The following is a 71,575-nucleotide window of genomic DNA, read 5'->3' as shown; positions in this document are numbered from 1 at the left end:
TGTGACTATTTTGTATTCCGCATGAGTTTTCAGTATCATGGCCGTATGATCACTTGCTGATAGCAACTCATTACCACCCAAAAAGCATAATTCGGGACCTTTAAAATCTGTGTTTTTCCAGGGATTAGACATTTCTAGGAAAATCAAAGCACATTTGATTTTGTTGGACACCGAAGTTCGAATTTTTCCATTACAATATTTGGAGTTAAACTGGCTAAAATTGTTTAAGTGAACATGTAATAATCGTAAAAATTTCCACTGCTTGCATTCTCTATCTTATTCTTTTGGACAACAACAACCACTATCACAGTAAAATGGTACTTTCCAAACCTTATCACTATGAGTAACTTAAGTAATGCATCAACTGCTAAAGTTATGGCATTAGCCGGATCCTTGCTGCCTTTGAAATGGTGCTTTGCCATTACCTTTCTATCGACTTTTAAACTTTTGTCTCTCCATTGCTGATACTGCTTTCTAGGTTTATAAGTCTTGACACTATCTTGTTTATACTTTCCTAAATGCAATCATGCATGTAGGTGGAAATCAATGGCCAGATTGTTACAATCTGACGAATATTCAATTGTGTTTCTGCATCATGATTTATGTTCTAAGTATAAAGAAATCTGGCTTTACCTTTACGTTCTTGTTGGTAGGTTGATGCAGCAGTGGTTACATTTCGGCTGAAGCAGACTGCAGATTATCCTCCAGTTTCCTCTACTAAAAGCTTCTTCTCAATGGTTATTCCCGATCTCTATTGTGTATTTCATTAGATACTTTTTACCATCCGATGTTCATCCTATTGGTCACGAGCTTAGTTTATTTATAGCTATGATTGTGGTTAAGGCTCTCCTAGTGCCAAAAGTCAATGTGCTTGCAATACCTACTCGATGTGTTACTTTTACTTCTTCAATACCGCAACTACAACTACAACAATAACAGTCCTCATGTAATACCAAAACAAAAACAGACGCAAAAAAATTAACTTCGTCCTTTCCTTTCTTTCTCCATTAAGCATTAACTTCTTCCTTGAGAAAATAGCTCCTGATGTCGTGGTTATTATGGATTTAGGTCAATTCTGCATTCAATGGTAAAAGGAAGATGTTGCGGAGATCACTCCAGCATATCTGCACATCCCCTGAGATTGAGGCAGCCCTTGAAAATGTTGGTCTTCCAGCGACAGTATGTAATCAGGGACCGTTTATATCTGACTGTTGCATAGGCATCATCTCTGTCTACTAATGCCCTCACCCTTTTGTTACTGTTGTAGTCGAGACCGGAGGAACTCACTTTAGACAATTTTGTGAAGCTGCATAACTTGGTAACAAAGACGTAGTGCTCTCGATTGGGTTGAGACAAGGAAATCAACAAAGATATGTGCTGTCCTTATGGTGCTAGAAAATGCAGGTGTTATTATCAGGGCAAAGGCAAATCACTTATGAAGAATGCCTTTGCCATTCTTCAATCTAGAGCTCCAGCATCAGTTTTCAGAAAGAGAACAGTTGAGTTTCCAGCAAGAATCTTTAATCTCTTTATGCAGAAGCACAAATGTATACCCTACAGTGCTTCTCATTATTCATGGGTAAATGAAAGCCCTCCGTAGTTTCATCACTACCCTTAATGAAGATAAGGAGTGGTCCTTCAATACACGCAGCACTCTCTCTCCTTACTCTGGTGTCTCGTGTACCAATGTATTTCGGGCCACACGATGTCATGAGATTTGAATGATTGAAATCTAATACAGTATTTCGTACGTGAATCTTAAAGCACAATCTTGCAAGTGTTAAAGTGTGTTCATCTTAGGGACTTAAAATCAGATAGAATTTGCTATATGTCACATATGAAAATTCTCAACCATGGCTAAACACCACAAAAAGAAAATTATCAACCATGGAACTGATAAATAAGATCCAAAGCCCTCAACCTCGTCCCCAGCGGATCAAACCCCACCGAACCCCTCACCAAATCACGCTCATCTGACAGCCGCTGCCGATCCTCCGCTGCGGCAGCCGCAGCTGGTGAGAGCGGCCGCTTCAGCCGCTTATTCTGGATGAAGAAATCCCTCATCCGCTCCTCAACCCCGTCAATCGTGGGCTTCGAATTGGATTCTCCCTGCTCCTCCTCGTCGTCCTCGTCCGCAACTTGCATGGGTTCGTCATCGTTGTGGTTGGCGGCGGCCGAGGAGAGAGAATTCTCGTGGGCGAGAGGAGGAGGAGGAGGAGGAGGAGGAGGGGGGAGAGAGGGTTGGGGAGGTGGTGGGTGTTGGAAGGACTGGTAGAGGAAGGAGGAGAGGTGGAAGTGGGCGGAGTGGAGGGTGGAGTAGATTTGGGTGATTTTGGATGGGTCGGAGGTGTTTAGGAGTTGTTTGGACATTAGGGTTGCTTGTTCTAGAGATGCCACCAGTTCTGCCACCATGTCCATGCCCCCTCTCTCTCTCTCTCTCTCTCTCTCTGTGTTTTTGTTGTTCGATTGGGGTGTTCTGAAAATGAAATCTAGTAATTGGTGATGATCAAGGCACTTCAACTAAATTAAGGCCGAGTTCTTGTAAAAAAAATTTCTGTATTTTCTTACTTTTTCTCAATTTTTTGTTCAGTTTTTTACTTGAATTTTTCGAATTAATTATTTGTCCAAAAAATCCTCTCCTTTTATGTTTCCCATCAAGAGTTGGTGAGAAATCTAAATACTTTTTCGCTGTCACAAAAACTATTTCTTCCTTGTTCAAATGCGCGGGAGCATTATGTTATAGTGCGTTTCGGACATTGGATAATTTAAGCAATTTTGAGAATAGAAGATTTCCCGTGAACTCTTAGGAATTAAGATGTTCTCATGTGACATAATGTGATACAAATTGAGACTTCAGACCCTCTTACTGTCCCATTTGACGACCTAATCCGTTTATTTTGTAAATCTATGCATGTTTTTCGTCTATTTCAAAAAATCAAGCTCATCAGATATCAATAAAAGCTTAATTTAATACTGTAGTATTTTTCAAAAGAGAAAAATGAGTTATTAGACATTACCCATTCATTTCTCCCGTGACAATATATGCTTTGCTCGCTGGAATATTTATGTGTCTGAACAATCTAATGTTTGCTTACAAAATTAAGAGTTTTAGGAGCTCTCTCTTTTCTTTTCTTTTCTTTTTTTGGTTGGGGTTGGGGGTGTGTGGTTTGAGTTTTGTACTTATTCCAAAAAGATCTTATATATTTTCAAAATATTTGTGTAAAATTCATAATTTTTTACTTTTTCGATTCGCCTCGACAAGACAAATCAAAAATTCACAAAATTTGATGCAAAACTAAAAAACGGAAAAGAAATTTGAACAAAGACAATACTCAAAAGAGGATAAATTCTTTACACCGCCGGTGTAAATATTTGTTTCCTCAAAATCAATTGCATTGCGCCACATCTCCATGTTTTATTAATTGGGATCACTATTTTGACACATGTCGCAATGCAATTGATTTAGAGAAAACAAATATTTACACCGACAGTGTAAAGAATTTATTCTCTACTCAAAAACAAGGCAAGTGTTTCTGTTGTTCGGTTGGGTTTTCTGGGTTGGGAACGGTTTGAGGGAATCGACTGTTCATAGTTCATATTCCTTTTGCATCAAGTCATGATCTTATCTTAGTTACATAATCTTTTAAAATAATTTTTGTTTTTGTTCTTAATTTTTGCTTTGTGCTAGCGCTCTCAATTTTCACTATCAAGAATTTTAATTGTTTAAAAAAATTTAGAAGACGCGTTCAAGTTTACGTAACGCATATCTACTCGCACATTATTTGACTTAAATATAAGATATTTCGCTTTTTTTCCAGAGTATAATACGTAATTTGTGCTCCGGGACATGCTCCAACACAACAGCCATGAGAATTGTTATTATTTACTCTGAAAAAAAGATAGTAAAAAACAAGGGTTTTGTTTGGACTTTGAGGAAAGGAAGAGAAACTCTGAGAAAGGAAGCAAATTTTTGTTTGAGAGTAAAGATGAGAGAAAATAGTAAAACACAATAGTGAGAACAGTAAATTTTCCTTGCAATTACCTTAACAGTCTCTTTCTTATTAATAACTGGTGTGAGTCCGTGTTTACGGCATTACGTATCCCGGTTGGAATTCCCCGTGCTTATAGCACTTGCTAGCTAGTGGCTCAAACACTAAATCAATTCATTAGTGTGTAGTATGTGATCTTCTTTTTATTGGCATGAAAGAAAATTATCTGTGCTTGCGGCACTCTCCCAACTAATTTTTAAGCTAGCTACAAAGAACTATCAATTTGTTTATGGAACCTCAGTAAATACTAAGTAAAAAAGTTAAAATAGCACTACTATGGATCTCCCACCACATATATTAAACCCATTTGCAAAAATGAAAGAACGTATTAGAATCCAGAAATCAAAAACCTCAATATAACTTCAATCACTAATAGTTATCAAACGCCATAAACTAACCATATAAAGAGTTAAAAAAAAAATTAGTTCGGACTGCGAGAAAAAAACAAGCTATCGAAAAAAGCTACAGAGAACTCAGGCTTTGGTTGAAATACCTCAGTGTAAGCAATCACCGGAGGCATAGTGTTTGCCCATGCCTACGGCACTACCCACCCCGATCGGAATTGGCTCAATTTGCTAAAAATTATGTACCCATGGAGTTACTATTCTGAAATTCAATTTTTGAAAAGACTTGCGTCAATTTTACCCATGTAGGCACGGGCAACCCGATGATAACAGTAAAAGGAAAGGAGAAAAAGAAGGGTCTGAAAACACATGGACCTGGGCGCGGACTACCCTACTATACTATCATTCAAAACAGAATGTCAAGAAGAGTCAAAATAACAAAACTCGATTATGTGTGACATTTAACAACACACCCACCCACCTACACCAAAACCAAAAAAATCACCAAAAATTCTTGAACACTCGAAACAGGCACAAATTCCACTCGAAAAGCAACAAGATTGAAATTTAAACACTACTTGCACCCTGGAAAGAAACAGACACCAAAAACTCTCAAAGGAATGTTTCACACGGCTTTCAAAATATGGTTTCTTTGTTAAACCTATTACCTTTGCTTTCTCGGAGCATTCTTGACGCAGCTTTCACGTAGCTTTCTTCAACAAGTTTCGCCGGAATAAATCAAAAATCTCAAATGAATGTTTCTTGGCCTAGCTTCCGACGGGATTTGTAGACCTCAGTGGGGATTCAAAAGAGAATAGGAGCGGGAGAGAGAGAGAGAGAGAGAGAGAGAGAGAGAGAGAGAGACCCAAACGATAGGAGTTGAAATTTTTTTATTATTATTATGTCAACGACAGAAGCTGGGTAAAAAGAAGAGATGACATTTTTGTTAAATATTTGAAAGATTGTGGGCATTTTCTTAAGAGAGTTAGAGAGCACACATCAACCCTTAGATCAAATAAATTTGAGCCATTGTAACAACTTGTTCCCACACCCTTCTATTTTATAATAGAGACTAGTAAAAGAACTTATTAATTTGCGGGAAAAAAATGCTTCCTTACGTTTAAATTTCTCTATTATAAAACAGAAGGGTGTGGGGACAAGTTGTTGGAATTGCTAGGATTGATTTGATCCAACGGCTGAGAGGCATTCTCCTAATCTCATTAAAAAGCCCACATTTTAAAGCTAATTACACAACTACCATACATGCCTCGCCACCACATTCCAAAACGTATTCATCATACTTCGTCTTTTGAAACCCCCATGCCAGAATCTCTCTCTCTCACTCTCTCTCTCTCTCTCTCTCTCTCTCTCTCTCTCAAGGCACCACCTCCATCACCATCGTCCTCTCTCCCACTCCCGTCTTATTCTCAGGAAAAACCCTAACCCCCAACTTTCTCTGTCCACCCTCCTTTGTCTCTGAGCATCCCCGACCACCAATTTGTCATCTATCCTAGCCTCCTCCATCCATTGCAGTCCTTCTCTGATTCATACATATCAAACAACCTTTGTAAGTTCAATGTTTTATTCGTTTAGTACCCTTTTTCATTTTGAAGTTTGCAATTATTGCTGGTTTTTCAGTTTCTTATTAATCAACCATGGCATACATTTGCATTCAAGGTGTTTGTTAAAATGCATGGTAGAAATAGAATGAACTCCATTCAGACATCTTTAAAAAATTGAATAATTAGCATCGGGGGCAAGGAAACAAAAGCAAAAAATTTATGGGCTCTTCAAATTCCAAACATCATTCAAAACTCCCCAGCTTATAAGCTCTTTTCCCCCATTCAGGCATTTCTTCCCATCCCTTTTGAAAATAAAAATAAAAAAATGAAATAAGCAGCAAATTGTAGACGAAAAACAGAACTCAAAGGAAAAAAGACCTACCAGCATTATTTTTTTGATCAGTACTTACTGGCAATTCTGGTGCAAGAGAAGTATTCTTAAGCCAATTAAGCAGAATAGGCCCCGAGGAAAAACAGAAAATAGTGGAGGAAAGGTTCAAAACGACCATAACTTATTTACAGGATAGAAAGTGATGTATAAAATCTAAAGCTGTCATTTAGTTACCGGGCAACTTATCAGTGGAGTTCACATTCCCGCTGAGTTGTGTGTGGATTTTCTCCCTTAATTTATGCACTTTCAATCAAACTGTTGTGAATGTGATTGTGCGTTAGTTTTTTGTGGAAGGTTATGAAAAGGAGAAAATATATTACAAAGACATTGAATAAATATTAAGTTGCAGTTACGTGCACGTAGTAGTAGGTGCCCATCTTCTACGGGTGACTTTCTCTTACAATGGTCAGGTGGTCAGACGGTGAACTGGTCAGCAGCAGGGCAGTGAGTCGGTGGTCAGTTTCACTGGTGCATTCTTACAACTAAGCATTGACAGTCACCGTCCATACCTACTACTCGCACCTACACTCATAGGCTGCTCTAAAGCTCTGCCGATACTATCCACACCTACTACAGTCACTGTCCAAACAAGTTTACTTTTTTGCTAAATATTAATTTCCACTTCATTTTTTATTTCATTTGCACGTTGCATCTGATCAAGCTCACACACACTCTTATAGAGACGATACAATATCAGCCACAAGAAGAGAAACATTCAAAGAGCCTCTTTTTGAATTATTTGAAAACTACTTACTTTTCCACATTTTATGTTTTTGGTATATCTATGATGGGGATCGAATTATTCGCATTGTTGGTGAGGTGCAGTACGTCAGCAAGTAGAATGCTAGAGTCTAAGTGAATTAACTTTTGCTTTACTGTCAATTTCCATAACCATCTTTCCCAACATTGGCAATCAATTTCATTTTTCAGTGTCATGGACAAACACTCGATCACGGTATAAAATTGGTTTTTTTTTTCATCTTTTGTTTTGGGCTCTAAGATCAGAAGCATTGTGGTAGGAAATAGTGGCTTCTGGGGTTTAACCTTTCAAAATCACTTTGGTTTCGCATTACTGTTATGCATTTGTGGCCCATCATTTTATAGTCGTTCTTGATGCTAATTCATTTTTTCTCTTTCCAGGTAATTGTATGGGATAAGGGCAAGAGTATAATCGCCCTCTAATACTACCATCATTATCAAGATTCGAAGCTTCCTTAGCGAGAAATACGCTTTTTTAGGCTTTTTTGATTTCTCTGCTTTTGACCAATCACTCTTTCATTCCTCGCCGAAGGTGACCTTTAGCGAGAGCTCTTTCTCCAATAACACTCCAATATGGTCTAAAATTAATTTGTAGGGAGGACTGGTCAGTTTTAGGGCACTTCGGCGGACTTTTTAGTTTTAGGGGACTTTGACAGTGTGGGATTCATAGAGGTTTTTTTTTTCCAATCGGCAAACATTATGAAGATCACAGCTAGGTTAGAGCTAGCATCCTTCTTCCCTTGAAGCATCTTGATATTCTCATCTCTATGAGTTTATTTTTTCCAATTTTTAAGGTTTTGTGTTCCAGTGAAAACTCTTTTATCCTAACTGTCGCTTTGCGTTCCAGGAGCAATGGAGCTTTCTAAAGGGAAAGGGAAGGCCATCTGCGTAGCCAATGGAAAGAAATCTATGCTGGATGGTGATTTGGAGAAAACTGTAAGATAAACTTTAACTCTTCATTTTTTATTTTCTACTGATCACTGGTCTTCATTTTTCATTTTCTATTGATCACTGTTCTTCATTTTCTATTGTATAGGTTAGGTTTCTTCAAGAAAAGAATGTTGGTAGTGATCCGTGATGAGCGAGAATTGAATCACATTCGCATGCATGGGTATGCCTATTAATTACATCAGCATGTTTGTTAGTACATATATTCTGAAATACTGTTAATCTTATTCTTTTCTTAAGGAAAAGGCAAAGGCAATAGTAATTTGTGGAGGTAAAGAAAATGCTGCACCTAAAGTGGTATGATTTTGTACACATCCTTCAAGTTCTCTCTCTTTTTTTGTTGGACCAATCATTTTTATTGTCTTTTCTATATCAAAACTGTAAAGTTATTCATCCACCGTGTAGGCACCTAATGATAATATTATATCAAAGGCCCAATGCTTACGACGTGAACGAGAAAGAGAAGGAGAATGCATTCAACTGAGGCGGCCCACATTCTTTCCATCTTTAACACCAAGTCGTCATCGACATGCATGCCTAGAACGTGGCATGATGGCAACAAATAGCAATTAACTAACTTCTACATCTATAGAAATTCCAGCACCAAACTGAGCAATAGTTTCACATACACGCCAACATGAGATATTGAATATCGAAGAATCTGTAGCTATGCCGAGCATTATCGAAGAATTTGATTCTGAAATGTGTCATCCTTCAATGCCTCCTTGGAATCTCGGGGAAGAGTTTCTAGCCATTGCAACTCCTCCACAGAATATTGACAAAGAACTTCTTGCCATGTCGGTGTAGACACCCCGATCTGACTTCCCGATTGTTTTACTTTGTTCTTCGGTTTCTTGATTCCCCGATGATGAATCAGGTCGAAAACAGTCTCGAGAACTTGGGATGGCTTGAGTTTGGTGTACGCGGAACCCATCCTTAGCCCTAAAACCCTTGAATCAAAACTTGGACCTTGGGTTTGACAGTCGCGCGACACACCGGTATCCTCGTGTGATGGTCCTTTTGCCAGGTGGTAGTCAAAGTCAAAGCTTTGACTATTGACCCTCGCGGGGTTGGATGGACCCTCGCGCGATGGTCTCACTATCTCGCGCGATGGTCAACACCTGTCATTTTCACCCGGATTGCGTGGTGGTCAGGGGGCTACAGGCCTATGTGACCCCGTTTTCGTCGGCTGAACAGTGTTCTGGGGGGCTCCCCTTGCACCACCTCACCCCCCATTCTCCCATCACCTTTGCCACCCCACTTCTCCACCAAGCAATTGTGACCAGCCTTGTTGGCTGGTTACAAGGCCTTGGCTAGCCACCAACCAACCCATTCTTCCATAAACCCCCCCCCCCCCCCATGCTTCATTTCAAAGGGTTACCATTTTTTCTCCAAGAAAGAAGAAGCAAAGCTCAAGCACAAACATTTCATACCACACTCTCTCCCACACAATCACCTTCCAAGCCTCACCACCTCATTCAAGCCATCTCCAAGACACTCAAGCAAAGGTATAATACCTTTCTGCTCACTGTTCGAACCCCTGAGGGGGGCTGGCAGGGTCAAGGCTGGTAATCAATACCAGTTCTGGCCCTAAAGCTAGCAAGGTTTCAAGAGCCGTTACCAGGAACACCCTCGCGCGATGGTCCCATACACTCGCGCGACACTTCTGTCTGCTTGAGATTGGACCACGTGGGGAAGGGATGCTGGTCTTTAAGCTTCTTGTTGTGTTCATAGTCATTTTTCAAGTCTTTTAAAAGTATTAGCTCACTGCTTTGTATGATAAAAATCATGGTTTAGCTTAGCTTATAACTCCTCTTGGTTTGGAATGCTCTTGGGATGCTCTTGAATATGTCTCAGAGCCCTGAGTATGCAAAGCAATTCCTGGAAGTCCAGTCTGAACAATCGCGCGCCTGTACCACTATGTCGCGCGACGGTTTGGGGTTTTTCTAGGGACTGCCCTTGCATGAGCAGCTTGGCCTTGGCCTCTGTTTAGATACCCCCACTGTTTAGGGGTCGTGTTTTAACAATATTTCCATCTACCTGTTGTAATATTGTTTATTTTCAAGTACTTATAAACTGTTTGGTTTGCGCCTGGGTGTGCACTGGTCCTTCCAGAGCCCAGAAGGGAGTAAAATTCAAACCATTGGTAGGGCATCAAGTCTCGCGCGAGTATATGGTTGTGTCGCGCGATGGTTTGCTGGCATGCAGATGGTTTCACGCATGCAAGCTGGCTGTTTGTTCGTGCCAAAATCATACACAGCACTGTTTTGATGTTTGATCGATATTTTTGAACTTTATTCCATTTATTACTTGTCATCTCGTCGATCCATGCCATATCTTATCACATCCTGCAAACTATTACAGTTTTAATCCCCGATTAATTGTTCCCCCGCCCTAATTGGCTAAAAATTGATTAATCAAACGGAATCGCAAACGTTTTTCGCAAATGCCTAAGTAGAGACCGATCTCCGGATTGGGCGAGAGGGGTGCCATAAAACCCTTCCCCTTTCGTAACCTGATTCCCGAACCCAGATATGGTTATGACGGACTGGTTCCTTAACTTTTTCAAATCAAACAGCGCGACGAGTGCTTCGAAATACGGTTCCTTGGGTGTCGGACCTTCAAAACCCGAGTGGCGACTCTGTATTTTGCGAGCGCTTGCTTCCCCGCTCGCGCTCCCCCGATCCGGGCCCCTCGCGTCTCGGAATCCAGAAATTCCGAAGGGCACGCTGCCCACAGTGGCGACTCTGCAGGGGATCGAACCAATATTGGTCTATGTTTAGATTTTAATACACTTGAAGAGCGATCCCACAAAAGTTTGTCAAAACGGTGAGCTTCGCGCTGCCGAAGGTTGGAATGGTGATCTAACGGGACCTCGTGTCCGGCCAATCTAATCTGGGACTTTTCCGATCGTTCTCTCGTGTAGTTTTTTCTAAACGTTGACTAAATAAAGTGAGCCAAATTTGAAAAGACATTTGCGAATTTGTGATTTTGTTCCATTAAATCAATTTTTAGCGTTCTCATTTGCATCGATGTGGGATAAGCCTCGTTGGATCGTTTTGGCAATCTGGCACGGTTTACCGGAGCTCGGGGACCCCGAATGACCAACAACCTCCGAAGATGATAGGTCATTCTACCGTTCGATTGTTGCTCTGCGATTACGCGGGCAACGGGAGGTATATCTTTGGCCTTAGTCTGAGGAACCTGTTACAAGCCAAAACCAGCCTTTGCATATATAAAGCATTTGAACTCTCCAAACTAAGACAGGTACCTACAGGGTAAGATTACTTGCATCTAACCCCCATATATACTGTCTATGTGTTACCGCTTTCTCTATCGCATGCACTGTACATACATACCGTTTTGCGTAAGGGCATGTTTAGGGCGGCTTCTAGGTTGTCTCTCTTTCGAGTATGTCTTATGTTTGATAGGACACTGCTAGGCCCAATGAAGAGTCACGCATCTTTGCGGTGTGTGTTATCAGATTTTCAAAGTCCTAGGATCAGCAAGACTTTGGGAAATCAAAACTTTCTAAGTCTTTGTCTATATCCCAATTGAAGTTTCAAACAGAAAACAAGGAACGACGGAGCGAATGCCGTGATGCTTATACCACCCTGGTTATCGTGCGCAGTACGTACACCGCTCAGGCTATGGCACCGTGTCGCCTACGCCGCCCCGGTTAAGGTATCACGTCATCCACCCCGAGTTATTCCAAGTTCAAAGTTGAAACTTCAAGAACGGAAAAGTCAAAGGCTTAGACTATTTTTGACATCTCTTAGTATTATTCGATTCAAACGAGGATACACTCTCGAAAAGAAATCCGAGGATTTTGGCAGTGTCCGAACATCATGAGACAGACTCGTCTGTAGTCTTAGAGTCTAAGGGTGACACTGACGACGATGGCTGCGTTATCACTTTTAGTCTTTTGTTTAGAGTAAGGTTGTTGCAGGGCCCTTATCAAACCTTTTCTTACAGCAAAGCAAAGCAGGATTCTGAACCATTGCGCCGCCAAGGAAAGTATCGAGGCAGAGAGCCAAACCCACTTGGGAACGTCTGCATCGGAATTCGGTTCAAAGGCTAGTCAGGTTGCAAGCTCAGTCAGTCACAACGGAAGACTCTCCGTGCTCCCTGTTGGCCGCTTTACGATTAGGATCACCGTCAGTTCTCCAGGAAATTGAGTCTCCGGCGTCACCAACCTCCCCATCCTCGTCAAGTTCATCCGGAACCTCCATTATGGCAGATCATCCGCAACCACTGAGTCTCGAAACCATGCTCATGAACATCCAGAACAGCATCGCCACCATGCAACAAAGGGGTGCTCAGACTGATGCGAATCTCACTAGGCTCAATGACCTTATCAACACTCGTCTTCCGCCAGCTGCAGAAGTGGGAGGCGAGGTCGATGAGGATGACCATGCAGAACCAATCTTTGTTGAAGACCCTAACCATGCAGGGCGGATCATAATTCAGCCCAACCCGAGAGAGGCTCACCCGGAGGCAGCGAATCTGAATCTCGCTGTGGCAAGACCCGTTCTGGATCCTAACATGACTGCTCTCATGGCAAAGATCGTCAATGTGGAGGAATCTGTGTCCAAGTCCGAAAAGATCAGCGCCGGGGGAATTGATTTAGATCGCCTCTGCTTGTATCCCAATGCTAAGCTCCCCGACAAGTTCAAAATGCCTGATCTCGCCAAGTTTGATGGGAGTGGCGACCCGAAGACTCATCTCTATGGCTATCATGCCGCCATGAAACTCTTGGCTGTTGAACCCGAGGCCATGTCCTAGCTGTTCCCTCAGACCCTCTCGGGACCCGCTTTTCACTGGTTTTTGTCGTTTGACATTGCTAAAAGGAGGACGTGGGAGGACATTGGTGCTGCGTTTATTTTGCAGTATAGTTACAACTCCCAGCTCAAGATGACAACCCGAGAGCTTGAGTCCACAAAAATGGAGGCTAAGGAATCCTTTGCGGATTTCGTCAAAAGATGGAGGACGAAGGCTACTCAGATGACCGATCGCCCGAGTGAGAGAGATCAGCTCCGAATCATCACTCGCAATCTTCAGCCTGATTATGCTAGGCATTTGGTTCTTGTCCAAGCTTCCTCGAACTTTGATACTTTCTTCGAATCTGGGATGGCCATCGAGGATGCGCTACAAAGTGGGATTCTGTCAAGAGGGGAGCCCTCTAACCCTTCGAAACCAAAGCCTCGGGTCTACTCAGGGAACACCAATGCGTTGTTTGGTAGTGGGGGATCTTCCAACACAGCAACCAGCGGCACTAACGCCTCTTCTTCAAATGCAGCCAATCGCACCGCTGAGATAAACCAGGTGCAAAGCCCTCAAAATAACCGGCCCCACAGTCAGCCCCGCAGTTTCTCTGCATTTGAAGCTCCACTGTCATCTGTCATGGAGAAGTTAATCCAATCAGGGCATCTGAAACCCCTTGACCCAACTCCTCTGCCTAAGAACCCTTCACCTAACTTCAAAGCCAATCTTTATTGTGCCTACCACCAAGGGGTTGGACATCTTACGGACTCCTGTTTCCGTCTCCGACATGCGATTCAGGATCTTATAGATGAAGTGACTCTCCACGCTCCACCTCCACCAACCCAAAAACCAAACATCCTTTCCAACTCCCTGCCAAAGCACAATGCTGCTCCCCGTATCAACCAAATATCTCTCATCTCCACTTATATCAACCCTAACTCCACCATATTCAACCCCACCGACCATATAACCTCAACAGACCAACCCAAGCCGGTCGTGCCCATACCTTCTCAGCCCGAAGCCGAGATCTTCTACATCCATCTTGAAGAAGGACAGTCGTCCAATCCTGATGTGCCCCTCGCACGCCTGCAAAATGGAACGTTTGCGTTCAACGCTTCCATCAGCGACCTGTTTCACCAGTTCATCCCTTTCGTGCAGCTCAGCTCTGCTTCTTCCTTGGACAGCCCGTATTTTGATGTGACGGATCCAAACTCCTCTCCGAATTTGATAAGCCGTTTTAGGTCTGCTGTCCCTCTTCTACCGGAACGGCAAGTTGATATGCAAGCAGTGGGGTGGGCTATTGCCGATAATGATGACTATGCAGCCCCCATAATCAATGAATGGACGGAGCTAGAATTAGACGACTTCCCCCAGAATCCCGAATATGTCCCATTTAACCATGCTTGGTACGCCTGGATGGCTAATTATGAGGCAGACATGCTTGACCCTTTGGATGGATTCTCCTTGAACATGCTATTTCAATAGCCTGAACCCGTTCTGCCTGAGGAGGAGTACTATTGGGATCCCGAGCCCGCGTGGCAGTTTCCATTAGAGTTTGACCTCAATCCTCTGCAAGGTTACGCGCTGCCCAATCATGAGATTCAGTTCATAGAGGAGGGTCTTGTTCAGGAGGAAACTCGCGTCTTGGGGGAATGCTTTCTCCCTTCTACTCTTGACAGACTGGTTGACTCTGTAACTAACACTAAGTACGACCCTACATTCTACATCGTTAGCGAGGAACTCTCGCGCCCCGCACCGCCTTATCCGACCGAGGAAGATCGCAGCATTATGGTTACAGACCTTGTTCCGCCAGCGGACCTCTGGGACGTTGATGACGTGGTTAATATCCAAGTTGGGTCCGAGGTTTGGACTGTCAACCGCTCTCTTGCCGATGGGGGACTCTGGGACATCCCATTCATTGCTAACACGGAGCCCATTGGGGAGGCTGTAGCTAGTAAAGAGCCAGACTTTTGGGAGTCGCTGCTGTTGAACGATTTAGCTGAAGACCTCGATCTAGGCATGGAAGCACCTATAGCCCCACCGCCTTCTGACAAAGAAAAACGCAAATTGGGGGAAGTCCCTGCTGATCTTTGGAATGACAGTCAAGCCCTTCAAGTGATACCCTCTCTAGAGAACGTTCTCAACGTTACGAGGAGTGGACGAATTTTTTAGCCTACCAATCTGCAGGCCGGGAGCTCGTCCAATTCTTCTAACCAAAGGAACGAACCTTCTGCATTTTCAAGGTCTGCACCGTTTGAGGTACCTCCTAGCTCCCCGAATGATGACATGATTCAGAGGCAGCTGGAGCGGATTCCTGCTGCTATATCACTCTGGGGACTAATCTGTTCCTCCCGCGAGCATCGTCAGAAGTTCTGCCATACTCTCTCTCGCCTTGAGATTCAACCGGATGTCACGCCTGAAGCAATGATATCTATAATTCTCCCGCCTACTTCTAAGCACACCGTGGTCTTCACTGACAAGGATCTACCGATCGAAGGGGTTGATCACAATCGCCCTTTACACATCACTGTTAAGCGTAAGGGACTCTGGATTCCAACTGTTCTGATCGACAACGGATCGGCAATCAATGTTTGCCCTTTGAGAGTGGCTTACCGCTTGGGACTAGCCAAGAAAGACTTTGCACCTTCCAATCTGGCTGTTAAGGCATACGACAGCACTCGTCGCGTGGTCGAAGGCACGCTTCTGCTCAAGCTTGACACTGAAGGTTTTGAGATGGACGTCGAGTTCCATGTGGTTGATATCCCGGCCACCTTTAATCTCCTGCTAGGAAGGCCATGGCTCCACCGATCTGACATCATGGCTGTACCGTCTACTCTTCACCAAAAGGTTATGTTGGGACTCCCTACCGAAACTTTGACTATCTGCGGGGACTCGGGCATTCGCCCACTTAAGGGATGGCACACCTGTTTTGGGGATTGCGCATGGCGACGAAGATGTTGATCTCGGGGGTTTCTCTTTCGATACTTCTGGTTCGGTTTTGGCCATCAATGTGGATGGGGACTTCATCATAAGTTCTGTTGCTTTAGACATCATGAGGAGGATGTCCTATCTACCTGGTCTTGGTCTTGGGATTCACCAACAAGGGATCCCGGAGTTCCCTGCCTTTCCTTCCTGCGAGGGCCGCTTTGGTCTGGGGTACTCCTCCTCTACCAAGGATATGCCAAGAGAAGGAAATGCACGGGAAAACCTCGATCTCTCTATGGTGAGCCCGACAGCTACTTTGTGCGCGAAGTGGGGAATGACGTCTACACCGGGCAACCTGAGCCTTTTGTCGATTCAGTCACTAGGGAATTGCTGCCAGGGTTTGAGGTTTTCGCTGATGACACTTGGTCCTCTAGTGATGAAGAACCAGCAAGGGCAGAGTTCAAAAGGAAGCTTAGCCAGCCCAAGCTGAAGACTAATTGGCTGATGTCTTTTGATCAAGGGAGCTTGGAGCAGCTGTTTTATGAGTTCTCCCAAGTGGGTTTGGCCAAGGAAGCTGAAGAGGCCGAGGTGTTCATGCTCGGTTCCGACGACCTCAAGGATCCCCTCTCCCTCATCACAGAAGCAAAGGGTAGCCTTAAAAATTGCATTTTCAAACCACGCCTTACTTGCATTGATGATGTATCAGAGTCTGACACTGAGTCTGTTGAGTCGTTTGAGTCTAAGTCTAGCTCTGAGTCGGAGTTTGTGCCTCCCGGCCCTCCACGTCATGGCTTTTACTTTGAGTTTGATTCCCTTGTACTTGGCGACCCTGCAGGGTCTTATGAAATGAAGAAATCCTCTTCTGACTACTTGAATGATCTTTATATAAACTGTGTCGACCCCGACGATGAAGGGATGGATTTCGATGGGGACATTCCTAAGGAAATCCGTGCCCTCATCGAAAGGGAAGATGAAAGGCATGCTCAGCCGTTAAAAGAAGAAATAGTCTTAATAAACTTGAAAGATGAGAATGATCCCCGAATGGTTCAGGTGGGCTCCACTTTATCCCCAGAGGAACATCATGATTTCAAAGAACTACTCTCGGAATTCAGTGACGTTTTTGCGTGGTCCCATCAAGACATGCCCGGCATCGACCCCGAAATAGTGGAGCATCGAATCCCCTTGCTACCAAATGCCAAACCTGTGAAGCAGAAATTGAGGCGAATGAGGCCGGATTGGGTACAGAGGATCAAGGAGGAGGTCACTAACCAGATCGACGCCGGTTTTCTTATGGTCTCTCAATACCCCACATGGGTTGCCAACATTGTCCCAGTTCCTAAAAAGAATGGACAAATTCGAGTGTGCGTGGACTTCAGGGATTTGAACAAGGCAAGCCCCAAGGACGATTTTCCCCTGCCACATATCGATGTATTGGTCGACAATACGACGGGCCATGCCCTGCTTTCGTTCATGGATGGTTTCTCCGGATATAACCAGATTCTTATGGCGCCGGAAAACCGTGAGAAGACGACTTTCGTCACTGAATGGGGGACTTATTGTTACTTGGTCATGCCGTTTGGTTTGAAGAATGCTGGTCCTACCTACCAGAGAGCTGCTACGACCATTCTGCACGACATGATGCACAAAGAGGTTGAGGTCTACGTGGACGACATGATTGCTAAGTCAAAAACTCGGGAGGGGCATGTTCCTGTATTGAGGAAGTTTTTCGAGAGGCTCCGAAAGTTCCGCATGCGTCTCAATCCACAGAAATGCACCTTTGGGGTCACGGCAGGCAAGATGCTCGGTTTCATGATCACTTCTCGTGGGATTGAGGTCGATCCATCAAAGATCAAAGCGGTGCTTCAAATGAAGCCATCAGAGACTGAAAAGGGAGTGCGAAGCTTTTTGGGGAAGGTTCAGTTCATCAGCAGATTCATCGCCAAGTTAACCTTAACCTGCGAGCCGATGTTTCGTCTACTCAAGAAGGACACCCCGTTTGTATGGTCGGATAGATGTCAGGCGGCATTCACGTCAATTCAAAACTATCTGCAAAACCCGCCTGTCTTGATGCCACCAGTGCCTGGAAAGCCCTTGATTCTATACTTATCCGTGAGTTCTACATCCATGGGATGCTTGCTAGCTCAAGAGGGGGACCAAGGAGTTGAGAAGGCCGTTTACTACTTAAGTAAGAAAATGGTTGGATCTGAAGAGCGTTACACCGCCTTGGAAAAAACGTGTTGGGCTTTGGTATGGGCCTCTAAAAAGTTGAGACACTACATGCTGGCTTACCCAGTGAAATTGATTTCTCGAATGGATCCGCTCAAGTATCTGTTTGAGAAACCAGCTCTCACTGGTAAGTTAGCACGTTGGTTGCTCCTCTTGGCAGAATTTGATCTCGAATACGTCACGAGAAAGTCGGTGAAGGGACGAGCCATTGCTGAGTTTTTGGCTGATCACCCTGTGGATGGACCGGAAGATGCAGATTTTGTGTTCCCAGATGAGGAAGTGCTAACAGTTGTCGAAGACGTTTGGACTCTTTACTTTGATGGAGCGGCCAATCAGAAAGGATTTGGGATCGGGGTCTTGCTAGTCGCCCCCGATGGTTCTCATATTCCGCTTGCATTCAAACTCAACTTCGATGTTACAAACAACCAAGCTGAATACGAGGCCTGTATCGTGGGTATGGAGGCTGCCCTCACGCTTGGCGTTGAACGGCTCGAAGTCATCGGGGACTCCAATCTCGTTGTATCTCAAGCCAATGGGGACTGGAAGGTGCGTGAAGAGGGGTTGAAACCTTATCATCAGGATTTGGAGGGGCTAATTCCTCGCTTTAACAAAGTGACTTTCACCCACATCACCCGTTTGAAGAATCGGTTCGCCGATGCACTCGCGACCTTGGCTTCCATGGTCGAGTTACCTTTGGGAGTCAAACTCCGCCCAGTCTTAATCGAACAGCGGGACTGCCCCGCTTATCAATATATCAACGCCATCGATGATGTTGATGATGGCCTACCTTGGTACCATGACATATGGAATTTTGTCGAGAGTGGCTTGTATCCGGCCGAGGCCTCTAAAAAGGACAAGACTGCATTGCGGAGGATAGCTGCCCAGTACATCATTTGTGGGGGAAAGTTATATAAGAGGTCTCATTGCGGAATGCACAAGCTCTGTGTCAACGGGACCGAGGCCGTCAGAATCATGGAAGAGATCCACGAGGGGGTCTGTGGCCCTCACATGAGCGGCGTCATGCTGGCTAGGAAAATCTTGCGCCAAGGCTATTTCTGATCTACTATGGAATCTCAGTGTGTGGATTATGTGCGGCGATGTCACAAATGCCAAATTCATGCTAATATAATGCATGTTCCACCCTCTAACCTATTTGGCATGGCTTCGCCTTGGCCTTTCTCTGTATGGGGCATCGATGTCATCGGCATGGTCAGACCGTCTGCGTCGAATGGCCATAGGTTCATCCTTGTGGCCATAGATTATTTTACCAAATGGGTGGAGGCCGAATCTTATAAAACCCTAACCGCGGTTCAAGTCGCTCACTTCATCAGGAAAAACATCATCTACCGATATGGGGTTCCGCAAGCGTTTGTATCAGACAACGGGAGTCATTTCAAAGGCAGGGTCCTGGAGCTCTTCGAAGAATTCAAGATCCAAGTCCATCACTCAACGGTCTATCGTCCCCAAACAAACGGAGCGGTTGAAGCGGCCAACAAGAATGTCGAGACAATCATTAAGAAGTCTGCAGAGTCCGCCAGGGACTGGCACGAGCAACTGCCTTTAGCACTTTGGGGATATCGAACGTCGACCCGAACATCAACGGGGGCAACCCCCTATTCCTTGGTCTATGGAATGGAAGCAGTTCTCCCTATAGAGCTGGAGGTACCATCTTTGAGGATCATGGTGGAATCGAAACTCTCGGAATCTGAATGGCTCAGTGGGAGATTTGTTGAACTCATGCTTTTTGATCAGAGGAGGCTCCGGGCTTTATATCATGTTCAGGGGTATCAGCGGAGAATCGCCCGGGCATTCAATAAAAAAGTGAAGTCTAGAGACTTGGTCGAAGGAGACATGGTCACAAAAGAGATTCGGGCACCAGTCTTCGACCCCCGCGGCAAATTTCGACCCAAGTGTTCCGGACCTTACATCATCAAGACCATCCTTTCTGGGGGAGCGGCTCAGCTCATCGATCTCGACGGCAACGAATTCAGCTCTCTGGTTAACCTGGATCAACTCAAACGATACTATCCTTGAGAGAAGCTCGTTGGGCCGAAAACCACAAGGGTGGGCGGTTCCAAGCAAAAATTAGAGCAAGCCTGCTAGACCGAAAACCTGAGAAGGCGGTTTAGGCAAAAATAAATAGGCATCAATCAAAGCTCGCGAGGCTGAAAACCCAAAGCGGCAGCACTAGGCAAAATTTAGAGCGTAAAAGGAGAGCTAAAATACTCGAGTGAACCCTAGCCTGAACTACGTGCTGACCTGATTCCCTGAAAGGGGATACGTAGGCAATCTCTCTGTGAGATTCGGTCACAATCCATCAACTTGATCCACGGTTTCCCGTTACCAGAAGTTGACTTGATACTTGGGTGACACGGCGGTTCAACACTTGGATCAAAAGGGGAAAACTCTCGAACTTTCATTTTTATTCAAATTATAACTTCTATTACACAGGCTGAGCATGCCTTAAAAAGAGTAAAGCATGAAAACAGAATAAAGTGCTCGAGGCCTTAACAGGCTCACGGTTTATTCTAGATCATCAGGGTTCGTCAGAAGTCAATTGTTGTTTCGCCTGCTTGCGATTTCCCTTCTTAGCCATGTTTGATATCGGTGCGTGAGTTCCGTACTGAAGTCTGGGTCAGCTCCTCCGAGTTGCCGCAGGCCCCAGTTGTGCTCATATCCTCTCAGATTCTGGGCAGTGAAAGCAGGGACTTGGAAATCTTCAATCCCAGCTCGGTGGAGTCCTTGGCTCATTCCTAGCTGACGAAGGATGCGTCCAGGGATGTAGAACGTGAAAGCGGTCAGCCCGGCTATCACTATTCTCTCGAAACCTTGAGAACTCAGGGCCATGTCTGGAATGTTTAGGGCTTCATGCCGCCATGTGATCTCGTTCGGCAACATTTTTCTCATAAATGTACACCATTGATGCACAGACATTTCCGGATAGATCATACCCCGCTGATGCATTCGGCCGGGCAAATGAGGCCAGCTTGCTTCCGGTGCTGTGAGCAATCCCAATTTGTCGGATAACCAGAGCTGCATGAGTGGAAAAACAAGTGAGAAGTTACATAAAGCTTGAGAGAAAAGACAAGTAAGAAGCTTCGATATAGCCTTAGCTGAGAGACGAGGTAAAAACAGAACGTGCGAAAGCCGAAAAAAGGTGAGCTGAGTGAGAACTAAACTAACCTGCAGTAGTAGTGGACTACCGCCGAACACGTCTGTTTGGCCGGAAGAAACCAAATCCAAACCAATGAGTGTCTCTGCCAGAACCAGTGGTACCACATTTCTCCGGGCGCCCATTTGAGCTGCAACACTCACCAGCACGGGGTTGACTTGCCCATTCGGAGATACCAGCAAATAGGCAGCCAGCACGCCGATTGCCAGAGCAAATTGACGCCGGGCCTGCACGGCTATATTCTCTACGTCCCCTTCTGGCCCATACCACTCCATTAGGCGCATGATGTTGATCTGCCCTCCGGTTAGCAAACTTTCGGCCGCTCCCCGGGTGATACCAAGACTTAACTGTAAGAGCTTTGGCATGCTTTTCCTATAAGGCGGCACGACAATCAAGCTCGAGGCGACTCCTTGGAGGTATGCTTGGAATTCCTCCACGGTTGGGCACAGCTCGTTAACCCCAAACCTGAACACGTGAACCTCTGGGTCCCAGAATTGTAGGGCTGCCCTCAGAAACTCAGGACGGACCCTCACATTGCGGAGGAAACGGAATGCGGCCAGCCCGTGAAACCGGAATGACAGCCAATCTCCAGCAACAAAGGCCGTGAGCCATGGGCTAATCAAGGCCGGAAGATTATTCGCCATTCTGCTTCTCGTGGGACTCTCAAACTGTATGAGGAATGCCTTTCATCAGCAAAGCATTGGCCTCTTTATAGACAGAATACGTGAAATGTTCTACTTTCCCAGTGCAAATATCCATGCAACGTGGCATTCTCTTCTCCAAAGTGAAGGCATCTCTGCATTCCCCCCCCCCCCCCCTGCCCTGAAGTACTTTGAGCAGTTAAAAGGGTGATGACAAGGCTTAGTCGTCCTAAAAATCTGGAACTGTCAAATAAAGGTGGCCTGGCACGGCCTAACCATCGCGCGATGATCTCATTCCATCGCGCGAGTGAATAAGATCCATTCCATCGCGCGACATACTCACTCCCTCGCGCGATGGTTCAGCCTGCATTTTGACAGATTGCACCAGCTACTGTCCAATTTTGGTCGCTTCCCGTTCCAAGGGTACTTTTGCAACTTTTATGGTTCCAGCAAGTCACTATGAGCATATGCAACCATATCCAAGCATTGGATTCGAGATTTTGCGTTTAACGAGGTTTTTGAACCCTCGGTGGCTCGTTTCAAGGCCAAATGAGCATTTCGAGAGTTCGAAACTCGGCCCAAAGGTTCGTGTCCATTTCTCTCAGGCCGTACAAGTCATGGTGACCTAGTATGACTGTGCGGAGGTGTCGGTTTCAGTCCGGGACATAATAGAGTCATGTTTTTCCATCTCGTGTCCCTTTCGTGTCCTTCGTAAGGTTTTTTGGGCAATTTTGTGTTTCGGGAGGTATTTCTCGAATCTGTCAACTCTTGTAGGTCATCTTGTATATTCATGACCTCACGGAAGCATCCCTCTTATCCAAGTTGGGGTATTTTAGGTTTTGACTTGTGAATGTCCAATATTTCATTCCTTCGTATCCTCGTATCCTGACCGTATCCTGGGGTACATTTTCGTTTTTCCACTGAGTCAATTATGTCTGTGCGTATGCGTGCGTTCGTGAGCAGTCTCGGTACATTATCAATGCAAGCATGGTATTAATGGCAAGCGTTTATTTATTCTAAGTTCATTACAAGAGTAAAATAAACCGAAAATGCAAATTTTATAGCTAAACCATAATCTATCCATGTCAAAGTAAAGAAGACTACTGTGCATGCGGCGCTTCGGCCAGTCAAAAGTCATCACGTCAGCTCGGGCACACTCGCCCATCAAGTCAAAAAAGGCACACAGGCCTCGAAAACACGTATCAAGTATCAACTAAGGCACACCGGCCTTCCATCTATCTACGCGGGCGCGCAGGCCCAAAAGCAAAAATCAAAGATGTGGAAAGAGAAATGAGGCTTCTTAGTAGCCCTCACTCCTCTCCGAACCAATCGCCATCTCCGTCGTCGTCGTCGTCGTCTCTCTCTCTAGGATCCTGTCTAAAACCAGGATCGTCGGCTGAGTCGTCTGAGCCGCTGCTGTCAGGCGCCTCCTCGTCTTCTTCTTCTTCTTCTTCTTCTCCCTCCTCTTCCTCTTCTTCCTTAGAATCCTCAGGCAGGATCAGCCGCTTCTTGCGGACCGGCTCGTCTTGCGAGGGCCTTTGGCGCATCTTCAATTGATATCTCTCCTCTGCGCGCGCCACGGCCTCTCGGGCCGCCTCCTCACTCGCAATGGGTGGGTGTACGCCCCGCGTCTGTGGTCTGGTAGTAGGTGGAGGAGCAGGAGTCCTGCTTGCTAGCTTCTTTTGTGGAGGCTCTCTCGCGTTTTTCCTCCTAGGAGCCGCCCGTCCCTGTGTCTGCATTGTAAAATTTTCGCACATTTAGTATATATTCTATGTGTTGTATGTTTGCAGACAAGTACAATCAATTTCAAAGTTGACGGCAATTATAGTATGCTATGTATCGAGCAAAGCATGCATATGTCAAGTATCGAATGCAGGAATGTATCGTTTCTCTGAAGGATATACCTGAGATCTCTGAGCTGCCGGTGATGGGTAACGCAAGTCCAAAGGCAAGCCACTTGCCGCCCGCCTTATCACGTTCTCCAGTGCAAGCATGCGCCGAACGGCCTCGTTCGCCCACTCAATGGGCACCTGCAAGAATAATTTGAATATGAGCAATGGAACAATGTTTCAAGATTTTATGGAAGTGCAATAATGAAGGATACAATGTCTTACCGGCACGGTGACGGGCGCTGGCTCAACTCTGGCAGGAACTAGGTGTAGCTCGGCCGGATTGCCCTGAGAGTCCACCACTGCTATATGCCATGTTAACTCTGGTGGCCCACCGCTCGCAGGTCCACTCGGACCCCGCCTCGCGCGACTCTCACCATTGCTCTGCCTCGCAGTGACGGCTCTCCTCTCCTCAGCAGCTCCATGGGCCTGACTCCGGACCTCCCTGAACTCTCGTACTCTCAATGGCCCCACCAAACGCTCCCTCTGGTAGACTGCATAGTCCATGCCGGGACGCAAGTAGCGTGTCAAGTCGGTGTCAGGCCGCGTGAAGGTCTCTAGCTCGGCCAACGTGTACTCCCCTGTGTGTGAGGCCCGTGGTGGAAGCGGTCCGGGCACCTGGAACCCTGCGTGGCCAAGTGATTGGCGTGTCACTCGGTCACCCAAGTACCACTGCCAACCAAAAGCCGACTCCAGCAGCACTCTGCTCGCCGTCACGGCCCTGCTCCTGGCCAAGTACTCAGGCTCTGACTCTGCCACTCTCCAAGGATCCCACTCTACCTGCACAAGCAAGCAATGCAAACGTCGGTCAGCGACAGCATTAAAGCAATAAAAAGGGATGCATATTTCTATTTGATAAAGTCACGTCATACCTGTGAGGGTCGGAGCTCGTCTAGGTATATCCTGAAGCCGTTCAGGTCCCCTCTCCCTCTTTTCTCTCCCATGTTCTTCTTGCTCCAGATATGAGCACGCGGGAGGATCCTCAAATCCAGGCTCTTCGTCACTGGACGGCACATGTTCAAAACCTCGTAGGCCCAGAGCTGCACAGTTATCAAAGTTCAAATCATTAGTACAATGCAGGAATATTTTTGAGCAGTTCGTGTATTCAAACAGATAAGTATATAATGGAAATGTACTTTACTCTATTATGATCATACCTCCCAAATCCGCCAGTAGCCAGCAGTGCTCATCTCAGTCCTCGATGAGTCCCCCATGAAGCCATAGGCTGCGCCAAGTGCAGCTCCTCCCCAGTCAAAGCGTGAGGCCGTCCTCAAATCCCTCAGTGCAGGCAGGTACGATAGGTGAACCTTACTACACCTGTTCGGGTACAGGGTAGCACCAAAAAGGTACAGCAGGTACGCCCGGGCCATCTGCTCCGCCTCCTGCTCGGTCGCCACCTCCTTTGCAAGGTACCAGGTGAACTGCCCATATCTCGCCATCCCCTCCTCAACCTTGGGCACCTCTCCCAAGAACCACTCCAGGGCCGCTTCGTCCTCCTGAATGCCCGAGTCAAACGAGATAGGGTCGCCTCCAACCCTCAAACCAGTGATCGCTGCAAAGTCCGTGGGCATCACTGTCATCTCCCCGAGCGGCAGGTGGAAGGTGTTGGTGGTATCTCTCCACCTCTCCGCAAGCGCAACCAAGACCGCATGGTCATTTCTGGCCGGAGTCAGGGTCTGTATGAACTCCTCGAAGCCTGCCTCGTCCACCAACTGCCTCACCCTCTCCGGCAAACCCTGGTACAACGCCAAGGAGCTGCAGGCGCCCCCAAAACCTTGGATGTCTCTCTGTCTCGCTCTCTCCTGCATTAGACACGGAAACAAACAACAGGGGATATATCAGCATGTGAAGCTTTCATTCTCAAGTTCTAGGTAATCAACACAACTTGGCAGAAGATGGTTGGTTCAAGTTATTATGTCTCATGCATGGCATTCAACGTGAAACTATAGTCTCACTATTCAAAACTACTTCAAAGGATTACACTACGTCCCTCGGTTTTTGAGCACATGCATTGTATTAAAATGGCAATCACAAAAGGAAATGAGGGATTCTCAGAAATTTACCTCAGCCCAGCTGCTCGAAATGTGGGTATCGGGGTCTCTCAGAGCAAGCTGGGGGTCATACTCCGCTTGCCGTGGCCTGTACGCCGCAAGACCTGACGGTACAAACAGGTGTGGAACCGGTGGCCTGTATCCCTCTGCCGAAAATGGAGCACAAGTCAAACCCTCTGCCTCCGACACTGCTGTCACCCTGGGCCCCTGTCCCCTCGCTCCAACCCGCTCCTCGGCCTCCGCATCCCTCAAAACCTCCTCCTCAGCGGCTCTCGCCCTTTCGGCCCTCTCTGCGACCTCTGAAGCGGCTATCTCCCGCTCTCGCTCCTCTCGAGCCTCCAAAACAGCGGCCCCAATCATGGGATCCTCCTCAAGCAGCCGGGTTCGTCTCTCCTCGCTCAGAAACTCTGCAAGGTCCTTTCTCGTGATGGGTCTGTGGCCCGATGATGTTGCCCCTGGCCGAAACAGTACCTCCTCCTCCGGAACCTCTACGGTGTCCTCTTCCTCGCTCACCACACCCTTGCCTTTTGCCGGATCCCTTAACGGAGTCTCGCTTGGCCCGGCGGCGCCATCTTCGGCGCCTCCACTGCCTACACCCTCGGGGAGTGCCACCAACTACTACCGAGCCACTCACGGCCTCACTCGGGTCCAGTTGCACGACTCCAGTCCTCACGACCCCGATCTCCACTATCGCGTGACGGTCTGACTGCGTCGCGCGACGATCGCCTTCGCCACCCACCTCCTGCTCGCGACCCCGTTCGCCATCACCACCACCTGTTACCTCTGCACTGGTATCTGCGACAGCCCCCGCTAGCGGCCGATCCTCTGTTTCGACCACCATTGGTCTTCCTTCGTCCTCCGGACAACCAACTACTTCTCCACTACCCGGATTAGTGCTGTGGTCTGCCATGGATGATGGTATACATGGTGGTATACTTGCTTTTGGAACGAAATCGAGTGTTTGGAGAGGAAAACTTGAGAGAGAATAGAGTTAGGGGGAGTTCGAAACTGCTGTGAGCGGTTTGGGAACGTCCCCGTCGATTAAAAGGAAGAAGGACGCCATGGGCCGGGTCTGGGCTGGTTGCAAACCCAGACCCTGACGAAAAACCATCGCGCGATGTTCTGACATCCTCGCGCGACAGTCGACTGGGCCGATCGCTAAGCTTAGCCTCTGGTTCAGGCCCGTTCATGTGTATCGCTTTGATGATGGCCCAGGAGTCTTGCTCGAGCCTTGCAATTGTTTTCTTTTAGGAACCCTTCGAGATGTCCTTTATATCAATCAACGACGATCCATCCGTCCATTATCAATCAACGACGATCCATCCGTCCAATTATCAATCAGCGACGATCCATCCGTCCATATATCAATCAACGACGATCCATCCGTCCCATTATCAATCAACGACGATCCATCCGTCCAATTATCAATCAGCGACGATCCATCCGTCCATTATCAATCAACGACGATCCATCCGTCCGATTATCAATCAACGACGATCCATCCATCCAATTTTCAATCAACGACGATCCATCCGTCCAATTATCAATCAGCGACGATCCATCCGTCCATTATCAAATCAACGACGATCCATCCGTCCAATTATCAACCAGCGACGATCCATCCGTCCATTATCAAATCAACGACGATCTATCCGTCCGATTATCAATCAACGACGATCTATCCGTCCAAATTCGGATCAGCAATCAATCTGCTCACCGATCCGTTGGTGCACGATATTTGTATATACTTGCTTGCACTTTTCGTTTAAATCGACTTTTGGGTAGATTGGATGGGTGTCTAGAAATCTTTGACGTTACCCGTACCAGCCAATTGTGCTCCACGTGCCGTCAAAGAGGGACTACTGTAGACACCCCGATCTGACTTCCCGATTGTTTTACTTTGTTCTTCGGTTTCTTGATTCCCCGATGATGAATCAGGTCGAAAACAGTCTCGAGAACTTGGGATGGCTTGAGTTTGGTGTACGCGGAACCCATCCTTAGCCCTAAAACCCTTGAATCAAAACCTGGACCTTGGGTTTGACAATCGCGCGACACACCGGTATCCTCGCGCGATGGTCCTTTTGCTAGGTGGTAGTCAAAGTCAAAGCTTTGACTATTGACCCTCGCGGGGTTGGATGGACCCTCGCGTGATGGTCTCACTATCTCGCGCGATGGTCAACACCTGTCATTTTCACCCGGATTGCGTGGTGGTCAGGGGGCTACAGGCCTATGCGACCCCGTTTTCGTCGGCTGAACAGCGTTCTGGGGGGCTCCCCTTGCACCACCTCACCCCCCATTCTCCCATCACCTTTGCCACCCCACTTCTCCACCAAGCAATTGTGACCAGCCTTGTTGGCTGGTTACAAGGCCTTGGCTAGCCACCAACCAACCCATTCTTCTATAAACCCCCCCCCCCCATGCTTCATTTCAAAGGGTTACCATTTTTTCTCCAAGAAAGAGGAAGCAAAGCTCAAGCACAAACATCTCATACCACACTCTGTCCCACACAATCACCTTTCAAGCCTCACCACCTCATTCAAGCCATCTCCAAAACACTCAAGCAAAGGTATAATACCTTTCTGCTCACTGTTTGAACCCCTGAGGGGGGCTGGCAGGGTCAAGGCTGGTAATCAATACCAATTCTGGCCCTAAAGCTAGCAAGGTTTCAAGAGCCGTTACCAGGAACACCCTCGCGCGATGGTCCCATACACTCGCACGACACTTCTGTCTGCGTGAGATTGGACCACGTGGGGAAGGGATGCTGGTCTTTAAGCTTCTTGTTGTGTTCATAGTCATTTTTCAAGTCTTTTAAAAGTATTAGCTCACTGCTTTGTATGATAAAAATCATGGTTTAGCTTAGCTTATAACTCCTCTTGGTTTGGAATGCTCTTGGGATGCTCTTGAACATGTCTCAGAGCCCTAAGTATGCAAAGCAATTCCTGGAAGTCCAGTCTGAACAATCGCGCGCCTGTACCACTATGTCGCGCGACGGTTTGGGGTTTTTCTAGGGACTGCCCTTACATGAGCAGTTTGGCCTTGGCCTCTGTTTAGATACCCCCACTGTTTAGGGGTCGTGTTTTAACAATATTTCCATCTGCCTGTTGTAATATTGTTTACTTTCAAGTACTTATAAACTGCTTGGTTTGCGCCTGGGTGTGCACTGGTCCTTCCAGAGCCCCAAAGGGAGTAAAATTCAAACCATTGGTAGGGCATCAAGTCTCGCGCGAGTATATGGTTGTGTCGCGCGATGGTTTGTTGGCATGCAGATGGTTTCACGCATGCAAGCTGGCTGTTTGTTCGTGCCAAAATCATACACAGCACAGTTTTGATGTTTGATCGATATTTTTGAACTTTATTCCATTTATTACTTGTCATCTCGTCGATCCATGCCATATCTTATCACATCCTGCAAACTGTTACAGTTTTAATCCCCGATTAATTGTTCCCCCGCCCTAATTGGCTAAAAATTGATTAATCAAACGGAATCGCAAACGTTTTTCGCCAATGCCTAAGTAGAGACCGATCTCCGGATTGGGCGAGAGGGGTGCCATAAAACCCTTCCCCTCTCGTAACCTGGCTCCCGAACCCAGATATGGTTATGACGGACTGGTTCCTTAACTTTTTCAAATCAAACAGCGCGACGAGTGCTTCGAAATACGGTTCCTTGGGTGTCGGACCTTCAAAAGCCGAGTGGCGACTCTGTATTTTGCGAGCGCTTGCTTCCCCGCTCGCGCTCCCCCGATCCGGGCCCCTCGCGTCTCGGAATCCGGAAATTCCGAAGGGCACGCTGCCCACAGTCGGGCACATCTTTAGCTCCAATTCATCGGTACATTTTTTTCATTTGTCTTTGATATGTTTCTATTTCTACACCTTTTTGTGTGTGTTTTTACTTCACATATGTGTTAACATATATATGAAGGCTACCTCTTAGAAATCAATCTATTTTTTCATTTGTCTTTGATATGTTTCTATTTCTATACCCTTTTTTTTAAACTTCACATATGTGTTAACATGTATATGTAGGCTACCTCCTGGAAATCAATCTATTGATGATGAGTTAGGATGAATCTACAAATGTAGGGGTTGATCCTCAAGCTAACAGATATCTCAATCGTCATTATCTCAAGGGGATAGATGTATCATGTTTTCATTGTAAAGCCTTGCATTGGATGGGTGAAAAATTGACCAATTCATCTTTAATACATCCACTTTTTGGAACTTGCTGCCTGCAAGGAAAGATAAAGCTACCATCCTTTATTGCACTTCCGTTGGCTCTACAAGAGTTATACGATGGCAATGATGAGCGATCAAAATCATTTCGTCATCATAGTCGAAAGTATAATGCAACTAATGCTTTTACAAGTCTTGGTGCTAAATTAGATACAAGAGTGCTTAACAGAAGAGGGACTTTATCGTTCACTATCCATGGTGAATTACATCATCGAACAAGATCATTGCTGCCACAACAAGAGCATGAAACGATTTATTCTCAATTGTACATATACGACCCCGACTTTGCTCTAAATGCTCGCAATCACATAAATCCACACTTAAGAAGAGATGTCCTCAAGAAAATTCAAGATAGTTTGTTGGCATTTAATCCGTTTCCTGATAAATTTCTTAGAGCTTTTGAGATTTTGAATCAATCTGAATCGGTGGGACAAAATTTACTTGCTTATCTTCATTACAGTTCATCAAGCGATCATCGGAGGTATAATCTTCCAGCAGCAAATGAGATTGCAATAATTCTACCCGGCGATTGAATCGAGAAAAGTGAAATGAGAGATATTGTGTTGCATTTGAGAGAAAATAATAGGTTAATGCGAGTTAATGAATGCCACCCGGCTTATTTAACATTGCATTATGTTCTATTGTTTCCTCGTGGTGAGCTTGGATGGGAACCTGAGATGAGACATTGGGATGTACGAACCAAACAATACACAAATAAAAGACTTACTCAAATGGAATTTTATAGCTTTCGTTTGTTTCAACAAAACTCAGAGTACTCAACAATTTTACGAGCTAGGAAACTATTCCAAGAGTTTATCGTAGATGCTTGGGCATCAACTGAGCAAAATCGATTGAACTTTCATAGGTTGAACCAAGGAAAAATTCAATCCGAACTTTACGAAGATCTTGCAGATATTGGTCCTGATGGGTTGGGGCCTGGTCAAGTTTTTGAAATTGAATTATTTTGCCATCTTCGTTCCCTGGATGTCCTAGATATATGTTCCAAATATTTCAGGATTCAATGGTTATCACACGGCACAATTAACATCCAGACATTTTCCTTACAATGACTGCCAATCCCAATTGACCTAAAATTACTGAGGCTCTGCTACCACATCAGAAAGTTGTTCATCGTCCAGATTTGGTTGCACGTGTTTTTGAGTTGAAGCGAAAATGTTTGATGAGTGAGATAAAAAAGAAGCAAGTGTTTGGCAAAATTGTTGGATATGTCTATACAATTGAGTACCAAAAACGGGAGCTACCGCATATGCATTTACTTTTGTTTCTTCAAGGTCCTGACAAAATACATACATGTGCTCAGGTCGGTAAAGTAGTATGTGCTGAATTGTCAGATCCTATAGAAGACCCTTCACTTTTTGATACTATTAAGGTATGAACAAATAAGAAAATCTTTTTTTGTTGGTTTTTTCTATGTCCTAACTATGAATTTTTTTTTTAATATTGTTATGGGTTGCATGGTACATGGACCATGTGGTACTCAAAATCCTGAAGCAGCATGTATGGAAAATGCACTAAGAAATACCCCAAAGCCTTTTCGGAAGCAACTACATTGGACCAAGATTGATATCCAATCTATTGACGTCGTAATGATGGTCGGGTGTACATTGTTAGGGGTCAACCGGTTGATAATATGGATGTTGTTCCATACAATGCTTACCTTTCTAGACTATTCAATTGCCATATCAATGTGGAAGTCTGCGCGGGAATGAGATGCTTCAAATATATCTACAAGTACATCTACAAAGGGAATGATCGTGCAACAATGGTGTTGGGACTAGTAGATGAGATCAAGGAATATCTCGATGCAAGGTATATTGGTCCAGTAGAAGTAGCTTGGCGGCTATTCGGTTATTCTATGCATGAAGAGATTCCAACAGTAGTATGTTTGGCACTTCATTTACCTGGAAAACATAATAGCCTATTTAACACTGAAGAATTAATGCACGACATTGTCGCCAGGGCTAAGCAAGATATTACAACATTAACTAGTTTTTTTGCATATAGTCAAGCAAATGTAGATGCACGTGCATTCACCTATCAAGAATTTCCACAACATTTTGTTTGGATAAAATCAGAAAAGAGTGGAAACCAAGAGAAAGGGGTTTTGCAATTGGAAGAATGTACTTTGTTAGCCCTAATGCTAATGCAATATTTTATTTACATCTCCTACTAAGTGTTGTTAGAGGACCAGAATCATACGAATGTTTACGCACAGTCAACAATATTTTGCATGACACATTCAAATCAGCATGTATTGTAAGAGGACTCTTGGAAGATGACGAAGAATAGGTGCAATGTCTTGAAGAAGCTACAATTATGAAAACTGGATACCAGTTGCGTAGATTGTTTTGTGTTATTCTTACCCAATGTTCTCCATCGCAACCGGCTGTATTATGAAAAAATTTGCAATGCATGTTTGTGATGATCTAGCATTCAAAATCCAAGCATTGTTTTCCATTCTAAATCCAACTACAGTAGAGATTGAAGATTACGGTTTATATCTCTTGGACGAATTGCTTCAGGAATCGGGTAAAAATTTAAAAGATTTTCCTCCCATGCCATTGCGTATTGGGAATTTGAGTGTAATAGTGGGTAACAGATTGATATTGGAGTATCAACAACTCATTTCTGATGCCCAACGTTCAGATGCGAATATCAATATTGAAAAGTACTTATGATTTTCTTAAAACAACAATTAAAGAATCACCTCATTCAAGAATTCTGCAAAATTTGAATTCGCAAGGTCTATGCTATTTAAGCGCACATTCAAACTCAATGTCAAAATGTGCATACCATTCCATAGTACAGAATGTCTTAACGATGCTCCCATAATTTGCTCGCAAACTCCTTTTGGTATAACTGGTAGAATTTGTCGAAAGTCTCCCCCGAGAACAATAGTGATACCCCCAAATGGCTTATTATTATCGCAAATGTCTTGAAGTATGCGATCAACTGTTTCGACACAATATCCATGTTGCATAAGAACTTCATCCCATATAATCAACCTTGTTTTTCTAAACAACTCTGCCTGTAAAGATTGCTTGCTAAACGAACAAAATGAGTCTTCCAACACATCCAATGGAATAGAAAATGTTGAATGTGCAGTGCGACCTCCTACTAATAATAATGAAGCGATACCAGATGAAGCAACGCTGACTACGACGTGTCCAAGACTACGACATTTCGTGGCAACAGTATTGTACAAAAAGGTCTTTTCAGTTCTAGCACCCCCATTTAGAAAGAAAATCATTCCTGTATTCTCAAACACCGAGGTGGTGATTGTAGTGTGCCGCTTACACTACAATCACCACCTCGGTGTTTCGGCACACTACAATCACCACCTCGGTGTTTGAGAATACAGGAATGATTTTCTTTCTAAATGGGGGTGCTAGAACTGAAAAGACCTTTTTGTACAATACTGTTGCCACGAAATGTCGTAGTCTTGGACACGTCGTAGTCAGCGTTGCTTCATCTGGTATCGCTTCATTATTATTAGTAGGAGGTCGCACTGCACATTCAACATTTTCTATTCCATTGGATGTGTTGGAAGACTCATTTTGTTCGTTTAGCAAGCAATCTTTACAGGCAGAGTTGTTTAGAAAAACAAGGTTGATTATATGGGATGAAGTTCTTATGCAACATGGATATTGTGTCGAAACAGTTGATCGCATACTTCAAGACATTTGCGATAATAATAAGCCATTTGGGGGTATCACTATTGTTCTCGGGGGAGACTTTCGACAAATTCTACCAGTTATACCAAAAGGAGTTTGCGAGCAAATTATGGGAGCATCGTTAAGACATTCTGTACTATGGAATGGTATGCACATTTTGACATTGAGTTTGAATGTGCGCTTAAATAGCATAGACCTTGCGAATTCAAATTTTGCAGAATTCTTGAATGAGGTGATTCTTTAATTGTTGTTTTAAGAAAATCATAAGTACTTTTGATTCCGTCATTGCTTCATCGTCTTGACTCTTTTATTATTTATTATACTTTTAGATTGAGACCAATCCAGAAGAAGTAGTAGAGCTTCCGTCAACAATACAAAAATGCAGAACCGTTAGTGAGTTGTTATTTACTGTGTATCTGCAACTGGATGTAGTGGGTACCATAACACAGACCTTCCTTAATGAACGCACAATTCTGTCCGCCCGAAATGATGATGTTAGTTACATCAATCTTGCAGCATTGAATGTTTTTCCAGGGGATACCACCACTTATTTTGCAGCTGGCAAAATGTCATTTGATGATGCACATAATCATATTATCACAAACTTGTATCCTAATGAGTACTTGAACTCATTGAATCCTTCTGGTTTGCCTCCTTTTAAATTGGACTTGAAAGTTGGTTGCCCAATAATGTTATTGAGAAATATCGCTCCAAAGGCTGGGTTGTGTAATGGCACTCGATTAATGATTGTCAATTGTGTAAATCGCATAATCGAAACTCAATTTTAAATGGAGATAAATTTGGCGACTTGGTCTTTATTCCAAGGATATCTTGACACTCTCTTCTTCTGAAATGCCTTTTGAGATGACAAGGCGTCAATTTCCAATCAGAATGGCATACCCGATGACTATCAATAAATCTCAAGGACAATCTGTCAATTTTGTTAGAATTGATTTGCGTACTCCAGTCTTTAGTCATGGACAACTATATGTAGTGTTATCTAGATGCACATCTGGTGATCGTACAAGTGTCCTTCTCTCTAATGATGCATCCTGTTCTACAACAAACATTTTGTATCCCGAGGTTTTGCTATAGTAAAAGGTACAATTTTTATTTATCCATGCACAAGTTTAAATATCTTGATTGAATAGTCTTTTTCATTCGTTTACCTGAAGATTGAAGTTAGACATTGAGGAGGAAAACTTTTTTTGATATTCGATCCGATCTATTCAGCTTATATATATTCAGCTTATTGTTTTCTTTTGTCATGATCATCCTGAATTGTTGTCCCTTTATGACCTTTTTTTTAAACTTTATTATTTATATACCTTCAACACACGTGTAGATACAATCTCCTCCATAAGGTAGGCGGTGAGGTTCGAAGCGTGTTAAATTGTTAAACTCTATTAGAAAAATTTTGTGGACTAATGTCCAATTTATCGTAGTTAGTTCATGTTTCCTCATACTTCTATCTAATATGGAACTGCTTGGTATTATTGATTCTCACTTTTCAGATTATTAACTCGAAAAACTTTGCAAGAACTGAATTTGGGTCTTTCCACACACTCTTTACTCAAGGGTTGTATAAGGAGCTCTGATGGAAGACTCGGATTCTACTGCACCTCATTTTGTACCTCCATTTTGTTTTTCCCCTTCCCATTGTACCTTCATTTTGTTGGAAAGAAATCACGGGTAGTGAATGCGTACATAGGCCTAAAATCAATAGATTCTTGGGCAATACAACTCCACAGAGTTGGTATATGCTCAAATTGTGGTCAAGATCTAACAATGTAGGGACCCAGTGGCAAGGATTCATTTGATAGATAGTCCTTTTCCTTTAGTTCCCTTAAATTGTGGTCAAGAAGCCTATTTGCATATACAAGTTGACAGGTCAGCTGTCTTGATTAGAGATCTTCACACCTTTCTTATGCATTGTAACTTTTGGTTGATGCTATGAAGCTATATACATTGTTGTTTGGCTTTCTTGCACTTTTTTTTAATGGTGTTGCGTATATCCACATTTGTACTCTTTTGTTGTAGGCAACAAGGTGCACAAAAGTGAAATGGAAGAAAAGTGAAGGTCGCATTGGAAGGAAAGAGAATGTCGAATCACGATGCTTCAGATCCGTAAGTATTCCCTTATTATGCAGAGCACTGGCTAATGTGCTTATATCTGCTCATATGTTGTTAATTGCAGAAAACTGGCTGATGTGCTTAGATTTTTTCTGATTTCGTTGATGCAAAGCACTAACTGATATGTTGCTTGATTTCAACTTTTTAGCTGGTATTTACTGGAATTCCATAAACAAATTGATAGTTCTTTTCTCTTTCGTGCCACTAAAATGAGGATCACATACTACACACTAATGTTTGAGCCACTAACTAGCAAGTACCGTAGGCACGGGCAATTCCAACTGGGGTGTGTAGTGCCGTAGTGCTTGCTCGTACCTACGACACTACCCATCCCGATTGGAATTTGAATTACCTTTTGAATCTTGATAGTGGCCCAAATTGCTGAAAATTAACATGGTACTAAGAAGTCTGTTATCAAAATCGTATTTTTCAATTTCCATGGAAATGACATTAACAAAGTACAAAACTACCAAATACAACCGAAGAACACAAATTCAACTCCAATCTTAGTGAGTGTAAGAAGGATTTTAACGACATTACAGTTGCCAAATCCCATTAAAGACGAAGTTGAAGGAATTTCTTATTAATAGCCATCCAGCCACATAATTGTACCTGAAAAATAATCTATGAACAAAATGAAATCATCTATGAACCCCAAAAAAATGAATTTAGGTCAAATCTGTTATATTACTAACAAAAAGCACTAATCAAATATCATCACTCCACAATCAGTTACTTGTCGCAAACGTGGGATGGGTGTTAGCCTTTTTCCAAATTTAACAAACTCTCTTAACAAAGGTCTAGGACTTACAATTCATAATAGCTTCTCCGTTTGTGTGCTCATATTCCTCTACTTCTGGGACCGTCTTAAATATTGAATTACCCGTGCCTACGGCACTCCTGAAAGTAACCCGCAACATTCATTCAATTGTGATGGACTCTTGAAGTCACCAAAGAAGCCCCAAGAAGCATCAAACATTAAGGCATAAGGCAATGGGCTTTCGGAAGACCTCTTTTTCCAAAATCAAACTACACCTTGGCTTTGACTTATGATAAATATAAAGGAAACACAATTGAATATAAAGAAAAATAGAAGGTTCTTCTATCATTTAAATCAATCACAGAAACACATAATATAATACCTTGTCATTTTACTTAGTTACAAAGACTACACAACTCTCCGTCACTAACACTAACATAAGCAAATCCCATGTTGGCATGGAAAAGAATTACCCATGCCTAAGGCACGGAATTTTAAAAACCATCTTTTTCAATTTCCATAAAAAAGGCAACAACAAAGTACCAATAACAAAGCGAATTATCCGTGCCTACGGAACTCCCCCCAAAAGTACCAGTAAGATTCTTTAGACTATGACAAGCATGGATACGGACTTACGATATATTTATTACACTAACTTCACAATTACTCATCATCTAAGAATACAACAACAAAAAATTCAGTTCCTAAGTAATGACTAAAACTATCTAAATAATCACAAACCAAACCTTTCAACTTATTGTTTACCCATAACTAAACCGGTCACTCTCACACAAATTACAAATGCGTAGGTAGTTCATAATAAGTAGTAAAGCCTTCCTTTCTAATGAGAGAAATGTAGGAGAGTGAAATCCGGCACATAACCAAGACTTTGCAAACCAAACAACCAACTCAATTAACACCACTATCGTCATGACTGTGAAAAAAGTACAAGCACAATAGTAATGTCCCAAATTAATCACTAAAGCATTCACTAAAGGGAACAAATTAAAGCATTCAAAGAGGCAAAATAGGATAAAGAGCAAACAAATTAACCACTTAAAATTCTATGGTGTAGGAATGAAGCCCAGAACGTGCTACGTATGAGCCACTTAAAATTCTTGCATCTGCAAAACCCCAAGGGGGGTGCAGCGGGTCACAAAGATCGACTACCAATTTGAGAAATCAATAACAATGTTCAAGTTCTACCTCTCAACTAATTTCGAGAGAGAAAGAGAGAGATACCTCGTGGTGGTGCACTGGTGGTGGGAGTGGCGCCGCTGGTGGTGCTAAGAGGTGAGGTGCTGCTGCTCGTGGCGGCGGTGTGTCAGAGTGGCTTGGTCGGTGTGGGTGTAAGAGAGGTACGATCGAGAGAGTGAGGGGACTGGCGGCAGGTAATGGGTATTAGTGGGTAGGTCGTGGTGGTGGGCATGAGGGAGAGAAACGATTGAGATAGTGAGGGAAAAGGTGTGCGAGAAGATGGTGAAGAGAGGCAGCGGATCTGAAGAGAGAGAGAGAGACAGAGACAGAGGAGGGGTGAAGTGAGGGAGAGAACGTTAATAAAGGAAGTGCAGGCGTTGGATCAAAATAATCTTAGTCGTTCCAACAATTTGTCCCAACACCCTTCTGTTTTATAATAGAGATTGTGGGCACTTTCTAAAGAGAGTTGGAGAGCACACATCAACCCTTAGATCAAATAAATCTAGTGCTTACCCGTGCCTACGGCCTACTCACCCCGGTTGGAATTGTCCGTGCCTATGGCACTTGCTAGCTAGTGGCTCAAACACTAAATCAATTCATTAGTGTGTAGTATGTGATCCTCTTCTTAGTGGCACAAAATAAAATTACCCGTTCTTACAGCACTCCCCCAACTAAACTTTTAAGCTAGCTACAAAGAATTATCAATTTGCTTATAAAATCTCAGTAAATACCAAGTAAAAAAGTTAAAATAGTACTAAAAAAGTTAAAATAGTACTACTATAGATCTCTCATCACATACATTAAACCCATTTGCATAATTGAAAGAACATATTAGAACCCAGAAATTAAAAACCTCAATGTAACTTTAATCACTAATAGTTATCAAATGCCATAAACTAACCATATAAAGAGTTAAAAAAATTAGTTCGGACCACGAGAAAAAAATAGGCTATCAAAAAAAGCTACAGAGAACTTAGGCTTTAGTTGAAATACCTCAGTGTAAGCGATCATCGGAAGCATAGTGTTTGCCCGTGCCTACGGCACTACTCAGCCTGATTGAAATTGGCTCAATTTGTTGAAAACTATGTACCCATGGAGTTGCTATTTTGAAGTTCAATTTCTACCCATGTAGGCACGGGCAACCCGATGATAACAAAAAAAGGAAAGGAGGAAAAGAAAAAGAAGAGTCTAAAAACACATGGACCTGGGTGCGGACTACACTACTAAACTATCATTCAAAATGGAACGTCAAGAGGAGTCAAAATAACAAAACTCAATTATGTGTAATATTTAACAACACACCCACTCATCCACATAAAAAAAATCACCCAAATTTATTGAACACTCGAAACAGGCACAAATTCCACCCGGAACAGCAACTAGATTGAAATTTAAACACTACTTGCACCCTGGTAAGAAACAAACACCAAAAACTCCCAAAAAAGTCTCAAAGGAATGTTTCACACTGTAGAGACCCGTATTATTATTATTATTATTATTTTTTTTTTTTTAGGCTATATTTTTTTTTTTTGTTTTGTTAATGTATAGCCCGTCGAGATAAACAGTGCAGATATTCGGTGTGACGTGTTCGTGGGAGGATATAAGGGTAATTGTGTGAAGGGTGCACGTGTGAGTGTAGTGCGAGAAGCGGGGGATTGCTCCCCACTTCTACAATTTCCCCAGGAGACTACTTTCTCCCATTTCTCTTTTCTCACTCTCTCGGCACTCTCTCTCTCCTCCTCTACTCCGAAAAACTTCCTCCTCTCTTCTCTCTTCGATTTCATCTACCTAGGGGGTGATTCCGGACAAGGCCCGAGAATTAAAGTTGTTATACGGCGCATGGGCTTTCCGAATATCCAAAAAAAATCATGATCGGACCGCGTGGGAGCTTGGTTGACTTGGTCAAAGGTTCGGGTTTTGCTCAAAACCCATGAGGTAGGGATCTCTTACTCTTGTTATGCGTTTATACGGCGTTTATGTACCTAGATCGTGCTTTGTTTCGTTGTTTGAGGTTGTTTGTTCCATTTCCGAAATTCTGCAGAAACAGGGTCTTTGTTTTTGGGGTTTTACGCCTTCTTAAACTCATGATTGAATTTTGGTTCCTTCGTATGAAATAGAGTAGACTTAGAGCCCGTTCTAGTGCCGCTGGAATCACTCGAAACCGTTGAGAATTGAATTTATGGTGATATCTAAAATACTGGTCTGCAATCTGTCTCGTTTTCTGGGTTTCAGCCCACTTCGAACGGCCATAACTTCCTCGTCCGATGTCCGTTTTATGCAAACTTTATATCGGTTCGAAGATCTTGAAGTCAGCTTTCATTTGCCACTGGAATCATCTTAAAACTCTTAGTACACAAAAAGTTATGATCGATTGAGTGGAGGTATGTCAATCTGTCTGGCAGATTCGTGTAGCCTCGGTAAACCCCTGTTTAACCACCCTTGGAGTGCAGATTTGACTAGGGTTCCTTTGCGTCTTTCATAGTTCATTCAATCGCCCAACTATTGGGACTGGAATCACTCAAAAATATTAAGAACTCGATTTATAGTGATTTTTAGAAGATTGCCCTGTAATCCGAAAATCTGGGCAGCTCACTGTGCAGCGTTTTTCATTGTTTGGCTATGGTTAAACGACCCTATTGGTTATGGGTCCTTATAGGTTTTAAAGATGGGTAAGTTGGTGATGTTTCGGTGTTGGAATCATTGAAAAATATTGAGTATGCTATTTTTAATAAATTTTTGAACATGGACTACTCTGCTGAAAATCAGAATATCTGAAAGATCGTATCGTACGACTCGTCGAACGTGTCTGTGCCATTGATTTTTCGTTAGCATAGTTGGAGTATCGTCATAAAGGCTATAGTAGCGTAAAAGAGTCCGTGAGCATCGTAGACTATAAGAAATATCGTGACGTGCGTAATTAGTAGAGAAGTACTTGTTTGATTAAATGGAGAAATGACTGGATGGTTTGATGCTTGTAACTTGGAAATACGAATTGAATGTGAATAACAATCGGACACAACGAGAACATTCGGGGCCCATCGACGGGTGGGTGCCTGGCAGGGGATATCAGGGTCCCATAATTAGCCTGGCAGGAGCTAAAAGCTCATATTTAACACTCAAGGTCCAACCTTCTAGGTGGACGCTTGGCAGGGGATATCAGGGTCCCATAATTAGCCTGGCAGGAGCTAAATGCTCATATCATTTGCTTTCAGGGCTCGTTATCGAGTAAGTGCCTGGCAGGAGCTTAGGCTCAAACACATGACACAAAATTGGTTTATAAAGTTGATGAAAGAGATTCTGATGACTGATGATAATGAGAAATGGGATTTGGTGATGAAATGTGATATGTGAAAAATTGTGAAATTGTACGAGATGTAATGAACGGTACTAAAGCTGTTGTTTATTTACTTAGAATGATGTAGGAATATTATTGGTACTTGTTTGACATATGAGTAGATAGATCCTTCATATAGGTCGCCTAGAATCCCTGATCATAGTGTGCTGCTGTTGACAGTCTTGTGTACTTGGGCTTATCTGTCGTTACTCTCTCACTCTAGATGCATAACTCATCATATTTTCCTATAACTTGCGTATAGATTTCTCTACTGGGCGCGTGCATGCTCAACCCTATCATTTTCAGGTGCAAAAACAAGAAAGTTGGCATGGCGTGCATATCGTGCTTGTTGATCATGACTTTCAAAGGTATAAAAGAGGCGATTACTTGCATTTGATTTGAAAGAAGTATTTTGGAAAGGCATTTGTTACAACTGTAAGATTATTTTCTTCGGTCATTGGCATTTCGATAACTTGGGGCAAATGAGCCAAAAATGTAATATCTGAATCTTATTTGTGAGCAGTAGAAAGGAAGATCTTTTGGGTATTAATTGTATTATTGCGATGACTTTATTTATCAAAAGAGTATTCCTTATTTATGTTGAAAATCAAGGGCGTGACAACTTGGTATCAGAGCGTCTAGGTTTGAATACTTTGAGACCGTGGGGAGATTTTTAATCTCATGGGTTCAAAAGTCATTGCATATTTTAACAAAAACATGTGTGTGCTTGCATGACCGACTTTTGTTCACCGGTGTGGCTTTGCATTTACGTTTACTCTGTTAAGTGGAATACTGGTGACCCTTGTTTGGGAAGAATGGAAGTTTGGTCTGTGCGTAGGGGGTGTGGCAGCATTTGTTGTCATTGTTGTGGTTTCCGTTAGCAGTCTTGTTACTGGATTCTACGTGGTAAGATACCTTTTAGATGAGCTGAAAAGTCGTGAAGGATTGTGGTCGCTATGCGTAGTGGCGAGGTCGATATGTGAGAGATGATATCGGTTAGTATGTAATAGAAGTGTTTGACTGTTAGTAAGATTTGTGAACTAAGTACTTGATGTGTTTTATTTGGATTGTGCAGATTACTTGTTAAATTTTAAACACTTTAAGTAATTTTTTATGTGAAGTGAGGTGTATCATAGCTAGAGGATTGAACTAGTGAGTGACTTGAATGTGTTTGAAGGGATGATATTTTGTTGCGGTAGTGATTGTGGTTTGTTATTGTTATGGTAGTTATAGGGGTAGTGATTTAGAGTATTGGTAAGGCGGGTGGAACACTTGTGGAGAGTTATAAGTATCTGAGGTTGACTTAGGAAGATGAGGGTTATAGGTAGGGTGTCTAGATACAGTATGTGTCTCCTGGACACCCAAGCGACTACCGAATAGATCCAGTTGGAAGATGCGCTTGATCACTGCTCCTTCTAGATGGAACTCTCGGGAAGTCAATTGGACACTCGGTTTATACTTAGGGGTAAGATCTCTAGGTTTGAGACAGATGTCTATATATAGAAATTTTGTAGAAAATGATGTGCTATGGTGTTGTTGTAGTCATTGTAGTGATTGCCGTAGTGGTGATGTTATGAGGAATCGGTAGGAGAATATTAGTTGTGTTATTCGGAGAGAGGGAAAGTAGAACGATAGTGATGTAACTTAAGTCAAATGGTCAATATATGCAAGGTAAGGAAATTGTTTGAAGTAAGGGCGATATGAGGTTGAACTATTAAGGGTGATAATGAAGTGGAGTGTAGTTGGTGCCTTTAGTGGGAATGGTGCGAAATTAGTGGTGAGCGTGACTGCTAGAATAAGATTGATTCTTAAGTGATGAGATGTTGATAGGTTGCAATATTGTTAAAATAGAAGAATGATTTGTATTGATGATACGTGCATTTATGATATGACGTTTAGGATTGTAAATGTGAGAAGTACGTGATTTGATTTGACAGAATGAATGAGAAAGCTCGAGATTGGTAAAGTAAATAGACACTGTATAAGGTTTTGTGAAAGTAAAAGGAATAAGATGACTGTTGGGCTTCCTGAAGCCATGAATTATAAAGTAGTGGATACTTGGTGAGTCCGTTGGACACTTGGGGAGTTCGTTGAATACCTTTTGAATCCGTTGGATATTGAGTGAGTGTTAATGCGTGAATATGTGGTTGGTGTTGTGTAAGACATTAAATTGTACGGTTGATTTTCAGGAGATATTCATGTATGAAATGTGTTGGTATTTCATTTAAGTGCTTGATCTGTTGTGTAATCTGAATGTGTGAAATTTGCCCTTAAGATGCAGTCCAGAATTGGTAAAAAGAGTTATGGGGATACAAAGAGGTGTGAGTTAGAGATTGTGGTTAGCGGTTTTGATTTATGTGTATTGAGTATCTATGTATGAAATTATTGGTGTTCGGTTAATGGAAGTGTCCTATTGATACATCTGAAGATCGGGTTGAAGTCAAAACTTATTTTTCTTTTTTTTTTTTCCGAATGAGAGTGATGTTGTATGAAAGTTGATTTTTAGTTTAGTTCATTTTGGAAAATAATACCGATACAAGTTTGGAGTCGGCTATGTCATGCAGATGTGAACCTTATCTTAAATTCGTTACTATGTTGTCTAAATTGTCGTTACCCTTAAAGACTAGGTGAGGTGCATAAGATTGATTGGTGATAATATCAAAAAAAAAAAAAATTGTAAATGAACTTTTCCTGTTAAATTCTATAAAATTTTGCCACAAGGTGGACGTGTTTCGATGATTTTTCAAGTACGGAAACTAAAATTTTCAATGGATCAAGTTTTCCGTCAAAATTGCTTGGAGGTGTGTGATATTGCACTTTTACTATGAGAATGGTGAGTGGGAAACTCATTATTGTTGTTTAATTCTAAATCTCATTGTGTCGGACACGTAGACTTTGAGCTAACGTATGCCTTTAAAGGGAACTTGTCTTGAGTTAGCGTTGAGGCTCATTAGAGCTTTGCTTATGTGAGTCTTGAGAGCGAGAGTAAGTTGAATAAAAAGAAAGGAAGTGAAATAGAAACGTATGAGAGTTGACCACTTTATTAGCGTACATAAAGAGTCTTATAAACCTCAAGGGAGAGAAGGGCAAATCTTAAACTTGTTAATTGTATATGGCTTGGCAAGTTGTTGAGTTACGATGTCATGAAGTTCTCCTTTGTGTTTGGATACTATCCTTAGAACCGGAACTGATTAATCGGAAAGAGTGAAAATGGATACGGTTTGGGAGACCAAAACTGATTGCTAACACGAGTAAGATTCAAACGAACACGGCAGCTCCTTCATCGATGTGTGTGAACCTTAGGATCTGACGATCGCTTTGGTAAGAGGTGATACAAATTGATTGTGGCATTGTAGAGTTCATTGCGTCTTGGACACGAGAGTAGATGGGTACGAAACATCATGAGTGGACACGGTCTTGTGGATTAGAGTTTTTCTTTGATGATGTGTTTTCATAGGTTTGATTTAAATTTCGAGGACGAAATTTCTTTAAGGAGGGTAGGATGTAGAGACCCGTATTATTATTATTATTATTTTTTTTTTTTTTTAGGCTATATTTTTTTTTTTTGTTTTGTTAATGTATAGCCCGTCGAGATAAACAGTGCAGATATTCGGTGTGACGTGTTCGTGGGAGGATATAAGGGTAATTGTGTGAAGGGTGCACGTGTGAGTGTAGTGCGAGAAGCGGGGGATTGCTCCCCACTTCTACAATTTCCCCAGGAGACTACTTTCTCCCATTTCTCTTTTCTCACTCTCTCGGCACTCTCTCTCTCCTCCTCTACTCCGAAAAACTTCCTCCTCTCTTCTCTCTTCGATTTCATCTACCTAGGGGGTGATTCCGGACAAGGCCCGAGAATTAAAGTTGTTATACGGCGCATGGGCTTTCCGAATATCCAAAAAAAATCATGATCGGACCGCGTGGGAGCTTGGTTGACTTGGTCAAAGGTTCGGGTTTTGCTCAAAACCCATGAGGTAGGGATCTCTTACTCTTGTTATGCGTTTATACGGCGTTTATGTACCTAGATCGTGCTTTGTTTCGTTGTTTGAGGTTGTTTGTTCCATTTCCGAAATTCTGCAGAAACAGGGTCTTTGTTTTTGGGGTTTTACGCCTTCTTAAACTCATGATTGAATTTTGGTTCCTTCGTATGAAATAGAGTAGACTTAGAGCCCGTTCTAGTGCTGCTGGAATCACTCGAAACCGTTGAGAATTGAATTTATGGTGATATCTAAAATACTGGTCTGCAATCTGTCTCGTTTTCTGGGTTTCAGCCCACTTCGAACGGCCATAACTTCCTCGTCCGATGTCCGTTTTATGCAAACTTTATATCGGTTCGAAGATCTTGAAGTCAGCTTTCATTTGCCACTGGAATCATCTTAAAACTCTTAGTACACAAAAAGTTATGATCGATTGAGTGGAGGTATGTCAATCTGTCAGGCAGATTCGTGTAGCCTCGGTAAACCCCTGTTTAACCACCCTTGGAGTGCAGATTTGACTAGGGTTCCTTTGCGTCTTTCATAGTTCATTCAATCGCCCAACTATTGGGACTGGAATCACTCAAAAATATTAAGAACTCGATTTATAGTGATTTTTAGAAGATTGCCCTGTAATCCGAAAATCTGGGCAGCTCACTGTGCAGCGTTTTTCATTGTTTGGCTATGGTTAAACGACCCTATTGGTTATGGGTCCTTATAGGTTTTAAAGATGGGTAAGTTGGTGATGTTTCGGTGTTGGAATCATTGAAAAATATTGAGTATGCTATTTTTAATAAATTTTTGAACATGGACTACTCTGCTGAAAATCAGAATATCTGAAAGATCGTATCGTACGACTCGTCGAACGTGTCTGTGCCATTGATTTTTCGTTAGCATAGTTGGAGTATCGTCATAAAGGCTATAGTAGCGTAAAAGAGTCCGTGAGCATCGTAGACTATAAGAAATATCGTGACGTGCGTAATTAGTAGAGAAGTACTTGTTTGATTAAATGGAGAAATGACTGGATGGTTTGATGCTTGTAACTTGAAAATACGAATTGAATGTGAATAACAATCGGACACAACGAGAACATTCGGGGCCCATCGACGGGTGGGTGCCTGGCAGGGGATATCAGGGTCCCATAATTAGCCTGGCAGGAGCTAAAAGCTCATATTTAACACTCAAGGTCCAACCTTCTAGGTGGACGCTTGGCAGGGGATATCAGGGTCCCATAATTAGCCTGGCAGGAGCTAAATGCTCATATCATTTGCTTTCAGGGCTCGTTATCGAGTAAGTGCCTGGCAGGAGCTTAGGCTCAGACACATGACACAAAATTGGTTTATAAAGTTGATGAAAGAGATTCTGATGACTGATGATAATGAGAAATGGGATTTGGTGATGAAATGTGATATGTGAAAAATTGTGAAATTGTACGAGATGTAATGAACGGTACTAAAGCTGTTGTTTATTTACTTAGAATGATGTAGGAATATTATTGGTACTTGTTTGACATATGAGTAGATAGATCCTTCATATAGGTCGCCTAGAATCCCTGATCATAGTGTGCTGCTGTTGACAGTCTTGTGTACTTGGGCTTATCTGTCGTTACTCTCTCACTCTAGATGCATAACTCATCATATTTTCCTATAACTTGCGTATAGATTTCTCTACTGAGCGCGTGCATGCTCAACCCTATCATTTTCAGGTGCAAAAACAAGAAAGTTGGCATGGCGTGCATATCGTGCTTGTTGATCATGACTTTCAAAGGTATAAAAGAGGCGATTACTTGCATTTGATTTGAAAGAAGTATTTTGGAAAGGCATTTGTTACAACTGTAAGATTATTTTCTTCGGTCATTGGCATTTCGATAACTTGGGGCAAATGAGCCAAAAATGTAATATCTGAATCTTATTTGTGAGCAGTAGAAAGGAAGATCTTTTGGGTATTAATTGTATTATTGCGATGACTTTATTTATCAAAAGAGTATTCCTTATTTATGTTGAAAATCAAGGGCGTGACAACTTGGTATCAGAGCGTCTAGGTTTGAATACTTTGAGACCGTGGGGAGATTTTTAATCTCATGGGTTCAAAAGTCATTGCATATTTTAACAAAAACATGTGTGTGCTTGCATGACCGACTTTTGTTCACCGGTGTGGCTTTGCATTTACGTTTACTCTGTTAAGTGGAATACTGGTGACCCTTGTTTGGGAAGAATGGAAGTTTGGTCTGTGCGTAGGGGGTGTGGCAGCATTTGTTGTCATTGTTGTGGTTTCCGTTAGCAGTCTTGTTACTGGATTCTACGTGGTAAGATACCTTTTAGATGAGCTGAAAAGTCGTGAAGGATTGTGGTCGCTATGCGTAGTGGCGAGGTCGATATGTGAGAGATGATATCGGTTAGTATGTAATAGAAGTGTTTGACTGTTAGTAAGATTTGTGAACTAAGTACTTGATGTGTTTTATTTGGATTGTGCAGATTACTTGTTAAATTTTAAACACTTTAAGTAATTTTTTATGTGAAGTGAGGTGTATCATAGCTAGAGGATTGAACTAGTGAGTGACTTGAATGTGTTTGAAGGGATGATATTTTGTTGCGGTAGTGATTGTGGTTTGTTATTGTTATGGTAGTTATAGGGGTAGTGATTTAGAGTATTGGTAAGGCGGGTGGAACACTTGTGGAGAGTTATAAGTATCTGAGGTTGACTTAGGAAGATGAGGGTTATAGGTAGGGTGTCTAGATACAGTATGTGTCTCCTGGACACCCAAGCGACTACCGAATAGATCCAGTTGGAAGATGCGCTTGATCACTGCTCCTTCTAGATGGAACTCTCGGGAAGTCAATTGGACACTCGGTTTATACTTAGGGGTAAGATCTCTAGGTTTGAGACAGATGTCTATATATAGAAATTTTGTAGAAAATGATGTGCTATGGTGTTGTTGTAGTCATTGTAGTGATTGCCGTAGTGGTGATGTTATGAGGAATCGGTAGGAGAATATTAGTTGTGTTATTCGGAGAGAGGGAAAGTAGAACGATAGTGATGTAACTTAAGTCAAATGGTCAATATATGCAAGGTAAGGAAATTGTTTGAAGTAAGGGCGATATGAGGTTGAACTATTAAGGGTGATAATGAAGTGGAGTGTAGTTGGTGCCTTTAGTGGGAATGGTGCGAAATTAGTGGTGAGCGTGACTGCTAGAATAAGATTGATTCTTAAGTGATGAGATGTTGATAGGTTGCAATATTGTTAAAATAGAAGAATGATTTGTATTGATGATACGTGCATTTATGATATGACGTTTAGGATTGTAAATGTGAGAAGTACGTGATTTGATTTGACAGAATGAATGAGAAAGCTCGAGATTGGTAAAGTAAATAGACACTGTATAAGGTTTTGTGAAAGTAAAAGGAATAAGATGACTGTTGGGCTTCCTGAAGCCATGAATTATAAAGTAGTGGATACTTGGTGAGTCCGTTGGACACTTGGGGAGTTCGTTGAATACCTTTTGAATCCGTTGGATATTGAGTGAGTGTTAATGCGTGAATATGTGGTTGGTGTTGTGTAAGACATTAAATTGTACGGTTGATTTTCAGGAGATATTCATGTATGAAATGTGTTGGTATTTCATTTAAGTGCTTGATCTGTTGTGTAATCTGAATGTGTGAAATTTGCCCTTAAGATGCAGTCCAGAATTGGTAAAAAGAGTTATGGGGATACAAAGAGGTGTGAGTTAGAGATTGTGGTTAGCGGTTTTGATTTATGTGTATTGAGTATCTATGTATGAAATTATTGGTGTTCGGTTAATGGAAGTGTCCTATTGATACATCTGAAGATCGGGTTGAAGTCAAAACTTATTTTTCTTTTTTTTTTTTCCGAATGAGAGTGATGTTGTATGAAAGTTGATTTTTAGTTTAGTTCATTTTGGAAAATAATACCGATACAAGTTTGGAGTCGGCTATGTCATGCAGATGTGAACCTTATCTTAAATTCGTTACTATGTTGTCTAAATTGTCGTTACCCTTAAAGACTAGGTGAGGTGCATAAGATTGATTGGTGATAATATCAAAAAAAAAAAAAATTGTAAATGAACTTTTCCTGTTAAATTCTATAAAATTTTGCCACAAGGTGGACGTGTTTCGATGATTTTTCAAGTACGGAAACTAAAATTTTCAATGGATCAAGTTTTCCGTCAAAATTGCTTGGAGGTGTGTGATATTGCACTTTTACTATGAGAATGGTGAGTGGGAAACTCATTATTGTTGTTTAATTCTAAATCTCATTGTGTCGGACACGTAGACTTTGAGCTAACGTATGCCTTTAAAGGGAACTTGTCTTGAGTTAGCGTTGAGGCTCATTAGAGCTTTGCTTATGTGAGTCTTGAGAGCGAGAGTAAGTTGAATAAAAAGAAAGGAAGTGAAATAGAAACGTATGAGAGTTGACCACTTTATTAGCGTACATAAAGAGTCTTATAAACCTCAAGGGAGAGAAGGGCAAATCTTAAACTTGTTAATTGTATATGGCTTGGCAAGTTGTTGAGTTACGATGTCATGAAGTTCTCCTTTGTGTTTGGATACTATCCTTAGAACCGGAACTGATTAATCGGAAAGAGTGAAAATGGATACGGTTTGGGAGACCAAAACTGATTGCTAACACGAGTAAGATTCAAACGAACACGGCAGCTCCTTCATCGATGTGTGTGAACCTTAGGATCTGACGATCGCTTTGGTAAGAGGTGATACAAATTGATTGTGGCATTGTAGAGTTCATTGCGTCTTGGACACGAGAGTAGATGGGTACGAAACATCATGAGTGGACACGGTCTTGTGGATTAGAGTTTTTCTTTGATGATGTGTTTTCATAGGTTTGATTTAAATTTCGAGGACGAAATTTCTTTAAGGAGGGTAGGATGTAGAGACCCGTATTATTATTATTATTATTTTTTTTTTTTTTTAGGCTATATTTTTTTTTTTTGTTTTGTTAATGTATAGCCCGTCGAGATAAACAGTGCAGATATTCGGTGTGACGTGTTCGTGGGAGGATATAAGGGTAATTGTGTGAAGGGTGCACGTGTGAGTGTAGTGCGAGAAGCGGGGGATTGCTCCCCACTTCTACAATTTCCCCAGGAGACTACTTTCTCCCATTTCTCTTTTCTCACTCTCTCGGCACTCTCTCTCTCCTCCTCTACTCCGAAAAACTTCCTCCTCTCTTCTCTCTTCGATTTCATCTACCTAGGGGGTGATTCCGGACAAGGCCCGAGAATTAAAGTTGTTATACGGCGCATGGGCTTTCCGAATATCCAAAAAAAATCATGATCGGACCGCGTGGGAGCTTGGTTGACTTGGTCAAAGGTTCGGGTTTTGCTCAAAACCCATGAGGTAGGGATCTCTTACTCTTGTTATGCGTTTATACGGCGTTTATGTACCTAGATCGTGCTTTGTTTCGTTGTTTGAGGTTGTTTGTTCCATTTCCGAAATTCTGCAGAAACAGGGTCTTTGTTTTTGGGGTTTTACGCCTTCTTAAACTCATGATTGAATTTTGGTTCCTTCGTATGAAATAGAGTAGACTTAGAGCCCGTTCTAGTGCTGCTGGAATCACTCGAAACCGTTGAGAATTGAATTTATGGTGATATCTAAAATACTGGTCTGCAATCTGTCTCGTTTTCTGGGTTTCAGCCCACTTCGAACGGCCATAACTTCCTCGTCCGATGTCCGTTTTATGCAAACTTTATATCGGTTCGAAGATCTTGAAGTCAGCTTTCATTTGCCACTGGAATCATCTTAAAACTCTTAGTACACAAAAAGTTATGATCGATTGAGTGGAGGTATGTCAATCTGTCAGGCAGATTCGTGTAGCCTCGGTAAACCCCTGTTTAACCACCCTTGGAGTGCAGATTTGACTAGGGTTCCTTTGCGTCTTTCATAGTTCATTCAATCGCCCAACTATTGGGACTGGAATCACTCAAAAATATTAAGAACTCGATTTATAGTGATTTTTAGAAGATTGCCCTGTAATCCGAAAATCTGGGCAGCTCACTGTGCAGCGTTTTTCATTGTTTGGCTATGGTTAAACGACCCTATTGGTTATGGGTCCTTATAGGTTTTAAAGATGGGTAAGTTGGTGATGTTTCGGTGTTGGAATCATTGAAAAATATTGAGTATGCTATTTTTAATAAATTTTTGAACATGGACTACTCTGCTGAAAATCAGAATATCTGAAAGATCGTATCGTACGACTCGTCGAACGTGTCTGTGCCATTGATTTTTCGTTAGCATAGTTGGAGTATCGTCATAAAGGCTATAGTAGCGTAAAAGAGTCCGTGAGCATCGTAGACTATAAGAAATATCGTGACGTGCGTAATTAGTAGAGAAGTACTTGTTTGATTAAATGGAGAAATGACTGGATGGTTTGATGCTTGTAACTTGAAAATACGAATTGAATGTGAATAACAATCGGACACAACGAGAACATTCGGGGCCCATCGACGGGTGGGTGCCTGGCAGGGGATATCAGGGTCCCATAATTAGCCTGGCAGGAGCTAAAAGCTCATATTTAACACTCAAGGTCCAACCTTCTAGGTGGACGCTTGGCAGGGGATATCAGGGTCCCATAATTAGCCTGGCAGGAGCTAAATGCTCATATCATTTGCTTTCAGGGCTCGTTATCGAGTAAGTGCCTGGCAGGAGCTTAGGCTCAGACACATGACACAAAATTGGTTTATAAAGTTGATGAAAGAGATTCTGATGACTGATGATAATGAGAAATGGGATTTGGTGATGAAATGTGATATGTGAAAAATTGTGAAATTGTACGAGATGTAATGAACGGTACTAAAGCTGTTGTTTATTTACTTAGAATGATGTAGGAATATTATTGGTACTTGTTTGACATATGAGTAGATAGATCCTTCATATAGGTCGCCTAGAATCCCTGATCATAGTGTGCTGCTGTTGACAGTCTTGTGTACTTGGGCTTATCTGTCGTTACTCTCTCACTCTAGATGCATAACTCATCATATTTTCCTATAACTTGCGTATAGATTTCTCTACTGAGCGCGTGCATGCTCAACCCTATCATTTTCAGGTGCAAAAACAAGAAAGTTGGCATGGCGTGCATATCGTGCTTGTTGATCATGACTTTCAAAGGTATAAAAGAGGCGATTACTTGCATTTGATTTGAAAGAAGTATTTTGGAAAGGCATTTGTTACAACTGTAAGATTATTTTCTTCGGTCATTGGCATTTCGATAACTTGGGGCAAATGAGCCAAAAATGTAATATCTGAATCTTATTTGTGAGCAGTAGAAAGGAAGATCTTTTGGGTATTAATTGTATTATTGCGATGACTTTATTTATCAAAAGAGTATTCCTTATTTATGTTGAAAATCAAGGGCGTGACACACACGGCTTTCAAAAAATGGTTTATTTGTTAGACTCATTTCCTTTGCTTTCATGGAGCTTTCTTGGCGCATCTTTCACGCAGCTTTCTTCAATCAGCTTCACCAGAATAAATCAAAAATCTCAAATGAATGTTTCTTTTTCTTTTCTTTTTTTTTTTTTATAATCGAAAGGAATTTTTCTTAGCCTAGCTTCTGACGGGATTTGTAGACCTCGGTGGGGATTTAAAAGATGACAAGAGCGAGAGAGAGGCGGCGGCAGGGTGGGGGGATCCAAACGACAGGAGCTGGAAATTTTTTTTTTATCATGCCAACGACAAAAATTGGGTAAAAAGAAGAGATGACATTTTTGTGAAATATTTGAAAGATTGTGGGCACTTTCTTAAGAGAGTTGGATAGCACACATCAACCCTTTGATCAAACAAATCTGAGCCGTTGCAACAACTTATCCCTACACCATTCTGTTTTATAATAGAGATTTTCAAGTTCTACCTCTCAATTAATTTCGAGAGAGATACCTTGTGGTGGTGCACTAGTGGTGGGAGTGGCGCCGCTGGTGGTGCTAAGAGGTGCGGTGCTGCTGCTCGTGGTGGTGTGTCGGAGTGGCTAGGTCGGTGTGGGGGTAAGAGAGGGACGATCGAGAGAGTGAGGGGACTGGCGGCGGGTAATGGGTATGAGTGGGTAAATCGTGGTTGTGGGCATGGGGGAGAGAGACGATTGAGATAGTGAGGGAAAGGGTGTGCGAGAAGATGGTGAGGAGAGGCAGCGGATCTGGAGAGAGAGAGATAGAGTAGGAGAAGGAGAAGGAGGAGAATAAGAAGAGAGGATGCGTTTGGGGGCTAGGATTTTTTGAGGGGTGAAGTGAGGGAGAGAAAGTTAATGAAGGAAGTCCAGGTGTTGGATCAAATGAATCTAAGCCATTCCAACAACTTGTCCCCACACCCTTCTGTTTTATAATAGAGATTATGAGCACTTTCTTAAAAGAGTTAGAGAGCACACATCAACCATTAGATCAAATAAATCTGAGCCGTAGTAACAACTTGTCCCCACACCCTTCTGTTTTATAATAGAGACTAGTAAAAGAACTTATTAATTTGCGGGCAAAAAATGTTTCCTTACGTTTAAATTCTTTTATGTTTTGGTAAATATGGCGTGAATTATGAGTCTCTTGCACGAAAATAGTACTCCCTCCATCCCAAGTTATAATGTAAAATTACATTATTAATCATTTTCATGTGTGAAGGAAAAAATGTATGAATGGTAGTTTTGTAATTCTACATGTATGAAGATAAAAAAAAATTGAATGCAGTTGAATAAAAGAAAAGTATGAAAATCAATATCCTTTGCGAAACTCGAAAACTGATTCTATGTTTGTGTTTTGGAGATAAAATAACATGTGATTCATTAACAAATCCAGTCAAGTAGTAATGTCACCCAATCACCAAAGAACTTGGGATAAATTTCACTTATCTCCCTTGAGGTTTCTGACAACGACAAAAACTTCCCTTCAAGTTTTTGAAATTGTGCTGACCTCCCCTATTAGTTTTGTCAGCTAACCTCTTTTAACGAAAAACATGAATTTTCATTTCTACCCTTTTATTGACCTCCTTTGAGGGTTTTAATAATAATAGATACCTCCCCCGAAAAGAATAGTTATTTTTTTGTAATTTCTTTCACATCTAATTTTTTCCTTTCACTAACAAGCCAAATAAGGTTTATTGAACATTGAACTAACATATTGTAAAACTCCATATTTTTCATAGCACTTATTTTAGTTGAGCCAAAAGTTTATTTTCATTTTTGTACAATAGAATAATAATTATTTTAGAATGATTTTATTTGCATATCTGTGGGAACATGTAAATTTAGTAGAATGCTGAGAGGGATGCAGACATAATGGGGGTGACTGGGAGGTTATGGGGCAATTAATAGGGTAGGTTGTGTTATGTGATTGGAAAATAAAGGGAAAGGAAGTTTAAGTTTAAAAATGCACGCATTGACTAGTAATCAAAGGATGGCAATGTATATAGTGGCCTTTTAACCAAGGCCAATAATGCTCGGTGATGGTTTTATTTGTACATCACATTGTTGCCTTAATCAAATATTTCGATGACATTTGATCAAAGTGAAATTAATCTCCCACAAATTAATCAAGATACGAGTAAACTAGTCCAAGACCTTAAATTTTAACAAACACATTGAACTAAAATAAATAAATGTTTGATCGAGCTCACTTGTCTTGTTTCAAAATATTAATCTCAAAGTTTAAACCAAGAATGATCAAATACTTATCGATATCAAATTGAGTTCATTTTTTCAATGTAAAGATTTTTTTTATCAATATTAATGTAAAGTGTTTGAAGGTTTATTTTTTAATGAATGTGGCCTTTGATGTTTAAAAATGTGGCTCAGAAAGTCTAAAAGTTCGAGAAAAAGGAATTTTTGGCTAAAACTGTTAACATGATGTTTTTGTTGTAAAAATACCCGGCATAGGGTTGCAAAATAAAATTACCTTAAAGCCATATATTTGAGAAGTTTTTGTTATTCTTTGACAATAATATTTGAATCATCGTAAAAAAAGGAAAGGGAACTAATTCCTTTGTGTTCATGCTTACATATGCCCGGGAAATTTTCTTGAAGCTTCAAAACGAATAAAATATTTATACATGCATAATTAAAACTAAATGTACATATTTCTTTTAAAAAGATGTGATTAGGGACATTAATGACTTTTACCTTGGGTTGTGAAGGGCATTCATGTTATATCAACATTCTAAGCGTAAAATGGGTATGAAAAAAGGTTAGTAATGATATCCTAATGTAAAATGGGTATGAAAATAGGTTAGTAATGATATCCTAATAGCATGGGGGAATCTGTAACCGACAACTAAAGGAGAGGCGAGGTTAAGTGAAATTTACCCAATAACTTGTCCAACTCGAGAGGGTACATCAATCCTTTCTCTTTCCCTTGATTGATGTACCCTTTCGAGTTTTGAATAAAATTTCTCTTTTGCACACCAAAAAAAAAACTTGTCCAACTCTTAAGGACGGCGGTGCAGATTCATTGATGCCATCAAACTAATATGCAGAGGTTAAAATTGTTTCAGAACTTGTTCAGTCTAACAAATGTATTAAAATAAGGGTATTGATTTTCACTTTTTTACCATTCGCACTCTCTTTTTTTGTCTTTATTCATGTGAATTTACTTCATTACCCTTTTTAAGTTCACTAATCCACACATGGAGGGGTATTATAGTAAATTTATATCAAATTAAAACCAAAAGGGAGTGTTAAAATCAATTCCCAAAAAGAATAATATATCGAATTCGTTGTTAAATCAGCAACAATAATAATAGTTTTTATTCTTGCCACTATCACAATTTTTTAGTATTTGAGAACTATAACAACATGTCTACAATTGTTATTTGTTTTCATATGAAAGGTTAGAAGTTAGAACATCTCCATCGGACAATCATTTTGAGAGCTAAAGTCAAACATTAGCTTGAAGACCCAAATTTACTCCTCCAAATGATTGGTCATTTTGAGAGCCAAAAAATAACTTGATCATTTACTTGGCACATTTTTTTGGGCTAAATTTAGCCGTGACAATGGTTTTGACTAAATAATGATTTTAACACTGAGGGTTGTGATCTAGGACTCTTGAGAGCAATTCAAATAGAGGTGATATGTCAGATATGACCTAATGGCTTAAGTGGTAGTGGACTATATAATGACTTTAGCAGTATTAGGGTACTTTTGTCAAATTTTAACCAAAAGTGCTATATATATAATTATTCAAACACAATCTCTTACATATATGTGAGGCCCAAAAATTGGTTATGGTCATTTTTAATAGCCAAACTTAGTGCGTGTTGGTCCCACATATAGGTGAGAGGTTATATTTGGATTGTTTGGTTCCTAACAATTTTGAATTTTAACTAAATAACAATATATCAAACCAAAAAATAAGTTTGTTCTTTTGGACTTAACTTAAATCTGAAATTTGCATTTGTTAATTTTGCACCAAACTTTTTTGAAGTATTGATTCGTTTCGACGAGAGGAATCCGAAAAGTAATTTTTTTTTTTACTTTTATCCAACTATTTTGAGAAATAATCATTTTTTAGCACTGACATTTTTGCTCTAAAAAGTGGTTATTTCTCAAAATACTTAGGTAAAAGTGCCAAATAGACATGTTATTTACACACACACAGCCTGTTTGGATGCCGGATATAGAGGTGGATTTGGGACGCGGGTTGATTACTTCTCTGCCTCCTCCTCTTCTCCGGTCTTTGGCAACCAAAAACCCTACTCGGATTTAGCCCCTGATTTGCCGACTTCGGATTTGTAATCCATCCCGCAGGTGGATTGCAACGACAGCGGTACTCATGTCGTTGGTTATGCGGGGTGATATGGGAAAGGTGAATGATTGTCTTGTTGGAAAACTGAATCCCCAAGACCCAGTAATGACGCGTACAGATTAGACAACAAAAACTGCAAAACCTTACAAGGTGGAATTAGGGTTTTACCACAACTCCTGCGTCACGAATGCTGGTTGAACTTGTTACAGCACACCTTACTATATGCCACAAATACTGTTCAACCGTACCTTATGATCTTCTACTGTATTCCCCGCATGTCTGGAATTATGATCTTCGACCGTACCTTTCGTGATCTGTTGGCTCTCTCTAAGCCTGCCTTTATTTACTAAATAATAATAAAAACTTTAATCTGACCTTGAGAGCATAACATGTATACATAAGGCTACGATAGGGACCTAAGGAGTAATAAGTCTGGGCTCCCATTGTAAATAAGAAAACCTAATCCCACCGGGATTCTATTTCTTATTTCACTAATTATAATTCACCCAACTACAAAATTATAATTGCACTCTCGTCCTTATCTCAACTATATTTCGAGCTCCATGTTATTAAATACTTAATAATCTCCCCACGTTAAAATTACAGATACCCGTTGATTAAAATAAATTACTAACAATCTCTCACTTAATCAACATCTTATCTTGAGACTATTCGCTTAACTTATTCAATATGTCGGATACAAAATCCACCTGCAAGCTTTGACATATTCGAAACATATAAGCTTACTCAAGGGGTATCATCAATCCCTATCGGGATGTGGATTCCATTAATAATTAATAATTGTCATATACATAATGTGGCGACCCAACTTACCGAGACTATTGACCGTATAAAGATCTCACTCTTTAATGAATCAAAGTCAACAACATTAAATATATACCTCTAATAATTATCTTTGGATTAAGAGTATAAGCATTCATAATAACCATAAGGTTCCAATTGTCTTATAGAATTAGTACAAAGACAATTACCTTAATACGATCCCGTTTAATACACACAAAGTGTATTAGCACAATGAGTTGGAATTAGACCGATCCTTGTAGTCAAAACAAACCTACTAAACATTGTACTACAGTCGTACTGATGGTGTGTCCAGTTCCATCTAAGACTGTGACCCATATCTTATATTTCATAAGAACCGATGATCTGATCTTCTGTGTGTAAGCCGAACTCTACACACTGGATCATCTACTTTGTAAAATAAAAGACACATATGCACAACATACAAAAATATTATGCAAATATTACCCATAAAATATTCTCTTCAAACAATGAATAAAACTGATTAATACATAGCAGTCAAATATTAATTCATTACATAAAAGCATGACTTTTAGTATAATTTTCTAACAAACTCGCACTAAGACTCAAAGTCATACTGCCACGCATCTCACTCACAGTTCCTCTACATGACTATCAAAAGTCTTAGTTTGTAAGCTGTTCGTAAAAGGATCTGCTGGGTTGTTTACTGATGCGATCTTGGACACATTTACACCACATCGCTGAACGATCTCTCGAATCAGGTGATACTTACTCTCGACGTGTTTTCCTTCTTATGAAACAATAGCTCCTTAGAGTTAGCAATTGCACCACTATTGTCACAATAGATGTAATAGTTAATTGCACTAAAGGAATCACTTCTAGATCCATCAAGAAGTATCTAAGCCAAACGGCCTCTTTGGCTGCTTAAAAAGCCACCACATACTCGACCTTCATGGTGGAATCAATCAATGCACGATTGCTTGATACTCCTCCAACTTATGGCTCTACCTCTGAGGTAAACACATATCTCGAGTTATACTTCTAGAATCTTTATCTGACACAAAATCTTAGTCTGTGTACCCATAAGGTATCAGACTATCTGACTGGTAAACCAACATATAATCTTTAGTTCTTTTCAGATACTTGAAAATATGTTTCACTACAGTTCAACGCTCTTGCCCTAGATTAGACTGAAATCTACTAACTATGCCAACGACAAAGCAAATATCAGGTCTAGTACACAGTATAGCATACATAAGGCTTCCTACTGCCAAGGAATAAGGAACTGCCTTCATCTTCTCCATCTCTTTAGGTGTCTTACGACATTGATCATTGGATAAGTTGATTCTATGTCTAAAAATGGAGGAACCCTTTCTTGGAATCCTACATGCTAAAACGAGCAAGGATCTCATCGATATAAGTAGCTTATGATAAGCCCAACATCCTATACTTGTGATCTCACATAAGCTTAATCCCAAGGATGTGACCGACTTCTCTAAAGTCTTTCATATCGAACTGGCTAGATAGTCACACCTTTATTGTAAACAACATTCCCACATCGTTTTCAATTAGCAGAATATCATCTACATATAGTACCAGGAACACCACCACTTTTCCATTGCGCTTCTTGTACACACATGAATCATCCGGACATTGATTAAAAAAAAAACTTGATTGCTTGATCAAAATGGATGCTCCAAGATCTAAATGCTTGCTTGAGTCAACGAATAGACTCCTTAAGCTTGCACAACATGTGCTCTTGACCCTTTGCTATGAATCCATCTGGTTCCATTATGTGGATGCAGATTTCACAGCCTTTTGCCAAAATTCCGCATTTTTACCTTCTAGTTCCTCATTGTAGTTGCAGGGTTCAACATGTTGTACTTCAGGGATCATATCATAAGATTCTCCCGAGAACGTATACCGATTGGGTGGGACAACAACCCTCCCACTACGATGAGGCATCGGTGTGTCAACAACTCTTTCTTGCAGTGTAACCTCCTGTACTATTGGTGTTGAAGAAGTCTTTATCGGTTCCTCTCCTCTCAATTTCTCTAGAACAATCTTGCTTTTGGGCTTGTGGTCTATTACATAGTCTTCTTCTAAGAATCGGGCATTAGTACTAACAATGACCTTCTTATCCGTAGGACTATAAAACAATTCACCTTTCGTTCCTCTAGGGTACTCCACAAACAAGCAAACTTTTGTTCTCGATTCCAATTTATCTGCGTTCCCATTCAGCACATGTGCTGGACTACCCCAAACCCGAACATGCTGTAAACTAGGTTTGCGCCCAGTCTAGGTTCTGTGGGTGTAGATAGTACTGACTTAGATGGTACCAAGTTAAGAATGTACACTGTTGTTTCTAGTGCATGTCCCTAAAACGAAATTGCTAAATCTGAATAACTCATCAATGATCTGACCATATCCATAAGAGTCATATTTATTCTCTCTGCTACACAATTTTATTGTGGCATACATGTAGCTGAAAATTGGGATGTAATCCCTTCAGCTGACAAGTAGTTCCTAAACTCTCCCAAGAGGTATTCGTCACTATGATCAGATCGCAGTGTCTTGAGAAGTTTACCCAGATGCTTCTCCATTTCCGCCCTATACTCTTTGAATTTCTCAAAGCATTTAGGCTTACGGTGCATCAAATAAATGTAGCCAAATATTGAGTAATTATCAATCAAAGTTATGAAATACTCAAAACCACCTCTTGCTTGGATATTCACGGGTCCACACAAATCAGAATGAACCAATTTCAACGGCTCTTTAACCTTTTGCTGATAAAAAAGCATCTTAGTCATCTTACCTTCTAAACAGAATTCACAAATTAGAAGTATCTCAACTTCCAATGAACCTAAAGTTCCACCCCTGACCAGTCTAGAAATCTTATTCAGATTAATATAACCAAGACGTAAGTGCCAAAGATATGTTTGATTCAATTTAGAAGGCTCATTCCTCTTACATAATATATTATTAGTGTTATTCAATTTTTGCAGTTGCACTGTAGGAAATATAGGATTAATAAAGTAGAGATTATCCACCAATGAACCAGAATAGATAAACCATTTATTTAACTTAATAACCACAAAATTACTAAAATAAATCAAATATTCATCTTTAATCAACTTAGAAATTGAAACCAAGTTTCTTCTAAGTGTGAGAACATAAAAATAATCTCTCAAAATTAAACTCCTATTTTTACTAAAATTTAAAATAACATTTCCTACTACAACTATTGCCACTCTCGTAGCATTACCCATGTGCAGATAAATCTCTCCATCATTGAGTCTTCTGGTTTCCTGAAACCCATGCAATAAATTGCAAACATGATTAGTGACTCCCGTATCTACACACCAGGTACTGGTAGATAATACTATTAAAAATGATTCAATGACTAGCAAAAAGATCTATCTTAATTATTCACTTTATGGAGATAGAATAGATATTCCTTCTTCTAGTGTTCTTGCTGCTTCAGTGAAAATACTTGCTCGCAGGCTTTTTCACTCCATCTTGAGGTGCTCTAACTAGCTCCACAACCTTCTTCTAAGACTTGTTCTGCTTCTTCTTGTCTTTCAACTTAGAAGTAGAATCCTTTTCCACCACTAATACGGATGGTTTCTTCACACCCACAAGACCCTCAACTGCATGGAGTTCCTTAAGAAGTTTCGCCAAAATTAAATGCATTTTGTTCATAGAATAGTTCTGGTGAAACTACTTAAAATTCTCAGACTGCAGTGAGTTAAGAATGAAATCGATCTTGGTTTCTCCATCAATTTCAACTCCAAGGACCTCTAGTTCATTAAGAAGAGCTATCATCTTCAGAACATGATCTTTAATCGGGGTCACTTCAACATGGGTGATACTCACCAATTTTTATAAAATTTTGCTTTCTATTATGTGGCATTCTCATCAGGTCTAGGAGGGCACACCTTATACAACACAAATTTGTGCCCCTCAGCAGTTAACACAATATCCAAATTCCTTTTTCAGTCAATATAATTCAATCCAGTAAATTTATTATCTTTGAGAATAATGACAAGTGGATTGAAAGAACCCATTTTTGAATCTGAGAATCACATAACAACAATTATGAAGGACAATAAAAACTTGAATTTCATTTTAATATTGGTTCCCTCAACCACATGTTAAAAGAAAAACATTGACAACCCTACACATCGTGAAGAGTATGCCTCAATGGGAAGGTCGTCTACTCTTCATCATTCGTGTAGATAGGCACAACCTTTTAATTTTACTATCTAGACACTACATCATGCCAAGCAAAATTAAATAGCCAATATTGCTTCGGTCCTATAAATAATAACAGTGACTCAGATAGAGAGGATATTATTATTTATAGCTAAGTGTATACCATTACCCAGCTTTTAGACCTATTGTTCCGTTATAAACCACCTCAGATGGAGAAGTGACCCACACAATAATTATCTTAGAGCTATCCCTTTAGAAAGTTTGTACCGATGATGCCACAATTTATTTTGTCCAATAGGGAGGAAGGTTCTGAAATCAACACACAAAATTAATTATATCATCTACAGACTAGGAATGGAGACCATGAGATTTATCCAAAATAAATTCCATCTCTCACTTAGTTATTTAAAAATTTGTGAGGGTTATCAAATTTTTCTAGTTTGCAAAAAACATGATCTAGGTCAAAGGTCATATATTACCATGTTATCTCAATATGGTAAACTATCACATATGCAATAATATGGAAATACAAATAATAAGGAAACAAAAGATAAAGAATCCAACTATTATGGTCAAAGATGCAATCCTTGAGCAACAAGGAATCCTTCAAAACTTGAAATCCTTAAGCAATCTTTCCAAACTTAAAATCCTTCAACTATACATGTGTGGAAGGCTTAGATACTTTGAATCAATCAAGAAAACCAAAATCCAACCGTGCTTAGGCAAGAAAATTCGGATTTGACATATTCCCGCGTAAACTACACAGCCTTCAGTATTTTAGCTATATCTTCCTCATCCAACCTCCAATTGAAGTGATTCAAATTGGGTTGGATTTAAAATTCAATTATCTACAACTTTTGTGAAGAACATATTTTCTAATTCCAATGTTTACTAGGTCGAAATAGCCCTGCAATCAGACCCTACGAATCTGGAAAAAAATCTGTTGCGGGCCAAACAACTTGAATCTTCTGTATCTACCATCTTCGATCTCCGAATAACCGTCGAATGCTATTATAATTGAAGAAACATACAAATATCGATCTTATGCCTCCATTGGAGTTCACATGCTACGTTAATTATTACAACCACGAAAAATAATCGTGGCACCCAATAAATAACACATGCTACGTTAATTATTATAACCGCGAAAAATAATCATGGTGTCCAATAAATAACAATAACCACGAAAAAAATTATCATGGGATCCAATCACACAAAGCCAACAAAAAATCATGTGACCATAATAGCTAGGTAAGAACGCTGCAAAACAATGGTTAGCACAGTTCTGCGTTCTACCCTCTATAACTTACGGACATCATGGCCTGTTTAATCCATACGCGTAATTACAGCCTGCTCTGATACCACTTTCGGGAAACCGAATCCCCAAGACCCAGTAATGACGCGTACAGATTAGACAGCAAAAACTGCAAAACCCTATGAGGCGGAATTAGGGTTTTACCACAACTCCTGCGTCACGAACGCTGGTTGAACTTGTTACAGCACACCTTATTGTATGCCACGAATATTGTTCGACCGTACCTTATGATCTTCTACCGTATTCCCCGCACGTCTAGAACATGAACTGAGTGTGGACTCTTTCGTGATTTGTTTGCTCTCTCTAAGCCTGCCTCTATTTACTGAATAATAATAAAAACTTTAATCTGACCTCGAGAACATAACGTGTATATATATGGCTACGATAGAGACCTAAGGAGTAATAAGTCTTGGCTCCCAGTGTAAATAAGAAAACCTAATCCCACCAGGATTCTATTTCTTATTTCACTAATTATAATTCACCCCACTACAGAATTATAATTGCACTCCCGTCCTTATCTCAATTATATTTCGAGCTCCATGTTATTAAATACTTATTAATCTCCCCACGTTAAGATTACAGATACTCATTGATTAAAATAAATTACTAACATGTCTTGCCCTTGAAATCTCTCATCCATTCAAAGAGGAGGAGGTCCCTAGTGACAAGCACGGAGAGACCACCTGATCTGAGCGGAGTTGCGCACCTATTTCTCCCAGTGGATGCTGCCCGACGAGACAAATAAGTACCGGCTACTGGAGTCTACGAAGCTCAGGTACGACGTTGAGCCCTTTTGATCTTGAACTTGCCCGATGTTGATGGGAACAATTCCTCCTTTGATGGCATAATAATGTAGTGATTTAATTGGGTTATTATGGAGTAGTATTTTGTGTGTGTATTTTCTTTATTTTTCATTTTCTGGGAGTTAGATTGGGTTTGGGGTAGAGAGAGATAGGTGAGGAAAGAGAAAGGAGAGGATGAATGGAAGCAGATGCAGAGAACAAGGGTTTGAATTGGTGGTGGATGAATTTTATTTGTTAAGAAATTTCATTATTTTATGGAAGAAAATTCTTTATAAAAGTTCGGTTATCTTAATTTTTTTAATAAAAAATATGGTTTAAACATTTGTAAGATAAAATGAATTTATTTTATCCCACAAGTAATGATAAAAATCTATTTATTCTAATTATAATAAAATTAACTCAATTTGTTCATTAAATTAATAAACTGGGGGCAATTAAGTCTTTTGACATCTTATCTCATCATATCCATCATCCAAATCCCTCTTCCCAAAAAATCATCCAAACATTGGATTAGAGCATCCACAATAGAATAACCAAAATCATAGTGTTGCTAAAGTTAGCAATATTTTCTCAAAAAAAGTGTTCACAGTGGTATAACCAAACTTAACAACCTCTTAGCAACTCATCAAATTTTGGTCATTGAATAATCAAAACTAGAAACCTTTTACTAAGGCCATCCACAGTGGTATAATCAAAAATGGATAACCAAAAGTTGACATATCAGCTTTTGATTATTCACTTAAGAGATTGCTAAGCTTAACAATGTTGAGATTCACAATGATTACTTTTAGTCCATAACCAAAATAAGGGGTCCACTACAATTTCACACAATCTATCTCTCCCCTTTTGTGGAGGCTTCGGTTATGGCCTCGGTGAATAGACTACCGATAACCGAGGTCTCATAGTTGGTACGATCTATAGTTCTGTGCAAGCGAGCTCCTGCGGTTATCCTTATATTTACCCGCTCGGTATCAAGCCTCCTGTTAACGCTTCGGTTTATTACTGAAGCATACATTCCGTTAAGGTCTCTCGAGAGAATATATCATGCCAAGAGGGGACCAAGAGCAATACGTGGCAGATAGGACCACCTGGGCCAGGTCTGGCCATGTGCTTTGTAACCGTCTTATCCGGTGCGTCATCTGTGATGTCATCCGAGGCGATTACCCGAGCGTATCCTTCACGCGCTAGCTTGGAGCCCAAGTAAACCTAGGTCTATAAATACGAAGGGACTCTAACCTAAAGAGGTATGCCATTCTTCCCTAACCCTAGATCTAAATCTCTCTCCCTCCATCTAACTTGATCATCGGAGGGTCACTGGGCTATTCCAGCCCTAGTGACTTGTTGCAGGTTCGGACCCAAGGGAACGGAGCAGCGGAAGAGGAATACTAGTTCAGGTCAAGGCCCCGTCAAATCGAACCCCTACAATTGGCGACTCTGCTGGGGACCTAGCCATTAATCCAACATCCATTTCCCCCCTTCCCTTCTTCTGCTCCATTCAGCGTTTCCCGAATCAAACATGGTCGAGATCGACGATGCACACCACTGTGGAACCGCCCACAGGCTCGGTTCCCTCGTGGATCACAGCCTGGCTTCCGGCGGAGCAGCCGCCCTGGGAAAAACCCATGTATCCGTCGGAATCGGCACCGGAGCGTCAGTTCCGGAAGCAGGCCCATCTTTCGAGCTCCACTCTTATATCCGCCATCTTGAGCGGAAAATCGATGATCTCACGACGGTGATGGAACGCGACCGACACGTCCGAGATGAGTTGGCGGAGATTAAACACCTCCTCCAAATCTCCCCGTCTCATTCCTCTGGAAGTCGCAGCGGAAGGAAAGATCATCACACCCCTCCTCACAGTCACGGAGTCGGTCACCTCCTAGAGCACAGACACCGCCCCTCAGTCAAGGATCGTCTCGAGTCACCAAGAGCGGCCGGCGCTCGAGCCTTAAATGACACGTCCCACAGGGACCGTTCACACTCCCCTGTGCAACATCGAAGAAGACCATCGGCCTTCGAGAGGCTCGGTGGTGGGAGCGTCTCTGCCTCGTCCACCCACTCGGTCCTAGGGGGCAAAACAGGCCGGGAATCTACCCCTAGCCTCACAAGGGCACCCAGGGGGGATGACGGCCTTGTAGAGATCCAGACTAGAGGATACCGCGAGCGCCTGAAGGGCCCCGGTGCCAGAAGTCCCATCGTCTTGCACCCCGACGGCGCACACAGCAGGAGCCCAATCAATGAGATCGAGGGCTGCGATGGCGTCATCTCAGCCCGAGGATTCAAGCTCGGTCTTACCTCACAGGACGAGCGAGTCTATGACGACCTCGCCCGCCATAAGCCAAACTCTATGAAGGACCTAATGACTCATATTGAGGGCTGGTGTCAGCTCATCGAATCCAAGGCGGAGAGAGGCATCGGGAAGCCTACAAATTCAAAAACATTAAACGCTTCGGTGTCCACACCGGTCCCCCCACCTGTCTCAATTCCAAAGAAGCAGGTCAACACAATCAAGCAGTCGCCGAGGAGGGGACCGAAGCCAAGCGATTTCAATGCCGAGAAGATCGTCTTCACCATTCCTATCTACCGGATCATCGATCAAGTGAAGGATCAGCCCTTTTTCTCCTTCCCTAATCAAAAGCTAGGAACCGAAAATGGGAAAATAAAGAATCCCATCGTCCGATGCAGCTACCACAATAAGCAGGGTCACTTCACCACAGCATGTAAGCCCTTCAAGGCCTACTTGGAACAGCTTGTTATGGGTGGCCACCTCGGCAACTTCATCGATCATGAGAAGAGGAAGGCTCGAGCACAAAGAACCAAAACAAACACCGAGGAAGAAGTCCAGACGATCCACGTCATACACGGTCCCCTAAACCCTGAGGCCGCTCACATCATCCGTGCCGATCTGAACGAGGCCTCCTCCTCTAAGCAGGTCATGTTGGTCGGTCCCGAACCGAAACGCCCCAAAACCGATGACGGTTCCAAATGGACGATAACATTCACCGAGAAGGATCTCGACCGCATCCAGCTTCCCCACAAAGACGCCCTCGTGGTCACACTACGCATTGGAGCTTTCAACGTCCATCGCGTCCTCGTAGACCAGGGTAGCTCAGCCGAAGTCATGTACTACTCTCTGTTCAAGGATCTCAAGATTCCCGACACCGACCTTTGTCCCTCCGAAATTCCTCTTATCGGCTTCAACGGAGCTCCTGTCTGGCCCATCCGTATGATCACTCTTCCTGTCTGCGCCGGCTCGGTAACTCTTGAAATGGAATTTGTGGTAGTTGACGTCCCTAGCCCTTACAACGCAATTCTCGGACGCACCTGGTTGCATAGGCTTAAAGCGATTGCCTCCACCTATCACCAAGTGGTCCGTTTCATTGGCACTCATGGGCACCAAGAAGACTTGTACGGAGATCAAACTGCGTCCAAGAAATGCTACATCAACGCCGTCCGAAGCAACAAACAGACCTCCCGGGTTAATCTCATTGAAGTCCCCGAGGCCCCAGTTTTGGAAGACGTCGGTAGATTCCCCGACGACAAAACCATAGAAGACGTGGCCACCATCTCGATAACCGAAGACGGTTCCCGTTTCTTCCTTGTCAGTTCCTCACTTAGTGATACTGATCGGAATGACACGGTAGCTTTTCTAAACCGAAACATCGAAGTGTTCGCTTGGACTCCATATGAGATGCCCGGGGTCGACCCCTCCTTAATTTGCCACGAACTCAACATCGACCGAGCCAAACGCCCGGTCTTGCAAAAGGCACGACGGTCCTCACCTCTTCATTCCGAGGCCGTTATTGAAGAAGTTAACTGACTCCTAAACGCAGGGGCAATCAGAGAAGTCCAGTATCCCAAGTGGCTGGCCAACACCGTCGTAGTCAAGAAAAAGAGTGGCAAATGGCGGGTCTGCGTCGATTACTCGAACCTCAACGACGCCTGCCCTAAGGACTTCTTTCCACTCCCTCGTATTGACCAGCTCGTTGACGCCACCTCCGGACACGAGCGACTCAGCTTCTTGGATGCCTATCGGGGCTACCACCAGATTGCCATGAGCGAAGGCGATGTCGAAAACATAGCCTTCATCACCCCCCATGGCATCTTCGGGTACCTTGTTATGCCCTTCGGTTCAAAAAATGCCGGGGCCACTTTTCAGTGAATGATCACCAAGATGTTCGAAGGATTACTAGGTGACACTATGCTGGCTTACATCGACGACATGGTTGTTAAAAGATTGCGCGCCGGTGATCATCTAACTCACCTTGCCGAAGTCTTTGAGATACTCAAGAAACACAAGCTCCGCCTCAATGCCGAGAAATGCGTCTTCGATGTCAGCTCCGGCAAATTTCTTCGCCACCTTGTCTCCCAGCGCGGTATTGAGGCCGATCCTTCCCAGATCCTCGCTATTACTCAACTCTCGGCCCCCCACAACAAGCGTGATGTTCAACGTCTGACCGGCATGGCCGCAGCCCTGAATCGGTTTATAAGCCGCTCTTCGGATAAATGCCAGCCATTTTTCGCACTTTTAAAAGGCAGCCGACGAAGCTTCAATTGGACAGAAGACTGCGACCGAGCCCTCCAACAGTTAAAGACGTACATTTCTAAAGCTCCACTCGTCATCACTCCTCGTCACCCCTCGGGACCAGGAAGACCTTTTCCTCTACCTAGCAGTCTCTCCACACGCAGTAAGCTCGGTTCTCGTTAGACAGGAGGATTGGGAACATCAGCCGATCTACTACTCCAGCAAAACAATGACTCCCGCCGAGACGCGTTATCTACCGTTAGCGAGTTTTTGCCCTCGTCTCAGCTTCCAGGAAGCTCGCTCCCTATTTCCAGTCACACCGTATCATTGTCCTTACCAAGTATCCTCTAAAGTCTCTCCTCCGGAAAGCCGACCTCTCCAACCGAATCTCACAGTGGGTCGTTGAGCTTGCCAATTTTGAAATCCATTTTTAGCCTCGGACAGCAATAAAAGCTCAGGTGCTCGCCGACTTCATCGCCGAGGTTACGCCGCCTACGACACCCGCTTCGGCTCCCACCCCGAGCACCGAGGCATTGCTCCAGGCCAACCCTAGCACAGCATGGCAGTTTTTTCACGGAGATGTTTGGAAAATGTACGTTGATGGCGCCTCCAACAGCCGAGGCGCTGGTGCAGGCATCGTTCTCCTTTCACCCTCCGGTGTCTTGCACGAAAGCTCACTCTCCATCAACTTCCCAGCCTCTAACAACGAGGCCGAATATGAAGCATTAATCTCCGGACTCAAAACTGCCGAAGCCATTGGCATCGAAGAACTCGTGGTTTATAGTGACTCCCAATTGGTGGTTAACTAGCTCTCCAAGGAATATGAAGCTCGGGATGATCGCATGTGTACCTACCTCAGCGCCGCAGTCCAGCTCATTCAACGCTTTAAAGCAATCAGAGTCGAGCACATCTCTAGGGAACAAAACGCCCACGCTGACGCCCTTGCAGGGCTCGCTTCGGCATTCTCATGTACAGGACACCGTTCCATTTCCTTCAATTCTATTGACAAGCCCAGTTTTGAGCTCAAAGATCTACAAAAGGAAATACTCAACATAGAGCTTGGCCCGAGCTGGATGGATGAAATTGTCCTTTACCTGAGGGATGATTCCCTTCCCACTGACAAAAAGGAGGCTCATTGACTCCGAAACAAAGCCGCTCTCTTCTGGCTCAATCCCAACGGCAAGCTTTACCGAAGATCATTTACCGGGCCATACTTATTGGTTGCACACCCACATCAAGTCCCAGGCATCATCGAAGAGCTTCATGCCGGCGACAGCGGTTGTCACTCCGGTGGACGGTCCCTCGCCCACCGAGCCATTACTCAGGGGTATTGGTGGCCGACAATGAAGAAGGATTCTGAAGAATTCGTCAAGCGTTGCAAGAAGTGTCAGATGTTCGCTCCCATCATCCATCAGCCGGCCCGAGACCTTAGCCCTCTCACCAGCCCCTGGCCCTTCTCCTAATGGGGCATGGATATCGTTGGAAAGCTCCCAGTCGCTCCGGGTGGATTCAAGTTCCTCTTAACCGCAACCGATTATTTCTCAAAATGGGTCGAGGCCGAGCCCCTGGTCACCATTGAAGAAACAGACGTCATCCGCTTCGTATGGCGAAACATCATCTCTCGCTTCGGTGTGCCGTTCGCCATAATTACAGATAATGGAAGACAGTTTACAGGGCAGAAGTATCGGGCCTTGCTTGACGAATACGGTATCAAATGGGGACACATCCACTCCGGCTTACCCCCAGGGTAACGGACAGGCCGAGGCTGCAAACAAGGCAATTTCATCTGGACTTAAGTGACGACTCGAGTCACGATGGGGAAAGTGGGCCGAAGAGCTACCCAGGGTACTCTGGGGCTACCGAACTACGCCTCGGCGATCCACTGGTCGCACTCCCTTCTCCTTGGCATTCGGAATGGAGGCGGTCATCCCTCTCCAAGTCGGACGCCCAACAATGCGTACAGAAAACTTTGACGAGACGGTCAACAACAACAGCATTGCTTCGGACCTCGACTTAGCCGAAGAAGAGTGGGACAACGCAAGGATCAAGCTCGCCTCATACCAACAGGAGGTTGCAAAGGGTTACAACCGAAGCGTCCGCCTTAGGTCGTTCAAGCCTGACAATCTCGTCTGGAAAAAGGTGGTGGAGAAATCCAAAAAGCGAAAACTAATGCCCAATTGGAAAGGTCCCTACCGAGTTCTCAAGCACCTCGGATCAGGAAACTACAAACTGGAGAAGCTGGATGGTTCCCCCATTGCTAAAACATGGAATGCGAACAACTTGAAGAAGTTCTACGGATAGTGCTCGGTTACCGAAGCCCGCTTAGTCTTCATTATGTTGCATTTTCTTTTAAAAGTTTTGAAGGCAATTTGCTTGTGTGTTGGCAGCACTCCAACGAGTTTAAATGAGAATTCTCTCTTTGGCACTATTCGTACACTTTGACTGTTTAAATTACTTCTACTCGGTCCGTTCTTGCCCGGACCGTTTTATACCGACTTCTGGGATATTGTTCTGCCATAGGTGATACCCTCGGACAAAATTCCCACCAAGTCGCCCAGGCCCCTCGGTCGTCTGGATTTCTGGTCACTCGCTTTAAGGATACTCGGTCTCCTCCTGAGCCCTTTATACCGACCCACCAGAAGTTTCCCACTGCTCGGACTCGCTGCGCCCCGAACCTATGGCAGAAGCCATACCCCTTCGTGACTTCGGCCTACATCCCTATGCAGTAGTACCATCTCGCGTTTACTCGCTTGACTTTTTTCCATTAAACAAACGGGCGTACAGACCCAAAATTCATTAAACAATTGCTTCAGATTCGGTCCCTACCGACCCTCCTCGAGGCAGGGGCTTCGGCTCAAATCACATTCTTGATTAAACATCCTTTTTTATGATTGGCAAAACACTTCGGTTAACGCTTCGGTTAAACTTATTTCTAAAAACTTTTCAAGTCTCACCAAAGCAGGGACATCATAACCCAAGGAGCAAACCAATCATACAAGCATTCTAAAGATAACATTCAAGAAAAGAAAGCATGCATTCACAGCATTATGGGTTTCAGCAGCAAACCATAAAGGAAAAGAAAAAGTTACTGCTTCGATATCAAACATTTACAAACCCTGGAACAGCAAACTCCAAATGTCCGGAGCCGT

General features: G+C 42.4%; 5 protein-coding genes and 3 long non-coding RNA genes across 10 annotated transcripts in view; 6 read left to right on the top strand and 2 right to left on the bottom strand.

Annotated features, from left to right (window-relative positions):
* Positions 1-1,777, top strand: part of LOC131332702 (ribosomal RNA small subunit methyltransferase, chloroplastic) — a 7,549-nt gene extending 5,772 nt beyond the window's left edge. For all 3 annotated transcript variants that reach the window (XM_058367005.1, XM_058367009.1, XM_058366999.1), the window contains 3 exons: positions 654-737; positions 1,069-1,179; positions 1,268-1,777. In XM_058367005.1, coding sequence (XP_058222988.1) covers positions 654-737; positions 1,069-1,179; positions 1,268-1,333 — 261 coding nt within the window. In that variant the 3' untranslated portion in view covers positions 1,334-1,777. The remainder of the gene's footprint in view (positions 1-653; positions 738-1,068; positions 1,180-1,267) is intronic.
* A 1-nt stretch (position 1,778) lies between these two features.
* LOC131332718 (uncharacterized) lies at positions 1,779-2,493 on the bottom strand. Its single transcript, XM_058367016.1, has one exon. The coding sequence runs from the start codon at positions 2,416-2,418 to the stop codon at positions 1,882-1,884; it is 537 nt and encodes a 178-aa protein (XP_058222999.1). The 5' UTR covers positions 2,419-2,493; the 3' UTR covers positions 1,779-1,881.
* A 28,048-nt stretch (positions 2,494-30,541) lies between these two features.
* LOC131329751 (uncharacterized) lies at positions 30,542-31,598 on the top strand. The gene is made up of 4 exons (XM_058363121.1): positions 30,542-30,605; positions 30,723-30,895; positions 31,072-31,341; positions 31,584-31,598. Exons 1-4 carry the CDS (start codon positions 30,542-30,544, stop codon positions 31,596-31,598), a joined length of 522 nt encoding a protein of 173 aa, XP_058219104.1.
* Positions 31,599-32,667: 1,069 nt separating this feature from the next.
* Positions 32,668-33,222, bottom strand: LOC131329747 (uncharacterized). Its single transcript, XM_058363105.1, has one exon. It carries the CDS (start codon positions 33,220-33,222, stop codon positions 32,668-32,670), a length of 555 nt encoding a protein of 184 aa, XP_058219088.1.
* Positions 33,223-33,335: 113 nt separating this feature from the next.
* Positions 33,336-34,434, top strand: LOC131329739 (uncharacterized). The gene is made up of 2 exons (XM_058363092.1): positions 33,336-33,878; positions 33,976-34,434. Exons 1-2 carry the CDS (start codon positions 33,336-33,338, stop codon positions 34,432-34,434), a joined length of 1,002 nt encoding a protein of 333 aa, XP_058219075.1.
* A 5,001-nt stretch (positions 34,435-39,435) lies between these two features.
* On the top strand, positions 39,436-41,677 carry LOC131323389 (uncharacterized). Its single transcript, XR_009199166.1, has 2 exons — positions 39,436-39,671; positions 41,377-41,677. It is a non-coding gene; the product is annotated as an uncharacterized LOC131323389 (long non-coding RNA).
* A 3,128-nt stretch (positions 41,678-44,805) lies between these two features.
* Positions 44,806-46,990, top strand: LOC131323387 (uncharacterized). Its single transcript, XR_009199165.1, has 2 exons — positions 44,806-45,041; positions 46,747-46,990. It is a non-coding gene; the product is annotated as an uncharacterized LOC131323387 (long non-coding RNA).
* A 3,185-nt stretch (positions 46,991-50,175) lies between these two features.
* LOC131323381 (uncharacterized) lies at positions 50,176-52,417 on the top strand. The gene is made up of 2 exons (XR_009199164.1): positions 50,176-50,411; positions 52,117-52,417. It is a non-coding gene; the product is annotated as an uncharacterized LOC131323381 (long non-coding RNA).
* Positions 52,418-71,575: the final 19,158 nt, after the last annotated feature.

This window comes from Rhododendron vialii, chromosome 1a, assembly GCF_030253575.1.
Source record: "Rhododendron vialii isolate Sample 1 chromosome 1a, ASM3025357v1".
Lineage (NCBI taxonomy): Eukaryota > Viridiplantae > Streptophyta > Magnoliopsida > Ericales > Ericaceae > Rhododendron > Rhododendron vialii.
The sequence above is the reverse complement of the archived record's forward strand: the minus strand, read 5'-3'. Positions and strand labels throughout refer to the sequence as shown.

Bases quoted from the DNA above. Each gene is read 5' to 3' on its own strand.
- LOC131332718 (XM_058367016.1), bottom strand. From the start codon at position 2,418: ATGGACATGGTGGCAGAACTGGTGGCATCTCTAGAACAAGCAACCCTA.
- LOC131329751 (XM_058363121.1), top strand. From the start codon at position 30,542: ATGCGAGTTAATGAATGCCACCCGGCTTATTTAACATTGCATTATGTT. The intron at 30,606-30,722 runs GTGAGCTTGGAT...AACAAAACTCAG, and splicing joins TGTTCTATTGTTTCCTCGTG to AGTACTCAACAATTTTACGA. The intron at 30,896-31,071 runs GTTTTTGAAATT...CTACCACATCAG, and splicing joins ATGGGTTGGGGCCTGGTCAA to AAAGTTGTTCATCGTCCAGA.
- LOC131329747 (XM_058363105.1), bottom strand. From the start codon at position 33,222: ATGATTTTCTTTCTAAATGGGGGTGCTAGAACTGAAAAGACCTTTTTG.
- LOC131329739 (XM_058363092.1), top strand. From the start codon at position 33,336: ATGATTTTCTTTCTAAATGGGGGTGCTAGAACTGAAAAGACCTTTTTG. The intron at 33,879-33,975 runs GTGATTCTTTAA...TTATACTTTTAG, and splicing joins TTGCAGAATTCTTGAATGAG to ATTGAGACCAATCCAGAAGA.